The sequence below is a fragment of the Caretta caretta genome, chromosome 1 (assembly GCF_965140235.1).
Source record: "Caretta caretta isolate rCarCar2 chromosome 1, rCarCar1.hap1, whole genome shotgun sequence".
Lineage (NCBI taxonomy): Eukaryota > Metazoa > Chordata > Testudines > Cheloniidae > Caretta > Caretta caretta.
The window spans coordinates 194,405,927-194,478,015 of record NC_134206.1 but is presented as its reverse complement, the minus strand read 5'-3'; the positions used below and the strand labels follow the sequence as shown (position 1 = coordinate 194,478,015).

Sequence of the window (72,089 nt, the reverse complement as noted above, 5' to 3'; positions counted from 1 at the left end):
CTCAAAGCTGTCTGAAGTGGACCTGTCAAACTGGACAGTTCCTCTCATGTTGTTGTGGAATGAACATATAAGACTGAACGGGGTTGGTGGACATCCTATCTTTTCTAGTATTGCAAATAGACCTGCTCTGCTGACTGTGTTGAATGCTTTAGTTAGGTCCACAAAGGCGATGTACAACAGTCACTTTTGCATTCTGCACTTTTCTTGGAGTGGGCGCAGAGAAAATATCATGTCTATAGTTGATCTTCCAGCCCTGAACCTGCACTGTGATTCAGGGTAGACACGATTCACCAGCTGTTGTAGGGGCACTAAGATGACGTTTGCAAAAGCTTTTCCTGCTACGCTTAGTAGCAAGATACCCCTGTAGTTGTTGCAGTCGCCCTTTTTGCCTTTTTTTTTTTATACAGAGTGATGATGTTTGCATCACACATCTCTTGTGGGACCTCACCCTCTTTCCAGCCTTTAAGTAGCAGCTGATGAAGATATGGTAATACGCTGTCTTTCCCACCCTTGAGGATTTCCGCTGGGATGCCATCTTTTCCAGGAGCCTGGCCACTCGAGAGCAAATCAATGGCCTTGCTTCGCTCTTCTACAGTGGGCTCCACGTCTAGCTCTGACATGGCCTGTAGAGTTGGTATTTGGTCCAGTGATTCACTGGTGACGTTTCTTTTTTGTGCGTATAGCTCTGAACAGCGTTCAACCCAACGAGACAACTGCCTGCTTTTATCTGTAATGATTTCACCGCTGTGCGATTTGAGAGGGGCACCCTTGTTGACAGTGGGACCAAGAGCTTTCTTCAGACCATCAGATGTGACTTTGAGGTTTCCTGTGTCTGAAGCTGTCTGTATCCTGTTCACAGAGCTTGATCCAGTAATGATTTGCAAAGTGTTTGCTTGCTTTCTATATCTCGGTTTTTGCATGTCAAAGTCTCACTTTGGTGCTCTCTGCTGGCTTCTTGTTGTGTTCCAGATAGGTTGTGTTCTTAATATTGAAGAGAGATAATAATTCCGCTTCATTTTCTTCAAACCAGTCCTTTTTTGATGGTCTCTTTCCCACAAATATAGCTAAAGCGATTTCATGGATTGTGGTTCTTAAATCTTCCCAAAATTCCTCTGCCTTCTCTGGTAATGACTTCCCATGTATGCTAAGTACAAAAGCCTGCACAAACTCCTGGCATTTCCTCTGGTTTTTGGTGTTAATAGCATTGATTTTGGGCTTGCTCCTAAGTTTTGCTCGATGTAGTTTCTTGGCTACAATCTTCACTTTGCTAGTAATCAAGGAGTGGTCAGTGTCACAATCAGTGCTGTGGAACTTGTGAGTGTTCTGCACTAAGGGTAGGTCTTTCCTCCTGATGATAACAAGGTCTAATTGGTGCCAGTGGCCTGATCGTGGATGTCACCATTACACTTTGTGGTGACCTTTTCCTGTAAAATATGAATTCGTAATGCACATTTGGTTTTGGGCACAGAATTCAAGAAGTCATTGGCCATTCTCATTCATCTTACCAATGCCAAAATGTCCTAGGCAATCTAACTATGAGTTGTTGTCTGCACCGACTCTTGCATTAAAGTCACCCAGGAGGAAAAGTTGCTCAGTTGATGGTATTCTTTTGACGACTTGATGCAAAGAGCTGTAAAATGTATCCTTCTCTTCAGGGCTAGATTTGAGTGTTGGTGCATAGGCACTTATGATGTTCACAGAGCCGATGGCTGTCTGAAGTTTAAGTGAGATGATACGCTCTGACTTCCCAATGGGTGTTTCTAGGAGCTTTACCCACTTGTTTCTCACAGCAAAACCGACATGTGCAGACGATTTTCTTCGCTGCTTTTACCTGGCCAAAAGAAGGTGTAATTGGCCTCTTGGACAGAACCAGCATCTTCAAGTCTTGTTTCCTGAAGTGCTGCAAAGTCAACATTGAGTTTGTACAGCTCACAGTCTATCAAAGCTGACTTCCATACGCTGCTTGTGTATTGTAGGTTGTCATCGTCTGTCAATCCCAGATACATCGTCCTGACATTCCAGCTGCCAAGCCGGAAAGTTCTTGGTTTCTTATTTTTGCCAGGTGCAAAGTTTCTGTCTGCCATTCAACTTTTGGTCTACCCCCACAGACCCCTTGAGGTGGGCCCTCCTCCACGCCAACCCGTAACTGCCACCTTCTGTGTTGTGTCCTTGTTGCCAGCAAGGATGGAGTGTTTTCTCCATGTGATTTGGCTGCAATAGCCTGGGCAGTTGATATGGAGGCTCTGCTTTGCCCATGTGCCCACTGCAGGAGTTGCCAGAGCAGAGGAGATCTTCCATCTGCCTGCCTTTCGGTGCTCCATTCCTACATTGGTTATCAGCCACATCTGAAGGCCCCAATCTGTCCTGTGTGGATGTCGTTGGCAAAAACACTGAGTGAATGTGCTCATCTGCCTTTTGATGGTATTTCCTCCCTCAAGGGTTCCACTACCCTCCTTAGGCACTCATCAGCCCAAAGCTGTTGGCGCTTCCTGAGGTTTCTGGGTTAATTAGCTACGGCCCAGCACTCGGCATTGACCAGTACAGGTTGTACCACTGATGGTCATAGCGGTAGCAGATTTTCAATTCTGACCTGATCAGAATAGGATAGGCCTCCCCTGCCATGTCCCCTCCACCAGAGCTGGGTGGGACAGCTGGTGAATACAGTGCCTTCACAAACTTTACACAAAAAGTTTTTCCTTGCACCAGTGGAATTCCCTTCATACAGATTCAGGCTTCTTTGTATGTGTCACTCCAGCAAGAAGGGTTGGATCTCAGTGTGACGGGCTGGGTCACAGAAACCCCTTTGGGACTACCTCTGAGCCCGTTTTCACTGCCATCTTGGGACTTCGGTGCCTTGCCTTGTTTGAGCCAGGCATGCTTGCCTGCTGCAAACACAGATCCAAGTTTGGACCACGTCCCCCACAAGCTGCAGGCTTAACTGAAAACAGTTTAAGAAGTGCTCCTGTCTCCAGCACTCAGACATCCAACTCCCAATGGGGTCCAAACCCCAAATAAATCTGTTTTACCCTGTATAAAGCTTATACAAGCTAAACTCATAAATTGTTCTCCCTCTATAACACACAGAGAGATATGCACAGCTTCTTGCCCCCACCCTCCAACCAGGTATTAATACATACTCTAGGTTAATTAATAAGTAAAAAGTGATTTTATTAAATACAAAAAGTAGGATTTAAGTGGTTCCAAGTAGTAACAGACAGAACAAAGTAAATTACCAAACAAAATAAAATAAAACATGCCAGTCTACGCCTAATACAGTAGGAAACTAACTGCAGGTAAATCTCACCCTCAGAGATGTTCGAATAAGCTTCTTTGACAGATTAGCCTCCTTCTAGTCTGAGTCCAGCAATCACTCACACCCCTGTAGTTACTGTCCTTTGTTCCAGTTTCTTTCAGGCATCTCTTTGGGGTGGAGAGGCTATGTCTTGAACCAGCTGAAGAAAAAAAGGAGGGGTTTTCCCAGGGGCATATATAGTCTCTCACTTAGGGGTGGAAACCCCCTCCCGCTCTGTGTAGAATCCAGCTACAAAATAGAGTTTTGGAGTCACATGGGCAAGTCACATGTCCATGCATGACTCAGTTTTCTACAGGACCTTCCCAGGAAAGCTCGGAGGTGGATTGGCATCTATCAAGGTCCATTGTTAATCAAGTACTTCCAATTACTTGAATTACCCCTTCACACTATGTTGACCAAATCTGCCTTAGGTGCTTTCTACAGCAAACACTTTAAATACAAGCATAGAGCCAACGCTCATAATGTCAGATATAAAAATGATACATGCATACAAATATGATGAATACATGCAGAAAAACATAACCATTGCAAAGATATGTTACATGGCATAACTAGCATAAAACATATTCCAGTTATGTCATATTTACATTCATAAGCATATTTCTATAAAGCATTATGGGGTGCAACATCACACTCAGTAGATAATCTGGCCTTCTGTGTTCAGATTTCAAGTTCCAAGTTTAAATGTATTAAAAATAGCATTTTGTCTACCAGTTGTGACCATTTATCTAACCACTGACAGAGAGGGTGAAAAATCACATAGTTATCATATTGCACGAATAATCTCTCGCCTTCATGTCACGTGTTCCAAAAAGGAATTAATTTGAATGCAAGAGCTTTGTCACAGCAACACCAAAGCGTAGAATGTGTTGCATTTTAGTTGAAGAGGAAGAGGCTGATTGCTTAGATCCTTTAGCTATGGGGGTGGGCTCTTGCTATTCTTGGCAGGCATCTGCCTTAGAGGAGTGGGCAGTAGGGACAGGCTTATGGTTAAGGCACAGGTCTGGCAGCCCAGAGATCAGGTTTCTATTTCCAGCTTTGCCACTGATGTACTTTGTAGCAACAGGCTTGTAATGGAGCGGAGTCACCCGGTGGCGCCTCCTGCTGCTCGTCAGCAGGAATTAGTGTGTCAGCCTCTGGAGCGCACCTGTCTGGTGATCTGCCTTACCACTGGGCCCAGTCCCTCCCAGGACCCAGTGCCCCCTCCCACAGGGGTGCTGCCCCTTGGCAGTAAACCCCAACAATCCCTGAGGGTCTCCCCTCCCCGGGGAATTCCCACCCACTATCCCCACCTCGCCTCAGTCTTGGCTACTGCCAGTCGTCGCCTAGCCCCGCTCCCCGGGGCAGACTGCAGTGTATCAGCCACTCATCACTGGCAAGGGGGTGGGACCTGCTGCCTCTGTCTTCCCGTGGGCTGCCCCCTTGCAATCCCAGTACCTAATAGACCCTAATCTAGGCCTCACAGCCTGGGGGCTCCCCTGGACCTTTTCCTGAACAGAGAGAGAGACTGGCCCCTTTATAGGCCCAGCTGCAGCCTGATTGGGGCGTGGCCCAGCTGCAGCCATTTCCCCAATCAGCCCCGCCTTTCTTGCCCTCAGCCCTGGGCTTTTAAGCCCCACAGGGCAGAAGCGGGTAACCACCCCACTACAAGGCTGGTCGCAATCAATACCTCAGAACAGGAACAATAGCAGCCTCTCCAGGGTGTTATAGTGCTTAATTCATTATTATTGATAAAGCACTCTGTGATCCACATATGGAAAAGTGCAAGAGTATTAATCCTTATATCAAACCTCTAGCTAGAACAGGGTATTAGGAATCTGGGCTCTTGGGATATGTTTGTATCTCAACCACAGACTGTGGGACCTTGGGTGGATTAATTAACCTGCATGGTTTAGTTTCCACACATGTAAAATGTGCAAATACTTCTCACAGGTCTTTATTAAGTTTAATTATTGTGAATAATTTGATGCTTTGATGTCCTCAGATGAGAAATACGATATACTTCTGTCATGCTAAAACATTTAATGGTCAGAGACACCTCTATTATAGATCGCTTAATATGAGAAAAAGTCAGGCCTCTATTCCTCACTAACTGCCAAAAATCGCTATTTAAAGAGCTTTGAAGTTTGAGATATCTGAAAAATGTTCTCCAGCATCCTGGAAATTAAAGAGAAAAGTGACATGGATAAGCTAAAAAGACCTGAAGAAGAGCTCTGTGCAAGCTCGTCTCTCTCACCAACAGATGTTGGTCTGATAAAAGATCCTGCCTCACTCACCTTTTCAAGTTAAAAAGAGCTGGTTCCAAATCATGGTCCAACAGTTGTTGGGTCAACAGGTGCAAATCACATAGCTTCTTTCCTTCAGTATCCTTATCAGTAAAAGGGGCTACACTTCTGCAGATTTTTGAGATCAAAGAGGGAAAATTATGGTTTATTCCTGTTTTATTTTTGTTGAAGTCTTGTGACTAGATCCACTGGAAACCTAAGCCAAAACAAACCCCAGATAGGAAGAGTTAAATTAAATATTGGTTTTTACTGTCAGATCTCCAGCTTCATTGAATGTCCTAGGGCTTCTCTACACACCCATTTAGTTCACAGCAAGCTGGGGTGTGACTCCACCTGGCACTAGGCTGCCTTGTCCACCTGGATCCTGCTGACGTACAGTAACAGGTCCTTAGTGCACTTTGATCAACTCCTGTTCCAAAGTGGGGTAGAGCTAAAGTGCAGTAAGGAACCATCCATATGGACACTCAGTGCACAGCAAGCTAGTGTGTGTGGGGGGGTGGTTACACCCCAGCTTGCCTCAAATGAAATGTTATGTAGACAAGCCCTTATAAAATTTCTTATGAGCTTGATACTCTAAGATGCTGAGCGCTCTGGCATTTGTTCAACAAAGCGCTGAAGTGCATGCTTAGCTATCTTACTGGATAAGGGCCAACATGCTCAGCACTGTAGAGGACAGAACCCTCTATTAATGGCTAGTAACATGTGCTTACAGAAATTATGATGTGAAGCTGGACAGCACAGCATGGGGAGGAGGTGACCAGCCCTCTGTGGAGAAAGAAGTGGTTCAGGACTATTTAGAAAAGCTGGACGAGCAGAAGTCCAGGGGGCCGGATGCACTGCATCCGAGAGTGCTAAAGGAGTTGGCAGATGTGATTGCAGAGCCATTGGCCATTATCTTTGAAAACTCATGGCGATCGGGGGAAGTCCCGGACAACTGGAAAAAAGCTAATATAGTGCCCATCTTTAAAAAGGGGAAGAAGGAGGATCCTGGGAACTACAGGCCAGTCAGCCTCACCTCAGTCCCTGGAAAAATCCTGGAGCAGGTCCTCAAGGAATCAATTCTGAAGCACTTAGAGGAAAGTGATCAGGAACAGTCAGCATGGATTCACCAAGGGCAAGTCATGCCTGACTAATCTAATTGCCTTCTATGATGAGATAACTGGCTCTGTGGATGAGGGGAAAGCGGAGGACGTGTTGTTCCTTGACTTTAGCAAAGCTTTTGACATGGTCTCCCACAGTATTCTTGCCAGCAAATTAAAGAAGTATGGGCTGGAGGAATGGACTATAAGGTGGATAGAAAGTTGGCTAGATTGTTGGGCTCAACGGGTAGTGATCAATGGCTCCATGCCTAGTTGGCAGCCGGTATCAAGTGGAGTGCCCCAAGGGTCGGTCCTCGGGCCGGTTTTGTTCAATATCTTCATTAATGATCTGGAGGATGGTGTGGATTGCACCCTCAGCAAGTTTGCAGATGACACTAAACTAGGAGGAGAGGTAGACATGCTGGAGGGTAGGGATAGGATACAGAGGGCCCTAGACAAATTGGAGGATTGGGCCAAAGGAAATCTGATGAGGTTCAACAAGGACAAGTGCAGAGTCCTGCACTTAGGACGGAAGAATCCCATGCACCGCTACAGACTAGGGACCGAATGGCTAGGCAGCAGTTCTGCAGAAAAGGACCTAGGGTTTACAGTGGACGAGAAGCTGGATATGAGTCAACAGTGTGCCGTTGTTGCCAAGAAGGCCAATGGCATTTTGGGATGTATAAGTAGGGGCATTGCCAGCAGATCGAGGGACGTGATCATTCCCCTCTATTCGACATTGGTGAGGCCTCATCTGGAGTACTGTGTCCAGTTTTTGGCCCCACACTACAAGAAGGATGTGGAAAAATTGGAAAGAGTCCAGCGGAGGGCAACAAAAATGATTAGGGGACTGGAACACATGACGTATGAGGAGAGGCTGAGAGAACTGGGATTGTTTAGTCTGCGGAAGAGAAGAATGAGGGGGGATTTGATAGCTGCTTTCAACTACCTGAAAGGGGGTTCCAAAGATGATGGATCTAGACTGTTCTCAGTGGTAGCAGATGACAGAACAAGGAGTAATGGTCTCAAGTTGCAGTGGGGGAGGTTTAGGTTGGATATTAGGAAAAACTTTTTCACTGGGATGGTGGTGAAACACTGGAATGCGTACCTACGGAGGTGGTGGAATCTCTTTCCTTAGATATTTTTAAGGTCAGGCTTGACAAAGCCCTGGCTGGGATGATTTAGTTGGGGATTGGTCCTGCTTTGAGCAGGGGGTTGGACTAGATGACCTCCTGAGGTCCCTTCCAACCCTGATATTCTATGATTCTATGAATTAAAAGGCATAGATGAAAACTGTGCAAGCAAGTTCTTTCTACGCATTTGGATTGGGGCCATGGCGACCCTAACAAATTAGGAAATACTAGATTTTGCTGCTTCATTTGCATAAACATAAATATAAATCATCTTATACTTGGGCAACAATGCCCTAAAGTTGAGTTTAGTAAAAATGAATCCCAACGAGACTAAGTCTTTGGCTTATTGAAGTAGTGTCACATGGCTATGTGTCCTGTTATTAAATTACAAAGGTCTGAGAAACAGCAGCTGAAGATCAGAAACCATACCCAGGTGTTCCATTTGGCAATCCAAAGCACCATAGCTAGGGCATGGTCCAGAAACAGTTTTGCTTTCATTGTGTGTTACTTCTAGCAGCTGCAAAGGAAACATGAAGTCCAACTGTAGCTGTAGAAAGAGCAAAATGCTTTTATCGGATACTTAGAGTCTAAGTGTTAGATCCCTGTCAATGCAGCAGTTCACTCGTAACTATGTTTGGAAGGATTAGATTATCACTAAATGTTGATAGACAGATTTCACCACACACGCACAAACCAATGAACACATATTTCCGTCAGTGATAAGAGAAAATTTACAGATGGGCAAATTAAGAAAAATGCTGCTTGTGAACGTAGAGCTTTATTTAAGTCTATTTTCTTTGTATACTTTGATATATGATGTTGACATGTGTTTTAATAGTTAAAGCTTTAACTTTTTGAATCCCCGTTTACTGTCATTAAATAATTGTCTGATCCCTCCCCCTTATAATTTCCTGCAACTATAAACATTTAAATAGCTACAAACAGAAAAAAATGCTTAAAAATAAGCATTGATTTTATCAAAATTATGACTAAAAAAATAAAAATCGAATTGTCCCAAGCCTAGTCATAGCAAGATTAGTAATCACTGACAGACACCTAAGGCTTGGTTTTCCTTTTGGAGTAGACCACTGTAAATCAGAAAATCAATGGAGTTATAATGGTGGAGAGCTGGTGTTTGTTTTCAATTGTCTTCTGCATTAATAAGATTATCATTTTTATGTAGGAAGAATCTCTCACCACTTCATCTATTAAATAGGACAGGTACAGTTTCTTTTCTACATTTATTTCCACATAGATTATGCTCAATCCCTTAAGCTTTTTTTATTTGTATTGATGCCTCAACACTTCAGGAGAAGGAGACCTTATACGTCATCAGATTTTCAATATACAGGCACAATCCTGCATTGGATTATGATGTGATTATTACATTAATGCCTAACGGTTCCAAACAAGAGCCGAGGCCCATTGTGCCATACTTTATATATAGTAAGATGCCTTGGCTACACTGGTGGCGGCGTGTACTGTATGTATAGCCACACCCCAGAGTGAAAAGCGGGCTTCATCCAGGCTGCTGTGTTAGATACGCAGGACAGTAAAGACTCCGGCAGGGGGAGAGTGGAAGACTTTCCCTGCTGTGGGGAAAGGCTCCAGCAGTGGGACACTTCAGTGCTACACAGAGCAGCGTGGAAGACCGAGGCACTGCTTGGGCATGTAGAGAAATGTGTAGAATACATACCCTAAGGTTCTCATATGTCTTTGACTAGCTCTACACTTACGGTGGCATACACAGCACATATAGACTGGTTCTAGGGGTGTGTGGAGTGTATGTACTGTATATGCAAAAAGAAAAGGAGTACTTGTGGCACCTTAGAGACTTTAGTCTCTAAGGTGCCACAAGTACTCCTTTTCTTTTTGCGAATACAGACTAACACGGCTGTTCCTCTGAAACCTGTACTGTATATGCCACCGTAAGTGTAGAGCTAGTCAAAGACACACGAGAACCTTAGGGTATGTATTCTACACATTTCTCTACATGCCCAAGCAGTGCTTCTCGGTCTACATTGATATATAGATACCTATACCTAGGGAGGTGGTAGAATCTCCTTCCTTAGAGGTTTTTAAGGTCAGGCTTGACAAAGCCCTGGCTGGGATGATTTAATTGGGGATTAGTCCTGCTTTGAGCAGGAGGTTGGACTAGATGACCTCCTGAGGTCCCTTCCAACCCTGATATTCTATGATTCTATGACCGGTGCTAGGGGTGTGTGGAGTTTATGTACTGTACATGCCACCATAATTGTAGGCATACTCAGAGACAGTGGGCAAAAATAGGTATCCCCATTTTATGAATGGGGAGTGGAGGTACTGAGCAATTAAGCAGTTTGTGCAACATAATACAGGAAGTCCATGACAACTAGAGCGGGGTGAAATTTTTCATCAAAAACTTTTTTCAGAGAAAAATGCAGATTTGGTGACATTGAAATATTTCACAAATTCATGTCAGTTTTGCCAAAGTGTTTATGGCAGGGAAAAACAAACAAATGGGAGAATTCTAATAGTTGATATGAAACATTTCAACATTTTCTAAATGAACATGTCACTGTGTTTTGATTTGAAATAACTGTTTAGAAATTCCTTCAGGTTTAGTTAAACGTTAAGCACTCATCGTCAAAATGTTTAGTTTAACTCAAATAAAAAATCTCTGATATTTTGGAATTGACAAAGATTTAAAAATCTGTTATTCACACAGTGATAGTGACACTCAGGATTTGAACCCAGATCTCCTGAGTCTGTTCAATTCCTTCATCATAAGATCTCCCTTCATCTCTATTGTCTTTTTGTATGAACTGCAACAAAACTGGGAGGAGAGGTAGACACGCTGGAGGGTAGGGATAGGATACAGAGGGCTCTAGACAAATTAAAGGATTGGGCCAAAAGAAATCTGATGAGGTTCAACAAGGACAAGTGCAGAGTCCTGCACTTAGGACGGAAGAATCCCATGCACCGCTACAGACTAGGGACCGAATGGCTCGGCAGCAGTTCTGCAGAAAAGGACATAGGGGTTACAATGGACGAAAAGCTGAACATGAGTCAACAGTGTGCTGTTGTTGCCAAGAAGGCCAACGGCATTTTAGGATGTATAAGTAGGGGCATTGCCAGCAGATCGAGGGACGTGATCGTTCCACTCTATTTGACATTGGTGAGGCCTCATCTGGAGTACTGTGTCCAGTTTTGGGCCCCACACTACAAGAAGGATTTTTTAAAAATTGGAAAGAGTCCAGCAGCGGGCAACAAAAATGATTAGGGGACTGGAACACATGACTTATGAGGAGAGGCTGAGGGAACTGGGATTGTTTAGTCTGTGGAAGAGAAGAATGAGGGGGGATTTGATAGCTGCTTTCAACTACCTGAAAGGGGGTTCCAAAGAGGATGGATCTAGACTGTTCTTAGTGGTAGCGGATGACAGAATGAGGAGTAATATTCTTAGGTAAGTTGCAGTGGGGGAGGTTTAGGTTGGATATTAGGAAAAACTTTTTCACTAGGAGGGTGGTGAAACACTGGAATGTGTTATCTAGGGAGGTGGTGAAATCTCCTTCCTTAGAAGTTTTTAAGGTGAGGCTTGACAAAGCCCTGGCTGGGATGATTTAATTGGGGATTGGTCCTGCTTTAAGCAGGGGGTTGGACTAGATGACCTCCTGAGGTCCCTTCCAACCCTGATATTCTATGATTCTAAAAGGAATCTCAAGAAATTAATTTTATATTTAGCACAGGGCTTGGAGAGTAAGTTAGGCATGGCACCACACAGAGAGACGATAAGCAATATCAAACTACCCAATTCAATGAGCACTGTCAGTCCTGCGTGCTGCATGACGTAAGAGTCTTGTGGAAAAACATAGTATATGATCATGTAAAGACAGATTATTATAATTCATAAGAGTGGGGGCAAATTAAGATTGCACAGGCAACCTAAAGTCTACCATTTTTTAAGTTTTGAGTGCTTGACTTTGCAACAGTAATGTTGCACTACACTATATATGGTGTTTTTTAATACAGGCTCCTTGATTTCATTGGGCTTTGGATCAGACTTCACATTAGCACTATTTGTCGATCATCAGATTCATTAGTGGGACTGCCTCGCCCAGGAGATAGATTATGGGTAATAATGTCTTTCCCCTCTACTCTCAATTCTATTCAACCTATTAGGCATGGAAACCCATCACCATCTGAGGGCGGTTTGATAGCCTGGTCCATTAAGTTGGCAGGCATCCAGATCACAAAAGCCACCAGAGTTGCTGTTATTTTGTAACATTCTGGGCAATTTTGCGGGGGGTGGGAGGGACAGGACAGAGAAGCCAACTCCTACCCCCCTCCCAAATAAAACCCCCATAATGGGTCATGAAGACTGAATTATGTTTTTGTCCCTACAGGCAATGCCTGCGGAGGATCAGAGTTATATTCCATTGATCCATTCAGAGGGGAGAAACTTGAACTGCTACTGATTGTGACATCCCTATTTTACAGAGAGAAAATTTCTAACTCATGAATTAGGTCCAATGTTCATCACCAGCACTAAATGCTAATTAAGTGAAAAGAGTCTTTTCAAGCAATCAGAATATTTCCTACCAGAATAGCCACGTGGATCACAGCACAGGAGCCAAATCCCATTTTAAAGATAAATCACTGCTTATTATTGACAAAATTTAGACTAAAAATATTAATTTAGCTCACTGGGCATTTTACAAAGTGACAGAAGTGGCCAAAGTCAGCACTGGAATAAACCGTTTTGTCAGGGCTAAATTTAGCTTCATGTTTTATGGCAATTTCTCCACCTGATCAATGAGTACTTTGTCCTTCATCATTCATCCCTTTGAATCCCACTAGCATGTATCCTACTTGGTTTGTATTTTGGTTTTTTTTCCCTTTGAGACAGGTTTTTAAATCTAGGAAGCATTGCTTGAAGTTCTACAAATAACCAAGTATAGTAGAGCTCATCCAGTTTGGAAATTCAGCTTGAATACTGTAGTTACTTCACTAACACATGCTTCGAGGTGTAAGAGCAAAGCAGTAAACAATAAACCACAGATGCTGAACTAACTGCTAAGGCGGACTAAAAACCACAAGACTGGGGTTTCAGTTTAACTCCACGTTTGCCGGACATGATCAGAGACCCTCTATGGTACACAGGACCAAAAAAAGATTAAAAATACACTGCTACCCCATGGGAAATTTTCAAACATTTCTCACACACAATTCTGTCAACACATTTTAGGAGATTCTCTTTTTATTACCAGGATATTAGCCTGACTTTTTCTCTTGTTTTGTCTCCAACTTCATATTCGCCACATGAGGCCCTGATCCTTTCCGCAGCTACCAAGAGTGACAATGCAGGCAGACCATGAGTAGGAGCTCACCATCTACTACAATTATGAAGAGTCAGAAAATATAAGAGCAATAGCATTGGAACAATGTGTATAGTGGGGGTGCTGAGAGCCATTGAACCAAACTGTAAACCCTGTATGTGACAGAAACCACTTCAAGCCAGGGCAAGCTGCTGCACCTCCAGCACCCCTAGTTCCAGCACCTTCCATTATGGAAGCACTCCAGATTCCAACATGCATTATTATAAATGCAGCACCATAGGGGTTCGTTGAGCCAGAAACCTGTCACAATTTGCCTATAAATGGCAAAGAGTTTACAGTCCAAGCCAGACAACATAGAAAAAGATAACAAAAGGCAGGGAAATGCTGCAAGAGGACAATGCTTATATACAACCATACAATAACAAAGGCTCATGCTATATGGCTCAGGAAGTATTTCTGCAGCTAGTTGGTTTCTCTCACCGTGCCTTTTATTTTTAAAGTGAGTTTACTTTGTGACCAGAGTGAAGGCTGTTACAGAACAGCAGCTTCATGGCTCAGATGTGCACCATTTTAGCTTTTGGTTTGGTCAGTTTAGATTTAGCAGCATGGAAAAGCTGAACATTCAGCTTCCCAGGGAGATTTTTAGGAAGGGGCAGGGCTGACCTTACCATGAGGTGAACTGACGCGGCCGCCTCAGGTGCCAGACTGTGGTGGGGCGCCACTAGGACCCAGAGTTTCAAAGTTTTGGCCCAAGTGAGGGGGTATGGGGGTGTCATTTGAGCTCCCTGCCTCAGGTGCCAAAATGTTGTGGGCCAGCCCTAGGAAGGGGCCCCACACTGAGGCAATTTTTGGTACAATTTTCCATGCTGAGGACTGGAGTAAAACTTAACTGTGGCACAGGGCTTTGTGTGGGCATGGGCCCCTCTGATCTGGGGTGAATTTCATAGTGAGTAGCTATTCAACATATCTTTATATTAATGCGCATCTATCTCCCCTGCTACATAGCTACTGTCTAAGCAACTTTGTGTACTGTTTTGAGCTGGACCAAGATAAGTTAGAGCTCCTGAGTCATAGAATCATAGATTAAGTCCAGAAGGGACCACCAGAGTATGTAGGTGTGGAATAGGACTACTAGAACATTTATTGTACAATAAACTGGAGAGACTCATCTCATTTGTTGCTTCAGCACTTGACTCAACAGCACTTAATTGGCATGACAGGTATACAAGGGTGGCCAGAGCATAAAGGATGGAATTCAAGAATCTGTCAGAGGGACCATAGATCAGCAGCGCAGAGTGTGGTTAAAGAGACAAACACCCTCACCACCAATAATGCACTCCAGTAACCATTTCCAGGTGAAAATTACAGACAGAACCAGTCTATAAATGACAGGTTTCAGAGGAACAGCCGTGTTAGTCTGTATTCGCAAAAAGAAAAGGAGTACTTGTGGCACCTTAGAGACTAACCAATTTATTTGAGCATGAGCTTTCGTGAGCTACAGCTCACTTCATCAGATGTTTACCGTGGAAACTGCAGCAGACTTTATATACACACAGAGAATATGAAACAATACCTCCTCCCACCCCACTGTCCTGCTGGTAATAGCTTATCTAAAATGATCAACAGGTGGGCCATTTCCAGCACAAATCCAGGTTTTCTCACCCTCCACCCCCCCACACAAATTCACTCTCCTGCTGGTGCTAGCCCATCCAAAGTGACAACTCTTTACATAATCAAGTCGGGCTATTTCCTGCATAGATCAAGGTTTTCTCACATCCCCCCCACCCCCATACACACACAAACTCACTCTCCTGCTGGTAATAGCTCATCTAAACTGACCACTCTCCAAGTTTAAATCCAAGTTAAACCAGAACATCTGGGGGGGTGGGGTAGGAAAAAACAAGAGGAAACAAGGGGAAACAGGCTACCTTGCATAATGACTTAGCCACTCCCAGTCTCTATTTAAGCCTAAATTAATAGTATCCAATTTGCAAATGAATTCCAATTCAGCAGTTTCTCGCTGGAGTCTGGATTTGAAGTTTTTTTGTTTTAAGATAGCGACCTTCATGTCTGTGATTGCGTGACCAGAGAGATTGAAGTGTTCTCCGACTGGTTTATGAATGTTATAATTCCTGACATCTGATTCGTGTCCATTTATTCCCCTACGGTCTCTACGTAGGGGAATAAATGGACACGAATCAGATGTCAGGAATTATAACATTCATAAACCAGTCGGAGAACACTTCAATCTCTCTGGTCACGCAATCACAGACATGAAGGTCGCTATCTTAAAACAAAAAAACTTCAAATCCAGACTCCAGCGAGAAACTGCTGAATTGGAATTCATTTGCAAATTGGATACTATTAATTTAGGCTTAAATAGAGACTGGGAGTGGCTAAGTCATTATGCAAGGTAGCCTGTTTCCCCTTGTTTCCTCTTGTTTTTTCCTACCCCACCCCCCCAGATGTTCTGGTTTAACTTGGATTTAAACTTGGAGAGTGGTCAGTTTAGATGAGCTATTACCAGCAGGAGAGTGAGTTTGTGTGTGTATGGGGGTGGGGGGGATGTGAGAAAACCTTGATCTATGCAGGAAATAGCCCGACTTGATTATGTAAAGAGTTGTCACTTTGGATGGGCTAGCACCAGCAGGAGAGTGAATTTGTGTGGGGGGGTGGAGGGTGAGAAAACCTGGATTTGTGCTGGAAATGGCCCACCTGTTGATCATTTTAGATAAGCTATTACCAGCAGGACAGTGGGGTGGGAGGAGGTATTGTTTCATATTCTCTGTGTGTATATAAAGTCTGCTGCAGTTTCCACGGTAAACATCTGATGAAGTGAGCTGTAGCTCACGAAAGCTCATGCTCAAATAAATTGGTTAGTCTCTAAGGTGCCACAAGTACTCCTTTTCAGTCTATAAATGTTTACTTTCACACCCTGACTCAGATTCTGAAAGCTATGGTCCTCAGTTTCCTCATCTGTAAAGTGGGGACATTGATACTTGCCTCCATTTGTAAAACACTTTGAGATCTACTGATGAAGAGCACTGCATAAGAACTAGGCATTATTATTTTAAGAGAAAAAGTATGGCAAAGAAAGAGTCAGGTTACATTTGTACATCACATTGTCTCCAATTCCATGGACATACATATCGTACCGGCTTTGGGTACTTTATTTTCAAGTGCCAAGCCCTCTAGTCTAGGGTAATTCCATACATCTGAATTTTAATTAGAGGAAGTTACTTTCAAGAAATAACAAATCTCTAAAATAATAAAGTTTGGTTAATTAAAACCCTGCACATACGATCCTCCTCCTCTTATTCAAGTTAATTTATCAATGTTATTTCTTTTGGAACATCCAGTGTTCTCTATCACAGTCTTTAAAATAGCTCCATTAACAAGTGAAATCTGTTAGACTGTGGAATAGCCTTGAAAGAAGTGGAAGAATCCCCATCCCTTGTGTCATATAAAGTTAAATAGAACATAGTACTCGGGTATGTACCATACAACACAATGCTTTATTGACAGAAGGATGGAGAAAGTTACCTAATAGGTGTTTACCAACTCTGGTAGGATTTATGAACCAACAGAACAAAATTTATGGTTTTGTCATACATTAGTTCCACACTTATCATTTACCTTCCTGTTTACTGATTAACTGTTCTTAACATATTTTGTCTGGTAGTTCAAAAATGGTTAAGACAAAGTTTGAATTCTGGTTTCCAGTTTTGTGTCCACAACCAAGTAGGAGTTCAATTCTGTGGGCACAAAACAACAAGTCTGATTTGCAGGTGCAACTAGCTAAATCAATGTCTAAAGGAAATACTTAGTCTCCATGAAATTGCAAGATGGTTTTATAACTGTTTTGCTCTTACAGTAATTGCAGAAACAGGCTTGTCTCATTTCTGTTTTTTGTAGGTGTTCATTACAGTCCTTTCCCCCAATAAAAACACGGTCTAGTTTTAAGTTTCCTGTTGTGGTTAACACATTCCACCCCTCCAAAGAGCCCAGCATGAATGATTGTAAATCTTATTTGTGTTATTGTATTTCTAGCAGAGTCAAAGAGGGGAAAAAAAGTCAGTTTTATTTAAGTCATAGTTTAAAGTGAGCCTTCAATTTGAACTTGGAACAGAAAAGCAATGCATTCTCCTGTCATAGCTGGTTTATTTTACTTTCTCCTAATTAAGGCTTGGAAGAGCTTAACTGTCCAGTGTGAAGGTATGGTCATAATATATTAGATATATTTCTTTAGCTACTAATACTGTTCTAATTTTGGAGGGGACGTTTAGTTTATTTCATCATCACTATGTTGGTCTTAAATAAGGCTGAAATCCTGGTCCCATTAAAGTCAATGGGCACGTCGGTGTGGATTTCAGTGAAGCCAGGATTTCATGTCAAGTGTTTTTCTCCTATAGAAATGTATAGTCATGAAACTAAAAGTATTTCATTAAAATCAAAAGGCAGATTTTCAGGATCCTTTGTGCTATAAAATGATAGACAGACAGACAGACAGACAGACAATCTCTTTTAAACTTAATTTTATAGTCACTTATATTAGGCATAAGTTCTTGGTTGTGGCCAAGTGGTAATATTACAGACTGGCTTGGATACATTTGCTGATGACAGACTTCACCTTTGTTTCAAAATAATGCCAAAACTCAATGACATTTCTAAAAAGGAGGCATAGTAATGTTCTGTTATTGTGAATTTTTTTTTAAAAAAAAAACAACTTTGTTGCAGTCACAATATTTGGCAAACATTAAATGGAGCAATCCTTTTATCGTTTTTTTACGGTGGGGAAAAATTAGCACAGAGGATGCGTGATTTGCCTCAGATCACACAGCAAGGCTCTGGCAGAACTAGAAATAAAGCCCCAAATCTCCTCATTCAGAGATGTATGTTTGGACTGCCCTTCTCTTTCACTAACACAGAAAAGGTGGTTTATTTTGGAATACTTTCTCCATAAAAGAGGATGTGATGAGAGCAACTGTATGTTTACAGTAGCATAGCAACGAAGAATCAGGGAGGTCTGTGGGTTTTGCCACTGAAATATCCATTTACATTCAATTAGCCGTTTTTAGGAGGGTGAGGAATGAAATGTTTGAGACCTCCTAGTCAGAACTTTATTTTGTATACATTGATTTAGAATGTTTCTCCTGTGCTTTGCTATGAAAAAAAAATTAAGTCCACAATAGCAAACAAGATTCAAACAAAGAAATGTAAATCTTTGCTTTGTAATCTCTTTATCATTGCAATATTTGAGTGTAAGAATTAACTAATTTTAGATTGCATTGTTCTATTCTGTACATAAACCCTGTTCTGTCCGTTAAGAATAACGCATGAATACAAGGTCTAGGAAGAATGGTTATTATGAACAGCACTGTATTGGTAACAGAAAGACAAGGTGGGTGAGGTAAGATCTTTTACTGAACCAACTTTTGTTGGTGACAGAGACAAGCTTTCAAGCTCCACAGAGCTCTTCTTTGGGTCTGGGAAAGGTACTCAGAGCATCACAGATAAATAAAAGGTGGAACAGAGCGTTTAGTGGAAGTAGTTGACACATACTCTAAGGGACCATTCACACCCCTGTAGTCATAGGACAAAAAAAGAAGGGTTGGTGGGTTACAATAAGCCATAAATCCAGTGTGTTTATGAAGACCATGATTTTTAGTGTCTAGCAAAGTTATGAATTTAAACTCCCAGGTTCATCTACTGAAGGCAGTATGCAGGTTTTCTTTGAGGATGGGGATTGAGAAGTCAGATATGGAGCGATTGTTTTGTGTAAAGCATCTGCATGCAGGCGACATGGTGTTTTCTTCTTCTATCACATTTCTGTGTGAAGTCATTCAAGAAACCAGACAATCACTATGTTCAATCATGGTTTTTACTGGGGCATTTAGAGTGCACTAGATGAGGTACATCACATGTTGTGATAGGCATGGCATGGATCTTGCAAGGTGTGTTGTGGGGGATATTGATCAGCATAGCAGGGGAGATACATCTGCAGATTTTGTATCAGTGGTTCTGGCAGGGTCTGGTGCTGCTTTGAGCTGGCTCCTGGTCTCTGGGGAGTGTGTTGCTGCTGCTGAGTTGGCAAGGTTGACGGTGTTCTGAGGCCAGAAGAGGGGGTTTAGGAAAGATTTCTTTCAGGATGTGGTCCCTATCGAGTATGGGTTGTAACTATTTGATGATACCCCGTATGGGTTCCAGTGTGGGGTGGCAGGTGACAACTAGGGGTGTTCAGTCAGAGTGTTTTTTTCCTGTATTGATACAGGTGTGCTGGGGGTATTTGGGTGTCCTGTTCCATGATGTGATCTACTTCTCGGGGGGGAACATCCTTGTTTGGTGAAGGTGATTTTAAGTGTTAAGAAATGGATCCCGGACTTTCTCCTTGTGTGGTATCTGAGGACCTGGCTGTAGATAACAGATTTCTTGGAGTGTTTGGGGAGGTTACTGGATCTGTGAAAGTAGGTGTGGTGATCTGTGGGTATCTCGTATATAGTTGTCTGAAGGGTTCTATTATTGAAGCTGATTCTGGTGTGGGAGTATACTAGAGAGAGTTTGATGGATGGATACTGATGGTTGAAGATGTGGTGGAAATCTATGTGGGAGTTTAGGTGGTCCGTTCCAAGGATGAAAATATCCATGTATATCATTGGTTTTGTGGTGCATTGGTCCAGAAATTCTTCCTCAAGATGGCCCTTGAAGAGGTTGGCATATTAGATAGCCATCCATTACCCATAGCTGTTACCAGTACTTCAGTGTCAACCATGGGAACTGGCATGGATAAACCCAATATATAAACATATGAAGTTTCTAAATCAGAAAGCAAGAATGAATAACCAATCTTCCAATTATTATTTTGTAGAGCCAAAATGTTTAGTTCGTGGCTACTCACCTTAGGCTAATTCCTGAGCACCTGGCCCTTATCCTGCAAAGCATTTAAGCACATTCTTAACTTTAAGCATATAAGTAGCCTTTTCAGCTCAGTGGCACTGAATGTGTGTTTAATTTTAAACATGTACTTAAGTGCTTCGTGGGGTCGGGCTGGTGTGCTCAGCACCTTGCAGAATTAAATCTTGTGTGTTAATTCATACAAAGTCTGATTCTACAGACCTTCCACTGAAGTTTATGGTAATTTTAAGTATCTAGGGACACTAGAGGCCAAGCCTTTGAAGTATAAACGTTTTTCTATGGAAATTGCATCAACAAGTTAAAAATGATACATTCTAAGAGAAGCTGTTTAAAATTCTAGGAGGTACATTTAAAAAACCACTCTAAAATTTAAAGAAAGGATTCCAGCCAAAAAAATAGTTTTGACCAGTAGCTAAAGTTGTCCTTTTCACTTGATTTTCTACTGTATTTTTTGCTGATCTTTGGAGAGCCAACATAACCAGATATCTTCCTGTACTGGACAGATTAGACAACCAATAGCAGTCTTTGGGAAGAGCGCCCATCTGGAAGCTTACAGCTGTGACAGACTGTCAGGGTTCCTTCCCCACTCTGAACTCTAGGGTACAGATGTGCGGACCCGCATGAAAGACCCCCAAGCTTATTTCTATGAGCTTAGGTTAAAACTTCCCCAAGGCACAAATACTTTGCCCTTGGAGGGTACGCTGCCACCGCCAAGTGATTTAACAAAGAATCAGGGAAAGGACCATTTGGATTCCTATTCCCCCAAAATATCCCCCCCAAGTCCTTATACCCCCTTTCCTGGGGAGGCTTGAGAATAATATCCTAACCAATTGGTTACAAAGTGATCACAGACCCAAACCCTTGGTCTTAGGACAATAGAAAAATCAGTCAGGTTCTTAAAAGAAGGATTTTATTTAAAAAAAAAGGTAAAAATCACCTCTGTAAAATCAGGATGGAAAATAACTTTACAGGGTAACAAAAGATTCAAAAACAGAGCAGAACTTCCTCTAGGCTTAGTTTCAAAGTTACAAAAAACAATAATAAAGCTCCCTCCAGCAAAGGAAAAATTCACAAGCAAAACAAAAGATAACATAACATGTCTTGCCTGGCTTTTACTTACAATGTTTGTAATATGAGAGACTTTTAGGATGGTTTATAGGAGAAGGAGTTTTCAGACCTGATGCGTCCCAAGAGAACACGCACAACAAAGCCTTCCCCCCACCCAAGATTTGAAAGTATCTTCTTCCCCCATTGGTTCTTTTGGTCAGGTGCCAACCAGGTTATTTGAGCTTCTTAACCCCTTACAGGTAAGGAGGAATTCTAGGCTACCCTTAGGTGTATGGTTATGACACAGACTTATAAAGGCACCATCACTGTGATAGCTGGGTGCAACTGACGTAGCTGAAACTGGGTCATTGTGAATCCAGAAAGAAATACACCATCCTTCCCAGCAGCTTTAAAAACAAAGGAGATGAACCTGGCCAGTCAGCTACTGTCCATCCTTCTTAGGGCTAGTTAAGATTATTGCTTTGATAGTTAAGTGCCACTAAGACCCTAGGACTTCAGAGTTCGGTCAGTTGAAAAAGCCTGGGCCACAAGATGGACCTTGACACTATAGAGGTGGCCAAGCTTGTGCTTCAGAGTATTTTCACTAGGCACATGGCCCCACTACAAAGAATACCCTGCCTGGAGCTCCACCTAGGCTGGGTCTTCCAAGGCTGCGGTCTAGGGTGCTAGGAGATGAAGACACTGTCTTGAAGGCCCTTCTGAGTTTTCAGACATGCAGAAGGGCATAATTACCTGCCTCACATGTGTGCTGAAAAGAGCAAAGAAAAATAATTGACAGATTCCATCCCAACCTCAATGGCTCATCTATTACACTGCAGGGGAAAAATCCTGGTGTTGGACAAGCTAATCCAACAAGTCTTTCCCCTATCTGCTGCTTTTGTGACTTAGTGCTGTAGCTTCTCTCCAACAATGACAATGCTTGATATAATTCATAGGTTGGTGTGAAACCCCACAACGAACCTGGTTTTGATTTCACAATTTACTTCAGTGGAGTGCTATTTATTGCATTTATTGCACTGGAGTTACTCCCATTTAAACTAGTGTTACTGGAAGTTGAATTGGGCCCAGTGCATCTAATCATGAGGTTCTTACAGTCCTTGTTCACTCAGCCTTATCCAGCAGCAACTTACACCTCACATGAGTCAGAGACTCCACGGCCAGAAGGGAACATTCGGATCCTCTAGTCTGACCTTCCATACAACACAGGCCAGAGAATTTCCCCAAAATAATCGCTAGATTTTATATAAAGAAATCCAAACTTGATTAAAAAATTGTCTGTGATGAAGCATCCACCATGACCCTTGATAAATTGTGCCAATGGTTAATTACTTGCACCATTAAGAATTTACACCTTATTTCAAGTCAGAATTTGTCTAGCTTCAACTTCCAGCCATTGGATGTTACACCTTTCTCTGCTAGACTGAAAAATCCATTTAGTAAATATTTGTTCCCCACTTAGGTATTTATAGACTGTAATCAAGTTACCGCTTAACCTCGGTCTTTGTTAAGATAAATAGATAAAGCTCCTTGACTATCACTGTAAGGGCAGTTATCAAATCCTTTAATTATTCTAGTGGCTCTTCTCTGAACCCTCTGCCATATATCATCATCACACTGTGTAACAACGTGCTGGATTAGGACCATTGCAAACTCTCTGGGGCAGGGACTGTACCTTTTAGGTTTGGACAGGAAATAGCATATTGTGGGTGCTATAATAAGCAGTACCTAGTGAGGAACTCTGCAGTCTGACACAGTAATGGCCATTACTGCAATACCAGCTGCCCAGGAGTTTGAACCCAGTGATTTTCTGGTTACCCCAGGAACAGTCTTTGGTAGATGTTACTTTGGCCTGGATTATCCTGCCAAATTCCACGTGTCGATGTCTCCCCTAGCACAATCCTCCCTGCTTCTCTAAACCTCACAGGGACTTCTCCATGGGAAGTGGGTGGGAGACTGGACAGATTGGGCACAAGAGTGAGTGAGTGTGTGTGTGTGTGTGTGTGTACCTGGGGGAATGCACATCAATTCCCCAACTTCCACCACAAACAACATCCCTAATGTGAAAGCTGGATCATTAGCCGGTGATGCCTAAGGAAATAAAAAATAATGAACAGGCTCAAGATTACAAGGCCCTGCCAAATTAGACACTACCCAAAACATAACAGATTGAGCACTAGGCTAGAGCCACTAAGGCCCAGATCCTGAAAGATATTCAGGTACCTAACTCATGTGGATTTCAATAGGAATTAAGCACCTAAACACCTTTGAGGATCTGGGCTAACTGACTAGCATTGCCAAAAAATTAAAATCTTTTATTCTTCGATGGCAAGCAGAGAACCTGTTTTAATTCCAGTGAAAGATCAGGCCTAGTTTTCTGGCTACGCTACATATTCCCTCAGGTTCAGTTACAAGTGGAAATCAACCTAAAAATAATGAAATTAAGAGATGACAGGAGTTTTCCATGGAAAGGGTTAATCTGTCCTTTTACCCACCATCCTTACAGAGGATCCGCTTTACACAGTATGCGGGATGATCCTTCGAATCCATGCCATTTTGCTCAACTGACAACAAATGGCTGTATTCTCTGAGGGAGAGCTTTGACCTTAAAATACACAGGCATGGCCTTGTTCACCAGCAGGCTACATGCCAACCGGAGATACAGGCTAGGGTTTTCAGAAGTGCCCAGCATTGGCTCAACTGCTTTTCCATTGAAATGAATGGGAGGATTTAGGGGTTGAAGCATGGTACTTGACTCAGGAGTCCTTCCCCAGCTCTGCCATTGGCTTACTGGACAGATTGGGCTCAAGAGGAGGGGTGGAGCTGGGCGAATGCACATCAGTTCCCTCACCACCCCTGCAGAGATTAGCCCAGGTTATGTATTTTCCCCAGAATCTCTTTTCTGTGTATGTTCTATCCCCTATCCCCACCCCCGGGTAGCTGTGGCCAGCATTAACCTCCCTGAACTGCACTGTTAGTGAGCCAGAGGGGACCCCATTGGGGAAGGGGGGCACAGTTGATGCAGAGGCACAGTCTCTCTGTGCTAATGGCCCTGGCCTTCCAGGGAACCCAGGGGATATATTGGGTTTGGGGCAAATTTCTCCTCTCAACAAAACAATGTGGGCAGGGCAATTTCTGCAAGGTGGAACTTCACCTGAGTTTCTTCTCCTTGAGCCTCTGCTTATTGATTTTCCACACAAGGAGCTGATCTGAGCTTATAGCAAGAATTTTCCTTGAGAACAAGGAACTCATATACATAACGAACTTAACTTAACATGGGAACGATCACACCCCTCCTTTGATCATTTGCAATGGAGTTTCAACTAAACCCTTTTCTTGCTTTAACTATTCCAAAGACTGTGTCAATATTTCAAACCAAACCTTGCTACGGTTGAGCTGCAGAGTTGGTCTGCATACATCTGGTGAATTTCCCAACCCCACGAGTGTAACAACATGCTCAGACTGATACTGCTCTAAGTATGGTTGGCCTTTCACTTCAGCTTTAATTTTTTTTTGTTATATTTCCAGACATTCAAAAGGTGAGAACTAGAAAAAAAACCCCACATGGTGAACCAGCTGAAGACCTTTGGGGGTGGGGTGGAGTGGGGTGGGAAGAGGAGAAAAACCACGTTCAGTATGCCACAACAGGTTGTGCATATCTTGGCTCTAAGTGGTTTTTTCATCCACCTCAAAAGTGCCCCGAGAACTAAATAATGCAGACAGTGTGTTTTAAAAAAGGTGACAGTTTGGAGCATCCATTATAATTAGTTATGACAACTAGAGCAGTTTTCTGGTCTAAAACACAGCTTGAGACTTAACAGTTCACCTGTTAATTTCCAATTTGTATGGTGCAAGACAACCCTCAACACACTCACCTGGCATACCGTGTTCAGTTCTGGTCACTCAATTTGAAGATTTTACAGAAGCAAAACCGAGTCTATAGACAGACAAGCTAGAGGTGCGGAAAGACTTCTAGGAGAAGAAAGGAATGAGATTGTGATTATTTAATTTTAGAGAGAAGATTAATATTAAGCAATATTATTAAAAGGCAACAAGTTTAAAATGTATAGAAATAAACTGTACACAGTGCCAAATTTAACTGTACAAGTCACTAACGAAGGCACTTATCAAAGCAATCCAAGTAACCATGCAGATTTTAGAGCACTCAGAACAACAGAGATTTGAACAGACAGCTAGACTAAACCTTAACTATAGTAGAGCTGGCAATCCGTTGTATTATGACCTCCATCACCATAGTATCTATGCACCTCACCATCTTTAACATACTTAGGCCACGTCTACACTAGTGAGCTTGCAGCAGCACAGCTGTACCGATGCAGCTACACCACTGTAAGATCTCTCGTGTAGCTGCTCTATGCCGGCAGGAGAGAGCTCTCCCATCAACATAATAAAACCACCTCAACAAGCAGAGGCAGAGGGAGAAATGATCCCACCGGCATAGTACTGTGCACATTACCACTTATGCCAGTGAAACTTATGTCGCTCAGGGGTTTGTTTTTTTCACATCCCTGAGCGACATACATTTTGCCGGCATAAGTGAGAGTGTAGACATGGCCTTAATCTCATAACACCTGTGAGGTTGGGAAGTGCTATTATCCCCTTTTTAGAGAGGGGGAGCTGAAGCACAGAGAGGCTAAGGGACTTACCCACAGTCACATAGGGAATTTGGTGTAGAGCAGGGATTTGAACTCATGTCTCTCAAGGCCTAGGGTAGTACCCTAACCCCTGGCTCATCCTCTTCCACTGGACCACCCAGCAGGGTTATAGAGACCAAACATTACCAAGTATGAAGAATATAAACCTTCATGCTTCATCCATAAGGCAACCCCCAAGTGCTGGAGTTAGGAAGAAACTTACCCAATGGTAGTCAGCAACATAGTGTCCTTACCAAGGTTTCCTAAACCTTTTTCTGTAGCATATGGTACTGACCACTGTTAGAGACAGAATATTGGCCTAAATAAATCACTGGCATATTAGGAGATCTTGCAGATTTTGTTCCTTGCCTGAGTTTATATGATAAATTATTCACAATAAATTATGACCACATTCTGAAAATTGATCCCTCTTCCTCAAGAAACCATTGCCAAAGTGGATATACTTTATCACCAGGATGAATGTGCATGATGATGGGTGGACATTTACAAAAAAGTCTTGCTCGTGAAAATTAAAGCCTCATAAAAGTTAAGCATGAACACCTGAGCTAAAAAGTAGGCAGTACTGTAAAGCTAAGCAAGTGACCTTGACCTGTAATGAAATAGGAGTTCGCTGAGTAGGTGTTTGAGACAGGTATTTTTAATCTGAACAGGCTTCTGTTTTCCTTGAGTAGGCATAGCAAAGAACAAATGGACACGAAGACCAGGTCTACAGTCAAAAGTGACATGAACCCACGTACCTCGCTCAGGGGTGTAGATTGTTCACTTCCCTGAGCGACATATTAAAGCCAACCTGACCCCCACTGTAGACAGCATTAGGTTGATGGAAGAATTTTCATCAGTCTAAACTAACTACGCCAACAGGAGGAGACACCCTTCCACCACTGCAGTGAGTGGCTACCCCTCAGACACTACAGCAGCACAGCTGCGCCATGCCACCGTAGCTCCAAAACGTAGACTAGCCCTAAGTGTTTATTGTTACTCTAAAACCACATCATCAGTTTACCACATTACTTGTTATTGGTGTCTATTGCTCTTAAACATAGAAGATGAAAAGATCAGATGCAAGCTTGAACATATTCAGCAATGCGTTATACAACGTAATCCTCGATAAGCCATGCGTTACACAGCTTCCACTATTGACCCAATGTCTTGGTGTTATGGTGGGGCTGGAGGTCTGTACTATGCCCTCAGCAGGATTTAGACACCAGGGCCAACATTTTACAGCTTTGCTGCCAATAGGAAACTAAGCCCATTCTTGGGCATCTATATAATAGCAGCTTGATTTCTAGAAGAGCTGAGTATCTGCAACTCCCACTGAAGTCAATGGGGGAACTAAGCAAATAATGGGGTTGGCAGGTGGTTGGGAGACCTTGCTGGAAAATTATGGCCATCTAAAACAGAGAACCAATGACATAACCAATGGAAACTTCAGTGTTTCATTTAAGATGGCAGTGGTGAGTTCTTTACACCTGCTCTGGCCCCTTCACACTGGGTGAAAGGGTCACAGCAGCATAAAGAAGCCCTGAAAGCCCTGGTTCTGGGCAGAATAGGATTCCCTTGGTTCAGGCACTGTGGCAGATGGCAGTAAGTCTGCCTCCCAAAAACTATTCCTCCCATTGCAAGCCCTGGTGTAGAGGCCATGCTGGGAGTAGGGCCACAAAACACAGTGCTGAAGCCCCAGGAGGCTGCCCCAACTTGGAGGGGCCCCACACAGGACTGTCACATTATGCCTCAGGCCTCTCCAGTCATCCAGAATCATGAGGGTACAAAGATAGCTTCAAGGTACCTTGGCCCCCCCTCCCCCTGAGCTGCAAGTTCTATGCTGTGACTTTTAGAACTGCAACACGTAATCTGGATGCAAACTTGTGAAGAAAAACTGTCTGCAGATTTAGATTCTGTTGCTATCTGCAAGCTGGCTGGCTGGCTAAAAATAATCTGATCTATATTTTCTATTCATACATACATCCATCTATGTCTAGCACTACTGAGATTATTTGTCAACATGTACAAATTTATTGACCATTCATTTGTGCTTTATTCTAACATCAGGCAGACAATTTATCTTAGGCTCTGTCAATTTAATTGATTGTGGCTTGATCTTACACCACCACAGGAAACAAAAAAGCAAAAACTCCCCAGCACCCACCTCTTGCCCTCCCCCCCCCCCCAAGCACCTTGTTCAAGAGTCCCATTCTACCAGATTAAGACCTGCAGCAGCCAATTCCCACTGCATTTTACTGAGCAATTCTGTAATACCAGGAACCAGAGAGCGTAGCCAAGTCCTGCTCTGACCACTAGCTACCAAGTTCCTATAGTACTGTACAGCGAAATCTGGAATGCTAGCTGAACCTCAAAGCATGAGTGGAGCTACCTATCCAGACCTAATGGTTTTGGACTTTTGTAGTAGCTGACACTACAGTCAACAACTCTCTGTATTTGCAAAAAGAAAAGAAGTACTTGTGGCACCTTAGAGACTAACCAATTTATCTGAGCATAAGCTTTCGTGAGCTACAGCCCACTTCATCGGATGCATGCAGTGGAAAATACAGTGGGGAGATTTATATACACAGAGAACATGAAACAATGGGTGTTACCATACACACTGTAACAAGAGCGATCACTTAAGGTGAGCTGTTACCAGCAGGAGAGCGGTTGGGGGGGGGGGGGGCGGATTTAGAACCTTTTGAAGTGATAATCAAGGTGGGCCATTTCCAGCAGTTGACAAGAACGTCTGAGGAACAGTTGGCGGGGGGGAAAAGGGGGTGAAATAAACATGGGAAAATAATTTTTCTTTGTGTAATGACCCATCCACTCCCAGTCTTTAGTCAAGCCTAAATTAATTGTATCCAGTTTGCAAATTAATTTCAATTTAGCAGTCTCTCGTTGAAGTCTGTTTTTGAAGTTTTTTTGTTGAAGAATTGCAACTTTTAGGTCTGTAAGCAAGTGACCAGAGAGATTGAAGTGTTCTCCAACTGGTTTTTGAATGTTATAAGTCTTGACATCTGATTTGTGTCCATTTATTTTTTTACATAGAGACTGTCCAGTTTGGCCAATGTACATGGCAGAGGGGCATTGCTGGCACATGATGGCATATATCACATTGGTAGATGCGCAGGTGAACGAGCCTCTGATAGTGTGGCTGATGTGATTAGGCCCTATGATGGTGTCCTCTGAATAGATATGTGGACACAGTTGGCAACGGGCTTTGTTGCAAGGATAGATTCCTGGGTTAGTGGTTCTGTTGTGTGGTTGCTGGTGAGTATTTGCTTCAGGTTGGGGGGCTGTCTGTAAGCAAGGACTGGCCTGTCTCCCAAGATCTGTGAGAGTGATGGGTCATCCTTCAGGATAGGTTGTAGATCCTTGATGATGCGCTGGAGAGGTTTAGGTGATGGCTAGTGGCATTCTGTTATTTTCTTTGTTGGGCCTGTCCTGTAGTAGGTGACTTCTGGGTACTCTTCTGGCTCTGTCAATCTGGTAATAGCTCACCTTAAGTGATCACTCTTGTTACAGTGTGTATAGTAACACCCATTGTTTCATGTTCTCTACGTATATAAATCTTCCCACTGTATTTTCCACTGCATGCATCCGATGAAGTGAGCTGTAGCTCACGAAAGCTTATGCTCAAATAAATTTGTTAGTCTCTAAGGTGCCACAAGTACTCCTTTTCCTTTTGCAAATACAGACTAACACGGCTGCTACTCTGAAAACTCTCTGTATTGTAGACTGTGGAACACCTGTCTCTTCTTCCAAGAAGTTCTCCGTCATGCTGCAGGCATCAGCCAGAAGGGGATGCTCCCAATTCAGAGCAGCCTGTATCCTTTAGCTGGGAAGAGGAATGATGTGGAATGTATTAGGCTGGAATCAAACATGTTTAATTTGTTCCCACCCTTTGTTGTGGTCTTTCTAACTAATGGACTAATAATATGGCAAGGAAATCTTATTCGGTTTGTGCAATGTATTTCTGCTTTATCTGCACTTCATAACCAACAATATTAAAGGATAGCCCTAGGAACTATAACAGCCTCTATATGTAGTATAAAACTTGGCAGCTTTTGTTCAAGGGGTTTGTGCAAAGCTTCTCTTGCTTTTTTGCTCGGAGTTTGTACCTTCCTGAGTTTCAGTTTTGAATGAACTCAAAATCTCAAAGAAATTCAGCTAGTACTGCTAGGTTTCACCCAGTCTTGTGTCAAAATAATGCAAAACCCACCAAATTTCACATTGGTACCAAGCCATGTAGCCCTGTTTGGCACCTAAAATATGACCCAGTTTTACTGAAAATGTTTGTGAACTTGACCAAAGGTTCAAGTTTGCAATAAAATCTGAGACCAGATAACTCTTGCCTAGCTTACAGTATCATGACAAGAGAATTGCACAGCTTTAGTGTCACCAAACTATTGCCTAGGGTCAGGATGAACTGACTGTCCCAGTTTCAGGGTCACTGCACCTATATCTCCGCTTCATGGTCCACTCCAGGAGTGCCCAGTCAGGTCTCAGGCTCCAGCTATCGTCTCTGGGCAGGGACCAGTGTCCCACTCCCTTTTGAGTGGGGATGTCAAGGCTACATGGCTTCCTCACTGTGATGTCCTTAGCAAGCCATCTGCCTAACAGCCACTGCCTGAGCATTCCTTTCTCTCTCAGGGCTATGAACAGTTGCAAGTTACCACACAGCTTTCTTGGCAGAAAACATTTATCCTTCGGGTAAAAGCCTCACAGATCTGGTCACGCAGACAGAAATCAGAAGACCAGAAGTCTGAAGTGCAGGCAATGCAATGTTTATTAGGGTTAGTTCCAAGCAAACATAACCATAGCTCTACATGCCGGCAGAGTCTGTTTCCCAGTGTCCCCGTTCCCAGCTCTGATGCTGCAGAGCCTTGCCTGTGACCCCATTCCCCATCCCCACCCACTCCTCCGCAGGCACTGCAGGTATATTTGGGCATGTTCCTAGTCACACCCCTTACGACTTATGGTCATGTTCTGTTTTGGAGGGTTGTAAGTCTGAGGTCTTTGTCCCACCTCTTTTGTATCCTATGGGAGGGGTAAGGAGTGAGGTTGTATTCTGGCCAAGGCCAGGCCTCTCTTTGGCTTTTAGTGTCTTATACCGCCCTCCCTCTGTGCCCCGCCAGCAAGCCCCTTGACCTTCCTAACCGGCAGCCTACCAGTGTATGCTTATCTATTACACTCCCACCATACCCTTTAACACTTAACTGTTCTTATCTGTTCCCATTATACTAACAAACATCTGTCCAGGCAGAAGCAACACACACAGTATCTTTGTCCCTTGTTTACACATATTAGCATCAGATATAAAAGTATCAAAAAGTCAAACCCAAAATTCTATCCCAGGCTAACACACAGGCCTATATACTAACATCTGAGCCTGTGTAAACTCAGCCTCTTATATCAAAAGCCTTTCTTTGTCTCTTGATTTCTGAAAAACTCAGTTTGACTAGCATATGCAAGCCACCACAAGAGGTGGTACCTCTCAGGAGTTGTTTATAATCTGAGCAACTCACCTAAAATCACCCCCCACCACCCCCGCACGCACACACACTATTTTGAGCTCCTGTAGGAGTTGTGGTTACCTGCCCCCATGGAGTAGAACACAAACATACCAAAATCGTTCACAGATTTAATACAGCAATCACCTAAGATATTGTATGAGATTGCAATTATCGGTCACAACAAACAACCACAGAAAAGGGAGTGGTGGACAGGAAGCCAGGGAGAATGTAGCAGTATTTATAAAGGGGAGCATCATCAATATTTGGTTTGTCATTATCTACTCATAAAAAGTCTTTAGTCCCATTTCCCCATAAACTCTCCTACCTCTCACACAAGTCCAGAGCTTCCTAAAGAGGCAGGCAGAGCTCTGTTGATGCCCAACTCTCTCAACTCTGAGTACTCTTCTCCCCAAGATGATTCTCCTGCTTCTCCTTTCAAGAGCTGTTTCCCCTCCCCCACATTCCTTCCACCTCCCAAGACTTTTTGAGTAGTGTCTTTTCCCTCTAGAAAGAGTTGGGTCTGGGTTACATAGGCCCCAGGCCCTGCCCACCAGCCTCTGGGAGGATTGGATAATTGGAGCCAGTTGCAGGGGGATTTTTAATCCTCCCGCACGTGACAGTTTGCTCTGGAAATTTGTACCTCTTGCATTTCTGTTGTGAATTAACCCAAAAATTGCAAAGAAATTCAACTGATATGGCTAGGTTTTATCCCATTTTGGGTCACAACAATGCAAAATCAACAGAATTCCACACTGGTACCACCTAGCCACATAGCCACATAGCCACCTAGCCACATAGCCTTAATTTATCCTCCTTAGCATATCTGACAATGGTTTTGTCTACTGTAATGCCAGACAGGGCTATCTGGCACCACAGGCAAAGCCCACATGGGTCCCCCCATGTCTTGACCCCCCCACACTATGGCCCCATCCTTCCTAGTGTGGCAGCTATTTCAGAGATAGGACAAATGGGGCAGTTATTGTTTCAGGCCACACGCAGACTCAGACAACTGTCAGTTCACTCCATTCACATTTTCAGTTCACATTTTCCAAGCTTCTCTTTGCATCCATGTGGGCCAGAAACTTCTTAAAATGAAAGCCAATATCCTGATCTTGTTATGCAACTCCAGGAGATAGGCACTGAGAGCCAGTGCCTAGGACCCCATGCCTTGATACAGCCCTGGCACCCAGGCAATTTCTATTTACCACAAACAGCCCAAATAAAATCTTCATTTCTGAGCCACTAATTCAATTCCATTAGCGCAGCTAGGCAAGAGTCACAGACTTTAATCCAGATTTCATGCAGTTCTTGAGCTTTTAATTCATGCCTGAAAGTTGATTCTGAAAAACAAGCCAATGTAACATAAAGGAAATAGGAATTAGAACCTTCTGCAGCACTTTGCTCTAGTCATCCATTATGAAGTAATTAACAGACATTCTACAATAAGGAGAGCACCAACCAGCAACAATTGACAGATAAATCACAGGCCATTAAAGTGCTCTTCAAAACTTTATAAATAAGTGAGAGGAAGTGAGAAGTGAATTATGAGATTTGTAATTAAATATTGTAAAATAAACTCATTTATGACTCACTAAAGCTTCCATCTTAAACATCAGTGGTTATAGAATCATAGAAATGTAGGGCTGGAAGGCCATCAAGGCTAACCCCCTGCACTGAGGCAGGAACAAGTAAACCTAGACCATCCCTGACAGGTGTTTGTCTAACCCATTGCTAAAAATCTCCAGTGATGGGGATTCCATAACCTCCTTTGGAAGCCTATTCCAATGCCTAACTATCCTTGTAGTTAGAAAGCTTTTCTTAATATCTAACCTAATAAACCTCTGCTGAAAATTAAACCAGTTACTTCTCATCCTATCATCAGTGGACATGAAGAAAAAATCATCACTGTCCTCTTTCCCCTTAACATATCAAGTCCCACCTTCGGTCTTCTTTTCCTCAAGCCTAAACATGCCCAGCTTGTTTAACCTTTCCTCATAGGTCAGTGTGACAGAGTGCACCTATTGAATTCTGGGAGGTGAGCCTGCACTGTGATCATTCAGATGTTAATTAGTTCTCCTTGAGAAAGCTGATGTGGGTAATTAGACAATTAGGCTGGCCAGCTGGATGGAATAAGGAGCAGTTTCTGGGGGAAGAAGGCTGGAGTGGAGCCATGTCGCATGCCAGTCAGGTTTTCTAAACCATTTATCATATTTGTTACTCTCCTCTGGACTTTCTCCAATTTGCCTACATATATGATCCCAGTGTATATACAATCCTGGGGTAAATGAACTAGCCCAATAATATTGGCAACATCAAGAAAGGAGTGAGAAAGGAGACCTTATTTTTCCTTTAGAAGATATATCCCCCTGGTCTTGATTTGAGAGTTTCCTTTTAAACCTTAAGGTAGGTCTGCACAGCAGCTGGGAGGTGTAATTCCCAGCTCAGGTAGACATACATGAGCTAGCTCTGCTTGAGCTAGCACCTAAAAATAACAGTGTGGCCAGAATGGCATGAACAGTGGCTTGGGCTAGCTGCCTGAGTATGTACTCAGGGGCCAGGTGGGATTGTACTCAGACAGGTAACCTGAGCCACTGCCTATGTTGCCAAGGCTCAGGCGAAAACTAGCGTACTTACATCTACCCAAGCTGGGAATGGCACCTCCCAGCTGCTATGTTGCTGCTCCCTTAGTCAACATGCTTGGATGCTACATTTCATAAATTAGCTGAAATGTGCCTCCTACACTCTCTCTCTCTTTCCCCATTAACATTATTGGGGTCTGAGTCTTTTCCTGCATGAAAGGAATAACTGATATTGTAGGTTAGTTTACACTTGTAAGCAAAGGGAGTTACACCTATTATGCAGGAGGACAATCGAGCCCTTGGATTTCACATTCTCTTAGCTGCTTTCTGTAAGTACAGGAAATGGAGGTTATGATACCTGCTCCTTGTTAATGACAGCCACAGTTAAATCCAGTTTTTATCCACGGTAGTGGATACTTCGCTAAGGTTGCAAACAGTTTCTATTCCAAATCCAGTCACCACTCCATTTGCATGTACACCTAAGTCTGCAGCAACATTCATGTTTTGGGGGCTGCATGCTTGATCTCTGCCTTAAGGTTTGTTCAATTTTTTCCCAAACACTTCCAGAGTCCTTTCAGCTGTTTTTCACTAAAAGTGGGCAAGGGCAAAATTTTCCCTATTATACATATAAATAAATGCATGCACACACTGGAGACCAGCAGGGGGCCAGAATAACACAGTTGCCTAAAGCCTGAGTGGATAACAGAACAATCTGCTTCCATTGACCCCCAAGCCCACTAACCTCCCTCCCCCTATCCACCCACACACCCCCAAAACAAAACCAGAACACAGTTGCAGAGAATGGATTCTCCAAGAAAATCTGAAAATTTCAAGCTACCTCACTAAGAAGAATGCTTCTGGCTCACAGTGTGAAGAAACCACTCAGACTCCAAGTGAACACATTTCTGCCTCGTTTGGCTGCTATGCCAGAGTTGAAGAAAATCAGAATGACCTCTTTGCTGGCCATTTGGGGGGGTGGGAGGGGGAATCTCTGAGTCCAACGCTATGAGAGATGATCGGACGACCAAGCTTTTCACAGTAAAGGAAGTAGCTGATTTGAGAGAGTCACAGTGCTAGAGGCTGGTCCAAGAGAAATAAGTGAGGGAACCAGAGCTGCACGACACTGATAGAGCAAAGAGAGAGAGATGCAATTTAAATGGAATGATATAGAAAAACAGATCAAGATGGAACATCATCAGAATTAAGGGACTGACAACACACTGAGGGAGGTAACCCGATCTGGCATGTAAAAACTTTAATTGTGGGGTTGTTACATCTGACCTCTCTGGAAGAGGAAAAGTGGAGAGAGCAAACACAGTGCTGCTCCAACGACCTGGGCCTCATAATAAATCCAGAGACCTAACTGAAATTTCATGATTATCAACAGAAAAAAAAATTATGAAGAAAAGCCAGAGTGCATTCAGTACTCATACTCAAAAGACAACAAGCTGCAAATTTTTCATGACCTCTTTTGCCCTAACTTTTAAAAAGAGGAGAAGAGCTGGGGGGAATTACAACAGCACTCAGGAGGGCAGATTTCCACTGCAGATGGGGATTCCCATTTGAACCCTCATTCAGCTTCCAAAATCATATTATACAATAAGAAACTAAACAGGGAAAAACACACTCCAGTCACTTGGGATCTCAGACGTACAAGACAACTCTCCAGAGGTAGTAACTACAGATAAACTGCTGAAAAACTCCTGGCAAATGGTTAAAAACCAGGAAAAAGACTACAAAAGACTCTAGAGACCATACTGGCATTGGCAGACGTTCAGACACCTGAATAGTAATCCAAAGACTAATCAGAAAGGACTTCTTGGGAGTCACCAGAAACAAACAGCTGAACAGTAACTATGTTAATGTTATAAAGATAATAATATGATGTTCACTTTAATTGGGGGTGAAGAGTAATAGGTGTGTTCTGTATTTTAAATATAGAGTAAATTAAGGACAAGAGCAAAGTGGGGTGGGATTTCAAAGTTGGAGGAGATTGGAGAAAATAGAGAGGGGGACGGAAGGAACCTTTAGAGGGTCTGTGTAAACCTGTCCCATAACTCAAATGATCAGATGGTAATCTATCCCTAAAGCTGAGGATCAAGGTGGAGTAGGTACCTCCTTTGGATTGCAAGAGAAGTAGTCCAAGTGCTTTCGGGGAAATTACAGGGGTTCAGGGGTCAGCAAATCAGTCATTTGGAGACTGTTTTACATGTTATGTTGGTATTTCATTTGCGGTTTTAGAGTAAAGGGAACGGAGTAGAGGGAAGGTAACTAGGGAGGCAGGGAGGAATTAATACAAGAAATAGACATGGAAGCTCACAAACATAAACCACGCCATATTCCAGCACACAGTAGTAAATGCAGCATAATTAGAATCAAGAAACATTGGCAACACAAGTGTTCATGTAATCAAACAGCTAAATAATTGTAATAATTTAAGGTTTAAGCTAAACTAGTTACTGTCAATGTCTCTTCCTTTTAAAGTAACATCTTTGAAAGTCTAAGAGCTAAATAATGTAATTAAAAAGGAACAAAAACCCCGGTGGAACTTAAAAACCCACTCTCAAATTATTCTACTTCAAGAAATTCATTTTCAGGAGGCAAAAATAATAGGCATGAAAGGCAGCTGATTTCAACAGACATATTTTACTTTTGCAAATATTATGCCCAATCCTCTTTCCTTCAGCTGAACATGTACCTTTTCAGATTAAACATCAATTTGTGGATAAAAAGGGACTATTTATATTGCTGGGTTATTAACAACAGTGGGATCAGTTTAAAACCCGATAAAACTTTGGGAAAGGGGAAATTATACTTGCAGGAGACTTCAGATGCATCCTAAAATGATGGTGATGGTGGTGGTGGAGGTGGCGGGGGGGGAGGGGAGAGACCACACCCCATGTTGGATAGGGAAACAGGTACAGTACTGACTTCCTGGTGCCAACTATTCACTCTTTCAGATTGCTGGTGAGAATTATGCCAAGGGGAAAGAGATTACTCATGTTATTTACACCCTTCCAATCTCTAAATCCTTAATGAATCTGACAAGATCTGCAGAAACTGGCAACATTACAAGATCATGCACCAGTGGAAGTAATATTTGATAGCTGGGTTGGGCCCCAAAGATCACTATACTGGAAAATGAACTGCTTGCTTCTCCAAGGAAAGATCAGGTTGCAGCAATGAAAGACATTGTTCAATACTTCAAATTAAACAATATGGACAATATAAAAACATGCCTTCTCTGGGAGTCAGGAAAAGCTGTATTTAGGGGTTAGCTGATAAGCAGAGCCTCTCAATTGAAAAAAGAGCTCTAGAAAAAAATAGAAGTTAGAACAGGAGATAAAAAGGTTACAAGACATTCACAAAGCACAAGTGCAGAAAAACAAACAATTAACTAATATTAGGGGGAAGTTGAATATGTTGATGCCAGAGAAAAAGCCCTTGGAGATACAAAACAGATGTTTTATGAAAAAAGGAAATAAAAATGATAGGTTATTGGCTTCAAGAACAACATATATTATTCCCCCCAATTAAAAGCAATCGGCAAAAGATTGTTACAGCCTAAATGAAATATGTGCTACTTTTTCTGTTTAATAATAAACTCTCTATACCACAGATACTCCAAGCTCTGAAGTTATTAAAAATATCTGGAAGTTGCAGGCTCTCCAAAGAAAAGCCAAATTGATAAAGAAACTTTATCTAAAGAAATAACAGAAGAAATCCTAGAGGTAGTAGCAAGTATGAAAAGTGGTAAACTCCAGTATCTGATGGCTTTCAAGCTGAACTTTATAAGCTATGTAGGGAGGTGTTGGTGGGTGCTTTGAGAGGTATCTTCAATGCAATTCTGTTAGGGGAGGAACTTCTACAACTTGTGAAAGAAAGTTATCGTGGTTGTTCTCTCTAAAGATGAAAAAGACCTTACCTTATGCAGTTCCTATATGCCCATCTCTCTGTTGAATTGTGACAAAGACTTTAGCAAAAATACTAGCCAGCCAACTGCAGTGTATGCTCTCAGTTTGTATAAATCCGGATCTAACTGGATTCATTAAGGATAGACAAACATTGGACAATATCTGGGGAGTGCTTGGAATCATCCATAATGCCAGAGAAAGTCTTTGATAGAGTAGAGTGGAACTTTCCGTTTCAAGTCCTGTCCCATATGGACTTCTGCCCCAATTTCCTTTAATGGATAACTGCTCTTTACACCAGCCCAAAAACAGCTATGCAAGTTAATGAGGTTAAATCTCCTCTGTTTGAATTACACAGAGGGACTAAGCAGGGGTGTCCACTCTCTCCTTTACTTTTTTGTACTGGCCATGGAGTCTTTTGCACAGAGGACAAGGAACAATGGATCCATCACAGGAATAAAACTTGCAGGAACACATCAGAAAATAGCATTATATGCAGATGTAATATTTTTATCTAAACCAAATATTTCCCTAAAATTAGTGTCTAATGAAATCTAAGATTTTAGTAAAGCATCCAGATTTAAAGTAAATTATACCAAATCTGAAATGCTAGCTATAAGTTTGCCAGACTCTCTTAAGAGTCAATCTTCCAGAAAATAAGTAGGCAACCAATTCTATAAGAGATGTGAGATTTAAATCTCAAACAACGTGGAAGAGCGCTATGATTTAAATGTCAAACCACTCTGCGGAATACTTACAGTTAGGCACTTTTGCTGAATAGCTGGCCAAGTTATTTAGCAATCAAAACTAATTTTAACTAAACCACTCTCCCCTGGTACCAGTACTTCAAGTCAGGCACTGTTTCTCTCAACTTTCTAGAAAATCTGTTTTATGGAGAAAGCTAACTTTAATAGAAGTGATGGTGTCTGATCAATTAGGAAACAAAAACAAAACCAAACAAACCACTAGTTTATATCAATCTTTACAGACAGATTTTTTTTTTTAAAAAAAAAGGGGAAAAAAGTGTTCCTATATGACACTTCGTGAAAAGTACGTAGATAGAAAAATTACCCCAGAGAAATAGGGTTTGATCTGGAAAAGAGGACCAGCCACCTCAGTCTGAAGCACAATAAAAGAAAATTTCTTTAAGATACTATTTCAGTGGTACCTCACACCAACCAGGTTAAAAAAAAAAGAGAGAGAGACTGAATGGGGATAAATGTTGGCAAAATTGTGGTTGAAGAAGAGATTGTGTGCTTAGGAGGTAGATACGTCCAGTCAGAGTGTATTGGGATGCAATCCGTAAGCAAATGGTTGGAAATTTATCACCAAAATGATCCTTTGGTAAACCTCCCGGGGCTTCCTAGTGGAAATGGTCACACAAAAGGAAATGAAGAATTATTCTCTTATCTGTTAGAAGCTGCTTGGTAACTGGTAGTGTCTCAATAGAAAAATAAAAATAGCTCAACCATTGAGCAATGGTTCAAAAAATATAAGTTGTGGTTATGAAAAAAATTAACACACCAATTACCTATGCAGCAAAAAGGCAGACAGATATTTGGTTACCTTGTATTCAGTCCTCAAAGTACATTAATCTAACCTCCACCCCAGCATACCTGCCCATTTTTTTTTAAATGTTAAAATTTGATAGACACACCTGATCTGTTAAATATAGAGATTAGTAGAGAGAGAGATTTCACTAAATCTAATGAAATCACTAGAAAACAACATGGGTGTTGGAATGATGCTCATTCTGTAATATGGCAACACCCTGTTAAATAGAAAGATCTGATGATTAGATTCCTGTATAATATCTCTTTAAACAAAAGATAACAGTTCTAAGGATTGTTTTGTTTCTCGTATTTACATGGCAAGGATTTGTAAACTTGTTAAAACTTCCTCAATAAATAAGAAAAAAAAATGATGCACTTTAGGTAGTTGGGGCGATAGCATGTGAAAAAGCTGAATCCAAACTGAACTTTTGAAAAAAAAAATGAGTAATTTAGCCGCACAAGTCCCATTGACTTTCAGTGGAATTTGCTACTAAATCACTTACCCCTTTTTGAAAAGCCAACCTTGTTAAGCTTTGGAAACTCAAGTTATGGACATTTGAATATCTATGTAGGTACATACACATTAATGCTGCTACATGTTAAGTTGGGCATGAAGCTAACTCAACTTTGAGGAAACAAGTAGGCCCCTAAATTGTTTTGAATCACAGCAGCTTCCCTAGTATTTTAGGAACTCTACGGTCTGAAAGAAGGCATCAATCCTCTTCTCTCCACAAAAGTGCTCCCTTGGCTCATGGTTGTCCAACCTGATCCAATATTTCAACTTTCTAACCAGAAAATATCCAGCATTTAACAATCCAATTGTTACATCAGTGATATGCATATGTAAAGTGCGTCTCCATAGTATTAGTGCCGAGCTCTACAGGATTGCTCACAATGAACAATATTGCCCAATCATCATCAATAGGGAAGACAGTGGGGTCTTGTAGATAGAGCACCAGACTAGGCCTGAGGAGACATAGGTTCTATTCCCAGCTCTTCTGCTGGATGATCTTGGACAAGTCAGTCACTTCACCTCCCTGTCTTATATTTCACCATCTATAAAATGGGGATAAGAACACCGAGTTCCTCTGTAACATGCTTTGAGATCTCTAGATGGAAAGCAGGATATAAGAGCCAGGTATTATTACTTGTGTGTGTGTAAGCACTTCTCAGCTTTGGGGTTGCAGAAACAGACTGTTAGATGAAGTACAGCAATTGGGCACTGCTGTGCGGCTTTCTCACAACATGGATGTTCCCACCTCCTTAACAAGACAATTTTTTAAAAGATGAAAAACTTGCTTGAGGAAACCTGAACAAAATTTTTATATATTTAGAAAAAACAACAACAACACTGTGTGAATTAGGAACTAAAATTCCAGACCCCTCTCTCCAGAACAGGAGCTACACTAATCTCTAATTACCCTTTTACATCGTCTCCCCTTTTGATGAGGGCTTTCTTAAAGCAAGCAAACATTGAGAAAGCAGTGCTCCTGCTGTGATATAATCAGGAATACTCATGTAACAGCCCCATGAGAGAACACACAGCCTTCTAATTAAGGCTATTTTTAATCTATCAAACAGCCAGATTAGTGCCTAATTACATTTGGAGGCAGATTAATCTTAAAGCAAGTGTGAAAATTTAGGACTAATTTGGAAGCAGTAGCTGAAGATCTGCGAGATAAGAAAGGAACATGGACTAATAGATGATTTGTGCTTTTATTTTACAGCCTATATCACAGTAAAGCAATATCCCGCCATAGCCTCTATTAAATATGGCACATCTGCACTTCTTGATTGTATATTTGACTTCCAGTTTCTATCAGAGGCTGAAATTGAAGTCAACTGGAATATTCAACTGCCGCTTTTCAATGATTCCGTGAAGAAAATAACTATGTCTTCAAAGATGTTGCCTTTAAACCAAAGTGCTTCGTTGTCAAGGGATGATGGAAAGTACAAGCTCACAGGCAATCTTCTAAAAGGTGTAGTCTTCTTAGAAGTGAAGAATCTTCAACCACGGGACGTTGGTCTGTACACCTGCAAGGTGGCACGCCTGATACCACCTCCGTATCTAGAAGGAAGTAGCAATGGAACTTACATCTGTGGTAGGTAGCCTCATTTTGAAACTTTTCCTTGATCTTCAGCTAAATTGTGTTAGTCTTAAAGGTACAAGACCATACTTCAGTCACTATTAACATACCAGTATTGCCAACGGACACCAGGCTGTTATGTTCTACAGAGAGAAACTGTAGCATGAGAAACCATTTTATGATATTTGTTGGCAAATGGTGACTTCTTAAATAGCAACTACTGTCCCTACTTAAGTTTAAATGTAATGAGCCATCTTTATCCTTAAATGCAGGCATTTTTTCCCCATAGTCTGGAAAAACAAACACCCCCCCACACTTTAATACTAATGCAAAATGCTGCATCAACAGCTCTGGAGACTGAAATTCTAGGTTTATTCACAGAACTAGTATACTGTACCAGGGACATCACCAATTCACAAGTTTCCCCATTCTACCACGCATTACTGCTGTTTTGGTACAGTACTGCCCTCTAGTGACTAGCCTGCAGAATATAAGAACCTTACTGCTACTAAAGGACCTAGCACAAATTGGGTGCTATGTAAATATCACATCCTCAGTATTCCAGTTAAAAAGTTTCTCCTTTGGCCTAAGTCACGAAATTTGCATTTTGGAAACAACCCCATTTTCAAATGCCACACCTATGTGCTGTAGCAGATAACTGATGCTTTCAGACATAAAGTCATAGGTTTATTTATACCATCTAGGGCTGAATGGTGTATTTATAAATGGTTATTCATTTCAGTAAAATATGAATTATATACTTGTCATAAATATAAAGGGAAGGGTAAACCCCTTTGAAATCCCTCCTGGCCAGGGGAAAACTCCTCTCACCTGTAAAGGGTTAAGAAGCTAAAGGTAACTTCGCTGGCACCTGACCAAAATGACCAATGAGGAGACAAGATACTTTCAAAAGCTGGGAGGAGGGAGAGAAACAAAGGGTCTGTGTGTCTGTCTTATGCTGGTTTCCTGCCGGGGATAGACCAGGAATGGAGTCTTAGAACTTTTAGTAAGTAATCTAGCTAGGTACGTGTTAGATTATGATTTCTTTAAATGGCTCAGAAAAGAATTGTGCTGAATAGAATAACTATTTCTGTCTGTGTATCTTTTTTGTAACTTAAGGTTTTGCTTAGAGGGATTCTCTATGTTTTGAATCTAATTACCCTGTAAGGTATCTACTATCCTGATTTTACAAAGGTGATTTCTTTACTTCTATTTACTCCTATTTCTATTAAAAGTCTTCTTGTAAGAAACTGAATGCTTTTTCATTGTTCTCAGATCCAAGGGTTTGGGTCTGTGGTCACCTATGCAAACTGGTGAGGCTTTCTATCCAACATTTCCCAGGAAAGGGAGGGGGTGCAAGTGTTGGGAGGATTGTTCATTGTTCTTAAGATCCAAGGGTCTGGGTCTGTAGTCACCTAGGCAAATTGGTGAGGCTTTTTACCAAACCTTGTCCAGGAAGTGGGGTGCAAGGTTTTGGGAAGTATTTTTTGGGGGGCGGGGAAAGACATTTCCAAACTGCTCTTCCCCAGTAACCAGTATTTGTTTGGTGGTGGTAGCGGCCAATCCAAGGACAAAGGGTGGAATATTTTGTACGTTGGGGAAGTTTTGACCTAAGCTGGTAAAGATAAGCTTAGGAAGTTTTTCATGCAGGTCCCCACATCTGTACCCTAGAGTTCAGAGTGGGGGAGGAACCTTGACAATACTATAGAACAACAAGATGCTCTTAAAGTTACACTATCAAAACCCACAATCTATGAACTATTGGCTTTGTGTCAGACATTAAATATTAAAATAATGTTCATGGTTTTTAAGATTAAAACTACAGTCCCAATGCAGTCACATATTTGCAGCTGGTTTCTAGTTTCTAGACCCTGTTTTTAGACAGGGAAACATTTTTGTATACTAACTTGCAAATGGCTTGACATTTTGTTTTCCAAAAGCCCTTTTGGAGTCCCTGTGTTTTGACTCTGCAAAAACAACAAAACATTTCTCTTAAAGTGTGTGTTGGGTTTTTGGTTTTTTTTTTTAAAGCCTACATTTTTATGAAAAGCTCAATGAAACCTGAGTGGAGAGTATTTGCTTCAGAACCAGGTTTTATTTTAAATTGTAATATTTTATGCTTAGGAATAGAAGACACATTGCAAGATTCCTGCAAGCCATCAGAAACTAAATTTGTCATATGCTTGGGGACCCTGGCAGCCTGTACATTTGTGATCATCATGACTACCATAATTTATGTACAGGTAAGCACACCATTTAATGAGTAGATTTCTCAGAGTGACACAGCAGCATTTTGTTTACAGTGAGGTCGTGTTTGTACTCCGTTTTGACAGGACTACAAAACGATAACTGACTTGTCCAAGGTCATGGAGTGTAGCCATCAGGAAGGAGTATCTATTCGGACATGTCTAATGCACTCACCATTCAGGTATCTAGGTGTGCAGACAGGACCAGAGAATGGGCAATTCTTCACGTGAATCTTTCCCTTTTGAGATTTTAAAGAACTCTATTAGTTTACCAAAGACAATTTCATTCTTGAAAGCCTGCACTAAAATTGTGCAACACGTTCACAGCAAGCCACTGATTTTGGATTAAGAAAAGGAGTACTTGTGGCACCTTAGAGACTAACCAATTTATTTGAGCATAAGCTTTCGTGAGCTACAGCTCACTTCATCGGATGCTCATGCAGCTCACGAAAGCTTATGCTCAAATAAATTGGTTAGTCTCTCAGATGCCACAAGTACTCCTTTTCTTTTTGTGAATACAGACTAACATGGCTGTTACTCTGAAACCTGATTTTGGATTAGCTTTCCAAAGATCTAGAGACCAAGTTATCATTTCAAGTCAAACTACCCTGCAGCACACTGGGGCTTTTCATGGTTTGGGCCCAAAACCAAGGTGAAATGCAGGGATTTGGGGTATACAAACCTGAACTCAAAGTAAACGCAACAGGAGAAAAACCTGCAATACAGCAGGGAACTAAATATGAAGCTCCACCTAGCTATCTTATTTGGCCTCCATTCCTGCAGTATTGAGGCTCTCACAATGTATTTATCCTCAACGCCTCTGTGAGGTAGGGAAGTACTATTATCCCCATTGTACAGGTGGGGAATGGAGTCACAGAGAGGCTAAAGTCACTCCATGAGAGGTGTGACTGCAGCCTCTGTAGCCATACCAGAGCTAGTTTTAATCCAGCTAGCTTGGATACCAATAGCAGTGAAGCTGTGGCAGTGTGGACTAAAGCAGTGGTTCTCAAAGCCAGTTCGCCGCTTGTGCAGGGAAAGCCCCTGGCACGCCGGACTGGTTTGTTTACCTGCCACGTCCGCAGGTTGGGCCGATCCCAGCTCCCACTGGCCGCAGTTGGCCGCTCCAGGCCAATAGGGCTCACGCCGCTCCCCGCAGCCCCCATTGGCCTGGAGCGGCGAACTGCGGCCAGTGGGAGCCGGGATCGGCCCAACCTGCGGACGCGGCAGGTAAACAAACCGGTCCGGCGTGCCAGGGGCTTTCCCTGCTCAAGCGGCAGACTGGCTTTGAGAATCACTGGACTAAAGCACAGGCTAGTCGCCACTGCCAGAGTACACAGCCAGGGTCCTGGGTGGGCTAGTACAGCTCATGCTGTAGACCATGCCACCACAGTTTTACTGCTCTTGGACTTGAACTACCTAGCTTAAAGCTAGCTCAGGTATGTCTACATGTGCTGCAATCACTCCTCCAGCTGCAACGTAGGGATACCCTTAGTGATTTGACCAAGGTCTCACAAGAAGTCTGGGGCATAAGAACAGAAACAAATAGCATACTACTACAACAAAAAGAAAAGGAGTACTTGTGGCACCTTAGAGACTAACCAATTTATTTGAGCATGAGCTTTCGTGAGCTTACGAAAGCTCATGCTCAAATAAATTGGTTAGTCTCTAAGGTGCCACAAGTACTCCTTTTCTTTTTGCGAATACAGACTAACACGGCTGTTCCTCTGAAACCTGTTACTACAACAAAAACTTCTCCTATGGAGTATAGCAAATAGGCTGAAGTAGGAAATAGAAATTCCACAAGAAAATTTTCTTGTCAAAAAACCAGATCCAAGCATCTCCAGTAAATTGCAATAACCTTCCAAACTTTGGAGGGTTTATTTGAACTGCAACATCAGACTGTGTTTCCCATTAGGAATTAGAAGCTGAAAGCCTTGTAGTTCCAGGTCCTTTTTCTTCTTTAGATCAGTCTATTGCCCTCATTGCGTTATTTCAGTCTGATTGTTCTTTGTTTATATCTTAAAGCATTTTAGGAGATTACTTTTTCTTTGAAGTTTATTACTTTGCCACCAGTAATTCCCAAAGTTACCAGATATGATTAGAAAAAAACCCCACCCTGCACCTACAACCATTTGGGAGAGTAAATGTTTACTTAGTAACATTTTTAGTCTTTTGTACCAGATTACACTGGAAATATTTTCCCCGTTCATTGTGTCTACTGAGTTGCATATCAGCTTGAAAAGTTGTACTTACTGAAACAAAAAGATCTAGACGAAGAAAGGGGAAGAGGCTGCAGCTTTGATGATCATCCCAGAAATCAAAGTTCTGGTGAAAACTGCACAGGGACTAACAACAAACTCAGATCTGAATTACGTAGACAGTGTAGTCGTCCACTCTTCTGAACTCTAGCTAGAAATTAAAAATTAAGTTTCTCTCCTCTGGCAAGATAGCAACAACTGCAGGTAGTTCTGCTCTTTCCCCATCAGAGAAAATTAGTGTGTGTAAAGCAATTTTAAAGCCTCCAATCAAAGGCACTTTTGGTCAAGGACTGTCTCTTCACCTGTGTTTGGAAAGTGCCTAGCACATTATGACTGCTACTGCAATCCAAGTAATGGTTGCACTTTATATTAAGGGTAAATTTAATAAATAGTTTATAAAGCTTTAATGATAGATGTATAAGCATGTTACAGGCAAAAGTGTCTCATGCTTCTAGTCATCTAGAACACATTAAATGCTTCTAGAGGATGTTATGGATTATTATAAGCACCAGAAACACTGGACTTTTAATAAATAGCTAATCAATCAGCCCTTTGCTTACATATACAGATGTACTCCTAATAGTATTATCTATTATCATTTAGATCACACTGAGAACAAGCTCCTATAGACAGATTCAGCCTTGGAACCCATTCTTCCCTGACCCACCCCTTTTCGATATCAATATCAGGCAGTCTCTTTGTGCAAGCCTTCAGAAAGGCATGCTGGCAGGAATACTGTATTGTGTTTTACATTAGACACTGGGTATTTGGGTTTCATTTCAGCTGCTTTTGGGTACAGAACATGATTTACAAATCTGTGTAGCCTTAAATTGGCTTTGTTGTTGAGTAGGAGCGAAGTAGATCCTCTCTATATTACATTATGAAGGAGAAACTTACCAGTTTAATTGCAGGACTCCTTCAATCCCTAAGTCTCATAAAACCCAGCCATCTTACTCCACTCCTCACAGATTTAAGAATCATTGCCATAATGAAGTCTTATTACTAAATTTTTTTACATGCACTAAGTACATGAGAAATAAGTGACATTAAAATATACATGTCAAACAAGACGAACCAAGTACAGTCTGTGGTGCAGAATTCTCATTCACTACCTAAAGCACAGAATTTACTCACTCAGAGGAACTTCAGGACAGTGAGACTCAAGAGTTCTATAATATGCTTTTATTTATATTTTCTGCTAGTGTTTTATATTTCATTCTGAGATGCATAGACTTATAGGCTTTAAGGCCAGAAGGGGCCATCGTGATTATCTACTCTGACTTCCTGCACATTACAGGCCACAGACTCTCACCCACCCACTCCTGTAATAGACCCATAACCTCTGGCTGAGTTAATGAAGTTCTCAAATCATGATCTGGAGACTTCAAGTTGTAGAGAATCCACCATTTACACTAGTTTAAGCCTACAAGTGACCCATGACCCAGGCTGCAGAGGAAGGTGAAAACCCCACAGGGTCTCTGCCAATCTGACCTGAGGAGTGGGGGATTCCTTTCTGATCCCAAATATGGCGATCAGTTAGACCACGAGCTTGTGGGCAAGTCCCACCAGCCAGACACCTGGGCAATAATTCTCTGTAGAAACACAGAGCCCTCCCCATCTAGTGTCCCATCACCAGCCATTGGCAATATTCAGTGCTAGCAGTAAAAGATCAGCTACATGCCATTGTAGGCAGTCCCATCATACCATCCCCTCCATAAGCCAATTAGTTTCTTTGCCCTCACTGCTCCCCTTGGAAGGCTGTTTCAGAAATTCACTTCTCTGATTGTTAGAAACCTTCATGTAATTTCAAGCCTAAACTTGTCGATGGCCAGTTTATAGCTGTTTGTTCTTGTATCCACGCGGTTACTTTACCAGGGAAGGAGTGGAGTTATTTAAGTTTGTATCCCTCTGATGTATTTATAGAGAGCAATCATATCTCTCCTCAGCCTTCTTTTAGTTAGGCTAAACAAGCCAAACTCTGAGTCTCCTCTCAGAAGGTAGGTTTTGCATTCCTTGGATCATGTTAATAGCCGTTCTCTGCATCTGTTCCAATTTGAATTCATCTGTCTTAAATATGGGAGACCAGAATTGCAGACAGTATTCCAGATGCAGTCTCACCAGTGCCTCATATAAGGGCACTAACACTTCTGTCTCTACTGGAAATACCTTGCTGATGCATCCTAGGACATCACATTGGCGACTCAGTCATCCTGTGATCAATCAATACACCCAGGTCTTTCTCCTCCTCAGTCTCTGCTGACTGATAAGTCACCAATTTATAGCAAAATAGACTTAGGCTTGTCTCTAAGTGCATGACCTTGCACTTTGCATTATTAAATTTCATCCCAATTCTATTACTCCAGTTTTCAAAGTCATCCAGATCATCTTGTGGGATATTCCGGTCCACCTCCATATTGGCAATACCTCCCAACTTTGTGTCATCCACAGATTTTATTAGCACACTCCCACTTTTTATGCCAGGTCATTAATAAGAATGTTAAATAAAATTGGTCTCAAGACCAGTCTGTGAAGATCTCCACTAGTAATCTCCCTCCAGCCTGACAGTTCACTTTTAAGTATGATCCATTGTAGTCTCCCCTTTAATCAGTTCCTTATCCACCTTTCAATTCTCATATTAATCCCCATCTTCTCCAATTTAACTAATAATTTTCCATGTGGAACTGTATGAAGTGCCTTACTGAAATCCAGGTAGATTAGATTTACTGCACATCCTTCGCCTAAAAAAACCAAACCAAACAAACAAAACCCCCCCAGCTTTTCAAACAAGATCAGGCAAGATCTCATGATCTACCTTTTGTAAAACCATATTGTATTTTATCCCAATTAACATTTACCTCTATGTCCTTAACTATTTTCTCTTTCAAAATTTGTTCCAAGACGTTGCATACTGTCAAGGTTCCTTCCCCACTCTGAACTCTAGGATACATGAAAACCCCCTAAGCTTATTTTTACCAGCTTAGGTTAAAACTTCCCCAAGGTACAAACTATTTTACCTTTTGCCCTTGGACTTTTTTGCTGCCACAACTAAGCCTCTAACAAATATATATAACAGGGAAAGACCCCGCTTGGAAATGTCTTTCCCCCCAAAATCCTTCCAAACCCTACACCCCCTTTCCTGGGGAAGGCTTGATAAAAATCCTCACCAATTTGCATAGGTGAACACAGACCCAAACCCTTGGATCTCAAGAACAATGAAAAAAGCAATCAGGTTCTTAAAAGAAGAATTTTAAGAGAAGAAAAAGTAAAAGAATCATCTCTGTAAAATCAGGATGGTAAATACCTTACAGGGTAATCAGATTCAAAACCTAGAGAATCCCTCTAGGCAAAACCTTAAGTTACAAAAAGACACAAAAACAGGAATATACATTCCATTCAGCACAGCTTATTTTCTCAGCCATTTAAACAAAACAGAATCTAACACATATCTAGCTAGATTTACTAAGTTTTAAGACTCCATTCCTTTCTGTTCCCGGCAAAAGCATCACACAGACAGAGAGAGCCTTTGTTTCTCCACCCCTCCAGCTTTGAAAATATCTTGTCTCCTCATTGGTCATTTTGGTCAGGTGCCAGCGAGGTTATCTTAGCTTCTTAACCCTTTACAGGTGAAAGGGTTTTTCCTCTGGTCAGGAGGCATTTTAAAGGTGTTTACCCTTCCCTTTATATTTATGACACATACAATTGAGGTCAAACTTACAGGCCTGGATCACTTCCCCCACCTGCCCTTTCTAAAAATAACAACATTAGCAATTCTCCATTCATAGGGTACGACCCCTGAGCTTACAGATTCATTAAAAATCCTTGCTATTGGGCTTGCAATTTCGTGTGCCACTTCCTTGAATATTCTTGGATGGAGATTATCTGGGCCCCCGATTTAGACACATTAAGGCAAATCTGAGTTCCATCTTGAATGTGATAATTTCTACTTCCATATCTTTGTTCCCATTAAACACCCTGCCACTACCCCTCAGCTCTTCATTTGCCTTATTAAAAACTGAGGTAAAGTATTTGTTTAGGTGTTGGACAACGTCTAGATTATCTTTAATTTCCACCCCATTCTCAGTGTTTAGCATCCCACTTCTTTCCTTGTTTTCTTTTTATCTATATGGCTATAGGACCTCCTACTATTGGTTTTACTTTCGTATGCAAGGTCCAACTCTGCTTGGCTTTTGGCAGTTCTCACTTTGTCCCTACACTTTTTGACCTCCAAGAGGTAGCTTTTCTTGCTGAGCCAGCCCATCTTCCATTCCTCACATTTCATTCTGCTTTCTCTTAATACAACAGTGTGAGATACTGTTCAGCTTGGTTTGCCACCCTTCCCTATGCATTTTTCCCCATGCTTGGGATGGAGGCTTCAGATACTTTAAGTCAAAGTTTCAGAAACTAATTCCAAGCCTCCGCCACATTCAGATCCTTGAGTTCTTCAGTCCAGTCCACTTCCCTAGCTCATGATCACTCGAACCAAGGTTGCTCCTGTGACCAGTTGTTCTAGGAGGTCCTCGCTACTCACCAATACCAAATCTAAAATGGCATCACCTTTTGTTGGTTCATTGATTGAGTGAAGAAATCTGTTGGCTATCACACCCAGGAAAACCTGGGCCCTACCATTATTAGTAGCGCTTGTCCTCCAATCTATAGCTGTGAAATTAAAAAGTCTTCTATAATCGCACAATTCTGAGTACTAGTTTTTTCATTACAAACATTAAAGACGTCTCTATCCACATCTGAATCGGATTCTGGTGGTCTGTAGAATACCCCAAGCAGTACCCACCGGGAACCTCTAGTAGCTTTCTTCCCTAAAGTGATTTTGACCCAGACTCTTTTATCCATCTATCACTCCCCGCCCTTTTGTTGTATTCATCTCACTTTGTTAACAATTGTGATTAAAATCAAGATAGAGGATGTATGTGGATGGATGCTTGGTGTAGATAATAACTGAAGGATCAGGGAGGTACCAGCCTAAGAATCCAGTGTCCACCGGCTGAAGAAGGTGTCAAGTGGAAATAACCAGAGGACCCCCGGAGGGCAGACTGGAATCCACCCAACAGCCTCAAGAATGGGAGAACCAAAGAACAAGCATGGAGCCGTCAGGAATGTGCCATCTGCTGATTGCTTCATCATGCTGTTGCTGAATCAATTCCCATAGACTGGCATAGGAAGAAATTCCTATAAAAATGGACTCTAGAAAGTGGGAACTTTGGGGTCTGATTCTGCAAACCAACTTCCAGGAGCATCAGATGAGCGTCTGACAAGGCCCTGCTCCCTCCTCATGTCCAGGCCACCTGGCCAGTGGATTGGCATGAGCAACTCTAAGGCTGGTAACTATGATAACAACCTTGCAGAACCTGTGTGTGTGTGTGTGTGTGTGTGTGTGTGTGTGAGAGAATGAATGTGTGAATAAATATGAAATTGAATGGAATGTTATAGCTATAACTAACTGCTTACTATGAGTCTTTCTGTATTCACAATAAATGTGGCATTTTGCCTTTTCCCCTTTAATAAGATCCTGCTGGTTTTTATTTTATTGGTATAATGCATTGCTGTATCTTTTCTTACTTGATTTTCCTCCCACTCAATGATAGAATCAGGTGTGGAGATTACTGAGTGCCTCCCGGCTGTCTCCCCCAAAATTCCCGTTTTAAAGCTCTTTTAATCAATTATGTCAACCTCCACTCCAGACGCCTATTTTCTTCCCTATGCAGATGGAGTCCATTCCATACGAACAGTCCCCTCCCCATGAATGCCTCCCAATGTCAAACATCCCAAATCCCTCCTTATAGCACCACTGCCTGAGCCATATGTTGATCATCAGACCTTCATTCTCCTCCTCTAGGGATGGGTAGAATCCCACTGAGGATCACCTGAGCCTCCATTTCCTTAAGTGTCTTCCCCAGCCTGACAGTCTCCCTTGATACGTTCCAGTCAGAATCTAGCATTATCATTTGTCCCACATGAAGAACAATCAGTGGATTCTTTCCTGCTCCTATTAGGGTCCTCTTCAGCCTCAGGTCCATATCCCTGTCTTAGCTTATGGCAGACATCACGCCCTTCTGCTCTCTGGATCAGCTCTAGGGACAGGCCTGTCGTTCCTAGTAGGGAGTCACCAATAACTTAGACTTACCTTTTCTCAGTGATGGTGTGATTCTCCAACCTTCCTTCTGTTCTTTCTGGCTTCAAGTCATCTTGTTTTTTAATTCTCCCTTTCAATCTTCCAAGAGTTATTCTGAATCCTCCTGGGGCTCTGAACTCTGCATATCTCCATTGGCTCTTCCTCTCTTACAGGACTAGCTGTTCTCTTTTTCCTGGCCCTTCCACCTTCAGTTACTGCCTGCTGGTCCTCTTCTTCATTTTCCAACTCAGCAAAGCTATTCCTGAGCTCTATTTCTCCTTCACTAGCTGGTCTTTTCCTCTGCTTGGTTCTCATCATATGCTTCCACTAGCCACTTTCCTCACCCAGCAATCTCCCCTCAGAGTTCTTCTGTCCAGCTTGCATCTGCCAGTCTTGACTTTTCCCTTCAGCGCTTCTCACCTTCCCTCATCTGCTTGAATCCCCTTCAAAATTCAACCATACTTTCCACCTGTGTCTCCAAGCCTCGGATCTTTTCTTCCATCAGCTCTATCAGGTGGTACTCCATACAAAGCTCTTTTCAGGTACCCACTCCAGGATCATGTACAACAACCCACAGCTTCTACATCCAGTCATCCTCATTGCTTCTTCCATTCCTTGGGTCACTACCACTGACGACTATCATGGCCTTCCTGCCTAACCTCCTGTCAAGGAAAACAAAAACCAAAAACTCCACATATGCCCCTCCCCAAACTCCCTGTACAAATACTCCCATTTACAGTTCTGTTTGCTGGCTCCTGTGCTGCTGGCTACTGTTTGGCTGCCTTTATAGGACCCATAATCAGGGAAAACCCATCCCTATCAGGATTCTGCTTCTCTGACAGCACACTGCCCCATGCCACCCTTTACAAACTGAAGAGGAAACACACACCCACAGCCTAAGGAACATGAATATCTAGTGTGAAACCCAACTACAGACAGACATTTTTGATAAATGGAGTACCAAGTTCCACTTGAAACATTATTACCTAATAGATCAATTTTAAGTCAGAGGTACTGATGTTTTTATGGCCTCTCCATTCAGAATAATGGGTCTCTAGTCACAGAGGCTTCATAATTTGAATAGAGGGCATCTTTTAGATTGACCATATGATTTATAAATCTTGCATCATGAGTTGAGAATCATTATGTAAATCAGAAATGTTTCTTGAAGTGAAAATTGCTGTTGCTTTGATGAATGAAATCTGTATGTTCTTTGGAGAAATGATTTAAATTCATAATCCCAGCACATACTTTCATGGGAATAACATTATGCTAATGAAGCCTATTATCGATTTGTAATCCTACCTAATTAAATTTGAGCAATGGCTTGTCGCGTAAAGACATACGTAGTTTAATTTCCTGTGTGACTCACTGTCATGCCATGGCCTATAAAGGATCACACACAGTGTATGTCAACATGTAAACAAGAAAAACTCCCACCTGACAATTGCCCCTGATTGTGAAATATCATGTGTCTTCTATTTTAAGCTCAAAGTAACACTTGGTTTTATCTGATGGTTTATTTTTGTCAGACTATTGACATCAGAGATGTTGAGTCTTGCATGGGGTGCTATGGGGCCCGATCAGCCTCATAAGGGGTTGAAGAAATGAATCAGATATTATTACAAATGGCTACTTTTCCTTTTGTCTTTCACCTAGTGTAAGGTATTTTAAAGACCTGCAGTGCATTTTCCCTGGCAGATGGAAAGATATGAAGAAAATAACTAGCATTGATGGGGGAGGGTGGGTGGAGAGAAATCCTATGTTGTGTGTGACTGGTGAAGTTATAACTAACTACAGTAGAATCCACATTATTTAAATCCTCACTACTTACCCCTCCTCTTCTGAGCTGCTAGTCTCTCCTGCACTGTTGCTTCCGAATTATCTGATAACACAACCATTTCAAATGACCCAAGCAGTGTCAATGATTAGTATCATACTGTGTTATTGTTTTATTTGATTTATTTTGGTCTCTATAGTTGTGTCTGTGTTTTGAAGCAGCAGCAGCTTCTCCATAATTAAAGTTTCATCTAGCTTCCATTTTATAGGCCTCTTTTAGCACTCTGAGAACTTTGGCTTGAAATGTGTTCTTGACCTGAAAATTGCCATATTGACCCTGAAAACAGAGAAGGAATTTGCAAAATTTGAAGAAAATTCAACTGTATTTGAAAAAAGAAAAGGAGAACTTGTGGCACCTTAGAGATTAACAAATTTATTTGAGCATAAGCTTTCGTGAGCTACAGCTCACTTCATCAGATGCATTCAGTGGAAAATACAGTGGGGAGATTTATATACACAGAGAACATGAAACAATGGGTGTTACCATACACACTGTAACGAGAGTGATCAGGTAAGGTGAGCGATTACCAGCAGGAGAGTGGGGAAAAAAAAACCTTTTGTAGCGATAATCAAGGTGGGCCATTTCCAGCAGTTGACAAGAACATGTGAGGAACAGCTGGGGGGGAGCACGCGGGGGGAGGAATAAACATGGGGAAATAGTTTTACTTTGTGTAATGACCCATCCACTCCCAGTCTTTAGTCAAGCCTAAGTTAATTGTATCCAGTTTGCAAATTAATTCCAATTCAGCAGTCTCTCAATTCAGTCTGTTTTGAAGGTTTTTTTTGTTGAAGAATTGCGACTTTTAGGTCTGTAATCGAGTGACCAAAGAGATTGAAGTGTTCTCCAACTGGTTTTTGAATGTTATAATTCTTGATGTCTGATTTGTGTCCATTTATTCTTTTACGTAGAGACTGTCCAGTTTGGCCAATGTACATGGCAGAGGGGCATTGCTGGCACATGATGGCATATATCACATTGGTAGATGTGCAGGTGAACGAGCCTCTGATAGTGTGGCTGATGTGTTTAGGCCCGATGATGGTGTCCCCTGAATAGATATGTGGACACAGTTGGCAACGGGCTTTGTTGCAAGGATAGATTCCCGGGTTAGTGGTTCTGTTGTGTGGTTGCTGGTGAGTATTTGCTTCAGGTTGGGGGGCTGTCTGTAAGCAAGGACTGGCCTGTCTCCCAAGATCTGTGAGAGTGATGGGTCATCCTTCAGGATAGGTTGTAGATCCTTGATGTGCTGGAGAGGTTTTAGTTGGGGGCTGAAGGTGATGGCTAGTGGTGTTCTGTTATTTTCTTTGTTGGGCCTGTCCTGTAGTAGGTAACTTCTGGGTACTCTTCTGACTCTGTCAATCTGTTTCTTCACTTCAGCAGGTGGGTATTGTAGTTGTAAGAACGCTTGATGGAGATCTTGTAGGTGTTTGTCTCTGTCTGAAGGGTTGGAGCAAATGCGGTTGTATTGTAGAGCTTGGCTGTAGACAATGGATCATGTGGTGTGGTCTGGATGAAGGCTGGAGGCATGTAGGTAGGCATAGCGGTCAGTAGGTTTCCGGTATAGGGTGGTGTTTATGTGACCATCGTTTATTAGCACTGCAGTGTCCAGGAAGTGGATCTCTTGTGTGGACTGGTCCAGGCTGAGGTTGATGGTGGGATGGAAATTGTTGAAATCATGGTGGAATTCCTCAAGGGCTTTTTTTCCATGGGTCCAGATTATGAAGATGTCATCAATGTAGCGCAAGTAGAGTAGGGGCATTAGGGGACGAGAGCTGAGGAAGCGTTGTTTTAAGTCAGCCATAAAAGTGTTGGCATACTGTGTGGCCATAGCAGTGCCGCTAATGTGAAGGTATACATTGTCCCCAAATGTGAAATAGTTATGGGTGAGGACAAAGTCAAAGTTCAGCCACCAGGTTTGCTGTGATATTATCGGGCGTACTGTTCCTGATGGCTTGTGGTCCATCTTTGTGTGGAATGTTGGTGTAGAGGGCTTCTACATCCATAGTGGCTAGGATGCTACTCTGAAAACTGTATTTGAGTTACAAATTATTAAGAGTGGCTTTGATTTGAAGTTTTAGCTATTGTCTAATGTTTCTCTCTTCCTCAAAAATTGCATTTTATTGTTCCTTCACACTTTCACACAGGTAAGTCTCCATGAAAGCTTGTTCACAGGCTATATCTGAAGAACTTAGATTACTTTTAAGCAAAGCAGTGTGGCTGAGGACAATTTTGACATTAGGGTGGGCAGGATTGTCAATGGGGGATTTTTGCCGTGGACTTGAGTGGGAGTAGAATTAGGTGAAATGGATTTGTTCCAGGAAGCTCATTATCTTTACCACTAGAGGTGATAAAGCAACACTGACAAATTAAGAAGTCAGAATAGAAGTCAACTCTTATGTGTATAAGATGTGCCTGTGCATCTTTAACAGATTACGCACTAACTGTTTACGTAATACATCTTAATGCTTTCTTTTCAGGTTAGAAGAAAATCTACCTGCACAAGTTCTCCTTCACTGCCAAGCAGAGACTCTATGGTATACGTGGATATGAATTTTGCAAAACAAAGCACTAACAGCGAAGAGTGAAAACTATGGAGCTAGAAATGTTGGAAAGTGGCTATCCCAGCCTTGGTTGAAATAAAAAAAAAAACTCTAGAATGATTGGATTTTTAAATCATAAAGCATGATGGGTGTAGAGCACTATAATGCTATTCTTAAGTATAGTTTGGCAGGATTTTGGTTTGTTTTTAAACATTGTAGAACCAGAATTTGTTATTGTAGCATGTAGTTCAGGCCCTTAGTCAGCAAAGTATTTAAGCATTCACCTGAGGTTAAGCAAGTGCTTACATCCCATGGAGCTCAATGATTAGCTATTGTTAGCTGCACATTATCTTAATTATTTTTTATGGTTTCTCTTACCACTTGTGTGTTGTATTTTAGCCTTTACAAGAAGCCAATCTTTTTGTGGCTGTCCAAATAGGGGTTGCAGCAACTTAACAGTTCTTTTGGTTTGTTTTTAAAAGCAATCTTGATAAACTCCTGCATTATGAAGAATTCTGACTAACTAGTGAACACGGTAAAGGAGCCCATCCATCTTGATGGAAGAGCAAAGCCCTAACCAGCTGCATGTCTTAGTGGTTCTGAGTCAGTTTTCACAGCAGTAGAATTTTTTAAGTCATGTTCTGGCCAAGTTCTAGTTGGGTTGTTTGTTTTCAGCATGCCTACAATCCCTTGCACTTTCAACTAGATAGATACAATATTCTTCTTAGCTTCCAATGTTGCTCAGTGTTGCTTTGAGCTGTGAAACCATTACTGCTTGCAAAGATACCTGCATTTCAGAGGTGGGAGTAATGACGACTGTATGTGGGGGTGAAAATAATTCAATCAGGAAAGTTTCTACTCTTAAATGGAAGGGTCATTAGAAAATCATGAAATCCCATTTTTTCCCCTTCACATTAGGAGAACACATAGGATCGCTGAGCATTAGAAATGAAAGCCAGTTCCTACAGTACATCCCTATCACTGTCATATTAACCAGAGATAGCAAATGTAACTAGGAAGTAGAACATTTGGATTAACTAAATTCATAGGCACAGGAAGTAGGGGTGCAGCAGCACCCCCAGGTTTTAAGCAGGGCCACTGGCCCTGTGCCCAGGGCTCCACTCCCTGGCTCAGGGGCTGGTTCTGCACCCAGGGCCTTGATCTCAGCCCTCTGCCTCCCTGGCCCTGTGCCTGGGGCTCAAGTCTGGGCTAGCGAGCCTGCACTCCAATCCCCAACCCAGCACCCAGGGCTCTGCTCCTGGGGCCCCAGCCACTGTCCTGGCTCTGCACGTGGAGACCCAGCTGCCGGCCCCTGCCCAGAGCTCTGCTCTTGGCCCCACCCCCACCTGTGGCCATAGCCTTGGGCCCCTTACCCCTGTTCGGGTCCCCCCCTCCCAGACACAGCCCTGCTCCCAGCCTCAGCTTGGGGTGGCCGGGGGGCAGTGTGGGCAGCCAGAAGGGGGGTTGGCTTTCAGCACTCCCAATACTAAAAGTGTTTCAGCACCACTCACTAAATCCATTCTATTTCATACTCCGTGCGCACACTAAATTGTCTGTAAAAGTTTTAGTTATCGTCCCCTACTGAATACAATTTGTATTTTTAAAACAGTGTCAACAGAAAGAAAAACATGCACAAAACTTAAAAAAAAAATAAAACTCAGTCTCTGAAGAACAGAAGGTTTCAAGAGGAGACATGTTGGAGCCATATGAAATATGGTTCATCTGGTTGAGAGATGAGGTGGGAAGAGCTCTACAAGAGGACAGTTCATCTCTTCTCCTACTTGGTGGTACTCAACTACCTGTCCCTCCCTGGAAAGGCTTGAAGTAAGGAAATTGTCTTGAAATAAGAAGAGCGAGAGGAGACTTGAGCCACATGAATCCTTTAAATACACATATTTAAAGGGTTCACACAGCTGTCCAAAGTGGAGCTGAATGGGAAACGATTAAAAAAATTCCATCCTAATCAGGACCAAAAGTGAAAAAACGAAGTTTTCATGAACGAATAATCCAAAAAAAAAAAAGTCAACCAAAACATGTCAGTAATTTCGGTTGACTTTTTGTAGAAAAAAACCCCACTAAAATTTGAAACAAAACCTTTTTGCACAAAACTCAAAAACTTATTTCCAAAGTGTCAAAATAAGACACTTAATTTTGAAACTTATTTTTTTAAATCAGGAGATTCATTAAAACAGACCCTTTCTAGTAAACACTCTTTTGTTTGAAAATGCTGATTTGTCAAAACAAAGACATTTAATCTGAAAACTCCCAGTCAGTTCCAGTTCAAACTACCTAATGGCCATGATTCAAACCTACTAGAGGACACATACAGAACACACATCTGGACCAAAGTTTCCCTTCCAAGAGAATCATTAGAAAAATGAAGGGGCCTGTCCTGCTTAATTAAACAGAACAAAAAAAAAATTTGCTATAGAGCAGTTTTCCCCCGCAAAGAGTAAGGGATGATCTGGAGGATGGTGTGGATTGCACTCTCAGCAAATTTGCGGATGATACTAAACTGGGAGGAGTGGTAGATACGCTGGAGGGGAGGGATAGGATACAGAAGGACCTAGACAAATTGGAGGATTGGGCCAAAAGAAATCTGATGAGGTTCAATAAGGATAAGTGCAGGGTCCTGCACTTAGGACGGAAGAACCCAATGCACAGCTACAGACTAGGGACCGAATGGCTAGGCAGCAGTTCTGCGGAAAAGGACCTAGGGGTGACAGTGGACGAGAAGCTGGATATGAGTCAGCAGTGTGCCCTTGTTGCCAAGAAGGCCAATGGCATTTTGGGATGTATAAGTAGGGGCATTGCCAGCAGATCGAGGGACGTGATCGTTCCCCTCTATTCGACATTGGTGAGGCCTCATCTGGAGTACTGTGTCCAGTTTTGGGCCCCACACTTCAAGAAGGATGTGGATAAATTGGAGAGAGTCCAGCGAAGGGCAACAAAAATGATTAGGGGTCTGGAACACATGAGTTATGAGGAGAGGCTGAGGGAGTTGGGATTGTTTAGCCTGCAGAAGAGAAGAATGAGGGGGGATTTGATAGCTGCTTTCAACTACCTGAAAGGGGGTTCCAAAGAGGATGGCTCTAGACTGTTCTCAATGGTAGCAGATGACAGAACGAGGAGTAATGGTCTCAAGTTGCAGTGGGGGAGGTTTAGATTGGATATTAGGAAAAACTTTTTCACTAAGAGGGTGGTGAAACACTGGAATGCGTTACCTAGGGAGGTGGTAGAATCTCCTTCCTTAGAGGTTTTTAAGGTCAGGCTTGACAAAGCCCTGGCTGGGATGATTTAACTGGGATTTGGTCCTGCTTCGAGCAGGGGGTTGGACTAGATGACCTTCTGGGGTCCCTTCCAACCCTTATATTCTATGATTCTATGAGAATCAGGTGAATCAACCGTTCCTTTCATTCTTAAATCACACCCAGAATGTCCAAGCACTTGCCAGAAAGGGCCTGGTCAGTGATTGGATAGATCTGCTCTTTAGCCCAGGGTTTACCCAGGCCTGTCTTCATTATAGCCATAATTTTCTTTAATGACACTTCTATTTATTTCTCCAAATCCAAAGTGCTTGTTAGTGAGGTGGTGGAATCTCCTTCCTTAGAAGTTTAAGGTCAGGCTTGACAAAGCCCTGGCTGGAATGATTTAGTTGGGGATTGGTCCTGCTTTGAGCAGGGGGTTGGACTAGATGACCTCCTGAGGTCCCTTCCAACCCTGATATTCTATGATTCTATGTTAAAGGTTTCAGACTGATAGCCTTTCACTTGGCTAGGTGAAACAAAGAGCAGCAGTACAAGGCTCTGCAAATGTCACTCATCGCTGCCTGTCAAGATCACATAAGGGTAAGCAGCACTTGGTTCTTCATGCCCACTCTTATAGAGCAATGCTTTGGTCATTATCCAAATGCTACTGCTAAGAACAATGATACTGCTGTGGTAGGGCAATTACTGAAGTGTTTTTAAGAGCATTTAGTGCTTAGGTTGTCTGTGCTAACTGCAAATGAGGCGGCCATTAGTGGTTGGGTTTGTTTGTGTGGGAGGAAGCATACCTGATCCAGTAGACTTGATCTCAGTCGAATTCCATTTTTCATAGGAACCTAACAGCCCTCAAAAAAAGAGGACAGTGTTCATTCACTCTCAGCCTAAGCCATGTGAGGTGAAAGACTATTTGTATCCCACTACCAATCCCCCTGAGCCATCCAGGCCCTCTACAATATTTCTTTTAATCTGGTTACCACAAGCCAATAACCTTTCCGGATAGACGCTACCAGTACCTTCTCTAATACTTCACCTACGTGCAGTCAGGCAGTTCCTTAAATCTTTTATTCTAGCCCTGTGTAACTAGCATGAGAATCACTTGCTTTTCTCAGCATTATCGCAGTTGTCTTCTTCCTGCCTCTCCTAGTTTAAACAGATTTCTCTCTTCTCCAAGGGTTAATTCACTTGTGCTATTCTCTCACTACTGCCTTTTCTTAAAAGAAGCAAGAGTAAGATTTGAAAGGCCCCAGTAAGCTTATGCATAAGTATTAATTGGGATTCTGTTCCCATGGAGACAGATATCAAGATGCTCAGGAGGAGACAAAATTACCAGGACAATATATCCCCAGCCACATGCTGCTTTTAGTATCTAAAGGATAGTTCAGCCATGTTACGTGGAAGAAAGTTAGCTGGACAACTAATTTGTACAGAAAAGTGTTAAACAGAGACATCAGTCTCACTTATTGCTAACGGCTCCAAAATGCATTATAAAAATGGGAGGTCAAATTAAGATTAAAGAGCAACAGATTTGTAGAGGTTACTGTAAATCTCATCAACTAAGAGAATAATAGAGCTTTAAATTGACTTAGCAGGAGGTTAGGCACATGAGGTTAAGAATTAGGTCATCAAGCATTCTATGATGTTGCTAATAAGGGACTGATATCAATGAAGGTGAATAACCTTTGTTCATATCCTTTGCATTTATCTTCTTAACTATTATCTTAATCCTCACTATGTAGCACAAAGCCCAGCATTGCAAATCCTCGCTCAGCTTTTGGAATATTATTTTCACCAAATGAAAATCTGTAAAGCAGTTGTCTGTCATACTCAGTGGTAACAGTGCTTCATTCTCCAACACCCACGGCTTTCCGCATCAGCCAATTAGCTGTTCCAATTACATTCTTCATCAGCAGAAACCCCTTCGTGCTGTATAGAGAGTTTACCATGTAACAAACTTCAAGGAAGGCAACAGGGCTAGCAGAGTCGGATTACACTGGATTACATTGCTGGCTCTGCCACCGATTCCCTGCATGATCCGGGTGGAGTCACTTAACATCTCTGGAAAATGAGAACAATGATATTTATGCCATTGTAGCTACTGGGGTGTTGTGAATTTTTACTTGTGTACAATGCTTAGAGATCATGGCATGAAACAAGAGTGTTTATTACCTAAAGAACCGACTTTCATCCTTGCTTGTTTTTCCCAACTCCTTGTTCGCTTCAGGTCCTCTTATCTGCATCTCATCTTTTTTAAATTCCTCTGTCCTTAAAATTGTGACCATTCAATTGTATTTATTTTTACTCCCTCTATTACTGTCCCCTCCTCCATCTCTTTCCAATTTTCCATTATCTTCACTTACTGTTTTCCTTGCCATCTTACCTTCAGGATGCTCTTTCCTCTTCAGTCCTTTATCCTACATCCCCCCCCCCCTTTCCCATAGCCATTCTCCAGAAAATAAGCTTATGTCTATAAAAAAAAGGAGGGAAGGTATTTTATTTTCCTTCTCCCCAGGCTGTCTTGCTAAAAAATAGCTTGTTTTTAGTACAGTACCAACTAGAGGTCCCAAGTGACACGGGGGGGGAGGGGGGGGAATTGATCACTAACCTCAGTCCCATTCTGGTGTCTTAACCACAAATGATCCTACCAAAAATGTTAAAAGGTTAGCCCACAGCAACCATAGCACTGCGGATGATCTGCTCTTGACCCTAATGAAGTTTCTGGTTGTTTCACCTTATGTCCGCTGCACATCTCAGTACAAACTTGGCCAGGGTTGTGCTATGAGCACAAGCAGAGCAGCTGCTACCCGTGTAAGAAAATTGGTTTCTACATGGTTGTATATTTAAAAACAGAAAGAATAGCTTTTTTTGCAAGTATTTTTGTTACTCTTGGACTCCTGATTCTTAAATAAGCACAAGAAAGTTAGCTTGGAAGATTATGCATGGAAATATTACTAATAGTGACAACGTAATGTACTTCAGCAGAGAGGAATTGGAAGATGTGCAGTTACAAATGATCTTTCCCTTCTTTTATCAGACACAGGAAGCAGGTGGTTTCCATCTCAATGATGGAGAGGCAACAGGCTGCTGCACAGGTTGTAGGGGATCAGCAAAAGAAATGGAGAGGACAGCATTATACGAACCACTCAGTGCCATTCAGAGTGCAGATTTGTCCTCTGCAGCAACAGCAGGAAGCAGACTGTAATGCAGAGCAGATTGCTTCTGATTGGGTGGTTGAGATGAAGCTGACTTGCCAAGTGGAGGTCTGAACCATGTTCCCACATAGAAAACTTGCACTTGGGAACACCATAGAGCAGACACCAGAGTTTGCCCCCCACCCCCTGCTCCCAGTTTGTAGCAAGGAGAAGACTGCCAAATGCCAATCCAGCTATTGGAGCCCATGAATTCTCTTAGATTAATCGGTGCAAGAATTCAGGCTCCAAAAAAAATTTAGAGGAGACAACAGCAGGTTAGTGATCAGCAGCAATCCAGGGTTTTTTTGTTTGTTTGTTTTGGGGTGGGTTATGGAGGCACGCTTTACTTTGAAGGCATGCTTTTCTTCATTCACAGCTGTTCAAAAAGGTAAGGGAAATGGGAGGGGGGAGAAGAGGAGAAATCAGGAAAACTAAAATCATCACAACCAGGAAAGCATGCATTGCCTCACCATTAGTGTAACATCCAAGCATTCCCACTAAGGTATGTTCCCCAGGTCTCTTCTATGAGCTAACAAAAATTATTCATTTCAAGTACAATTGATTCATAAAGAAATCACAAAGTTCCCAAATTTAAAACAGAAACGTAAAATCAGATGTTCAGATACAGCAGTCATCACAATCATGAGTCATCAGTTGCATAAAAAGTATTTGGGGTCCTGCTTTCATGAAACGCTAGCCGTCATCTCTAGTTCAACAGTTCACCACTCAATAGTTCCATCCTCTTCCAAAAAAAGAAAAAAAAACCCACACAAGAGTACAGAGCAGCTCACTAATCTACCATTTACCGCACTACCTATTTTGAAAGTGGAATCTAGGCTGCAAGACCACCTCAGGATATAAAGGAGAGCAACCTAGGCAACAGCAAGATAAATATAGTTATGCTTTCACTTCTCCACCACACCTTTAAAAATTATGACATCATTGTTTAGAGAAACCTCACTCCTCTCAGAGTTAAAAATTCCTGAACAGAAAATTTCCAGTTAGGTAAGATTTTTTTATACATGAATGAGAAAACGCGATAAAATATAGTGATGAAAGATTTCAGAGGAACAGCCGTGTTAGTCTGTATTCGCAAAAAGAAAAGGAGTACTTGTGGCACCTTAGAGACTAACCAATTTATTTGAGCATGAGCTTTCGTGAGCCACAGCTCACTTCATCAGATGTTTACCGTGGAAACTGCAGCAGACTTTATATACACACAGAAATCATGAAACAATACCTCCTCCCACCCCACTGTCCTGCAGCAGGACAGTGGGGTGGGAGGAGGTATTGTTTCATGATTTCTGTGTGTATATAAAGTCTGCTGCAGTTTCCACGGTAAACATCTGATGAAGTGAGCTGTGGCTCACGAAAGCTCATGCTCAAATAAATTGGTTAGTCTCTAAGGTGCCACAAGTACTCCTTTTCTTTTAGTGATGAAAGAGTGTGAAGAACCTAAAGATCATTTTATAGCTGAAATATATTTTATGCATGTCATAAATATAAAGGGAAGGGTAAACCCCTTTGAAATCCCTCCTGGCCAGGGGAAAGCTCCTCTCACCTGTAAAGGGTTAAGAAGCTAAAGGTAACCTCGCTGGCACCTGACCAAAATGACCAATGAGGAGACAAGATACTTTCAAAAGCTGGGAGGAGGGAGAGGGACAAAGGGTCTGTGTGCTGCTCTTGCCAGGGACAGAACAGGAATGGAGTCTTAGAACTTTTAGTAAGTAATCTAGCTAGGTATGTGTTAGATTATGATTTCTTTAAATGGCTGAGAAAAGAATTGTGCTGAATAGAATAACTATTTCTGTCTGTGTACTTTTTTTGTAACTTAAGGTTTTGCCTAGAGGGGTTCTCTATGTTTTGAATCTAATTACCCTGTAAGATATCTACCATCCTGATTTTACAGGGGGGATTTCTTTATTTCTATTTACTGCTATTTTTTATTAAAAGTCTTCTTTTAAAAAACTGAATGCTTTTTCATTGTTCTCAGATCCAAGGGTTTGGGTCTGTGGTCACCTATGCAAATTGGTGAGGCTTTTTATCCAACATTTCCCAGGAGAGGGGGGGTGCAAGTGTTGGGAGGATTGTTCATTGTTCTTAAGATCCAAGGGTCTGGGTCTGTAGTCACCTAGGCAAATTGGTGAGGCTTTTTACCAAACCTTGTCCAGGAAGTGGGGTGCAAGGTTTTGGGGAAGTATTTTGGGGGGAAAGACGCGTCCAAACAGCTCTTCCCCAGTAACCAGTATTAGTTTGGTGGTGGTAGCGGCCATTCCAAGGATAACGGGTGTAATATTTTGTACCTTGGGGAAGTTTTGACCTAAGCTGGTAAAGATAAGCTTAGGGGGTTTTTTCATGCAGGTCCCCACATCTGTACCCTAGAGTTCAGAGTGGGGGAGGAACCTTGACATGGTGGCACAGTGGTGGGATTAACCTGAAATCATTTGAGATCCAGTTGAGATTTTTTGAACTAGAAATACAGATTTTAAAAAGGAAATTTTTTTTTCTTTGGAAAGAAAGTCCAGAAAGCAGCTTTGAAACTGAAAGCAGCTTGGTTTCTCTCTGCTTTGTGGCCAAGCAGAGACAAAAGGGGATTATCTTGTGAATTGCAGGTTTTCTTTGCCTGGAGGCAGGGTACTTAACTCCTGCTGGGAAATTCACAGTCTTCCATCCCAGAGGTTTTTTTTTTCTTTTCTTCCTAAAAGTAAATAGGGGGTGTGTGTTCTACCCATTTGCTTTTCTTTGGGCTGGGTAAGCAGGTTTCCAAGCAGTTGGAGGTTTTTTGCTTTAATTTGGGCCCAGAGCAGAGACAAGGGAATTGTCTTTTTCTGTAGGCTGACAATCACTATCAGAGAATAGGTATTCTATTGCAGCACAGCAAAATTTTACAGCCAAGTTTTGTTTGTTTATTTCTAAACCTCAGGTGTAAAGTTAGTTAAAAACAGAGAGGTTAGAATGACCAAATCCTCAGCTCAACTACAGCTGGAATTAGCCAAATTTCAGGCTGAGGAAAGACAAAGGGAACATGAAAGACAGATAGAACTCATGCGGCTGGAGAAGGAGGTACAGGAGGCTGCCCACAAGAGGGAAATGGAGGCAAGGAAGCATGTGGAGGAGGAGAAGGAAAAAGAGAGGAAGCATGTGGAGGAGGAGAAGGAAAAAGAGAGGAAGCATGTGGAGGAGGAGAAGGAAAAAGAGAGGAAGCATGTGGAGGAGGTGGAGAGGATAAAGGCCCAGCAGAATATACCAACAAACCCTAGCAATCCTTCTCCAGGTACCACTTCCCATCCCAGAAAGTTCCCCACCTACAAGGCAGGTGATGATACTGAGGCCTTCTTAGAAAACTTTGAAAGGGCCTGCCTTGGGTACAACATCTCTACTGACCAATACATGGTAGAGCTGAGGCCGCAGCTCAGTGGACCCTTAGCTGAGGTGGCAGCTGAAATGCCTAAAGAACACATGAACAAGTATGAACTGTTTAAATCCAAGGCGAGAGTCAGAATGGGGATAACAGCCGAGCAGTCTCGTCGGAGGTTCAGAGCCCTAAGGTGGAAACCAGACATGTCATTTACCCGACATGCCTACCACATTGTGAAACATTGGGATGCCTGGATATCAGGAGCAAGTGTTGAATCTCCAGTAAATTTGCCCTTCCTAATGCAAATGGAACAATTCTTAGAGGGTGTTCCTGAGGAAATAGAAAGATACATCCTAGACGGGAAGCCCAAAACTGTAATCGAGGCAGGAGAGATTGGAGCCAGATGGGTGGAGGTGGCAGAGAAGAAGAAAACTGGTCGCAGTTGGAGTGGAGACCAGAAGGGACCACCCCAGACCACACCCTATTACCGGGGGCCGCCCAAAGCCCCACCTACCTCCCAAAGAACCCTCCAGACCCCTTATCGTCCCACCACCCCGTTCTCCAGCAACCCTCCTCGCCCCAGTGACCCGTCAGCTGGACGATGTTTTAAGTGTAACGAGCTGGGGCATGTAAAGGCCAACTGCCCCAAGAACCCCAACAGATTACAGTTCATTGCACCGGAATCACACCAGAGGTCCACAGGCCCAGATACCTCTCAGATACCCTTGGAGCGGAGGGAAACTGTGAGTGTGGGCGGGAAGAAGGTCACCGCGTGGAGGGACACCGGAGCACAAGTGTCAGCTATCCATGCTTCCTTAGTGGACCCCAATTTAATCAACCCAGAGATCCAAGTGACGATTCAACCCTTCAAGTCCAACTCTTTCAATTTGCCTACAGCCAAGTTGCCTGTCCAGTACAAGGGCTGGTCAGGAATGTGGACTTTTGCAGTCTATGATGATTATCCCATCCCCATGCTGTTGGGGGAAGACTTGGCCAATCATGTGAAGCAGGCCAAGAGGGTGGGAATGGTCACCCGCAGCCAGGCTAAACAAGCCGTGAGGCCTAGCTCTGTTCCGGAAACTTCTATCAGGACCCAGTCAGAGGTGATGGACCTGGACCCCAGGCCAATGTCTGCAACAGCAGTAGTGGATCCAGTCCCAGAGACCCAGACGGAACCAGTCCCAGAACCGGAACCAGCCAAACAACCAACACCAGACCCCGTGCCAGCACTGAATCCAGTACTTGCAACCTCAACACCAGAGGGCCCCACTGAACCTGAACTGGCAGCAGCCGATAACCCTACACAAGAGGCTCAGCCGGAGCCTGAATCCCAACATAGTGCACCAGCGGAGAGCGGTTCACAGTCAACAGAAACAGCTCCATCCCCTATATCGCTTCCAGAGGGACCAAGCCTAGGTCCACAATCCCGTGAGGAACTGATGTCTCCAGCATCAAGGGAAGAGTTCCAGACCGAACAGGAAGCAGATGAAAGCCTCCAGAGAGCTTGGACGGCGGCACGGAGCAAGCCACCGCCTCTCAGCTCTTCTAATCGATCCAGGTTTGTTATAGAAAGAGGACTTTTATACAAGGAAACTCTTTCTGGTGGACACCAGGAAGACTGGCATCCTCAGAGACAGTTGGTAGTTCCAACTAAATACCGGGCCAAGCTCTTGAGCTTAGCCCATGATCACCCTAGTGGCCATGCTGGGGTGAACAGGACCAAAGACCGTTTGGGGGGGTCATTCCACTGGGAGGGAATGGGCAAGGATGTTTCTACCTATGTCCAGTCTTGTGAGGTGTGCCAAAGAGTGGGAAAACCCCAAGACCAGGTCAAAGCCCCTCTCCAGCCACTCCCCATCATTGAAGTTCCATTTCAGCGAGTAGCTGTGGATATTCTGGGTCCTTTTCCGAAAAAGACACCCAGAGGAAAGCAGTACATACTGACTTTCATGGATTTTGCCACCCGATGGCCGGAAGCAGTAGCTCTAAGCAACACCAGGGCTAAAAGTGTGTGCCAGGCACTAGCAGACATTTTTGCCAGGGTAGGTTGGCCCTCCGACATCCTCACCGATGCAGGGACTAATTTCCTGTCAGGAACTATGAAAAACCTTTGGGAAGCTCATGGGGTAAATCACTTGGTTGCCACTCCTTACCATCATCAAACAAATGGCATGGTGGAGAAGTTTAATGGAACTTTGGGGGCCATGATACGTAAATTCGTAAATGAGCACTCCAATGATTGGGACCTAGTGTTGCAGCAGTTGCTCTTTGCCTACAGAGCTGTACCACATCCCAGTTTAGGGTTTTCCCCATTTGAACTTGTATATGGCCGTGAGGTTAAGGGGCCATTGCAGTTGGTGAAGCAGCAATGGGAGGGATTTACACCTTCTCCAGGAACTAACATTCTGGACTTCGTAACCAACCTACAAAACACCCTCCGAACCTCTTTAGCCCTTGCTAGAGAAAACTTACAGGATGCTCAAAAAGAGCAAAAAGCCTGGTATGATAAGCATGCCAGAGAGCGTTCCTTCAAAGTAGGAGACCAGGTCATGGTCTTAAAGGCGCTCCAGGCCCATAAAATGGAAGCATCGTGGGAAGGGCCATTCATGGTCCAGGAGCGCCTGGGAGCTGTTAATTATCTCATAGCATTCCCCACCTCCAACCGGAAGCCTAAGGTGTACCATATTAATTCTCTAAAGCCCTTTTATTCCAGAGAATTAAAGGTTTGTCAGTTTACAGCCCAGGGAGGAGACGACGCTGAGTGGCCTGAAGGTGTTTACTACGAAGGGAAATGTGGTGGTGGTGTGGAAGAGGTGAACCTCTCCATGACCCTTGGGCGTATGCAGCGACAGCAGATCCAGGAGCTGTGCACTAGCTACGCGCCAACGTTCTCAGCCACCCCAGGACTGACTGAACGGGCATACCACTCCATTGACACAGGTAATGCTCACCCAATTAGGGTTCAACCTTACCGGGTGTCTCCTCAAGCTAAAACTGCTATAGAACGGGAGATCCAGGATATGTTACAGATGGGGGTAATCCGCCCCTCTGAAAGTGCATGGGCATCTCCAGTGGTTCTAGTTCCCAAACCAGATGGGGAAATACGTTTTTGCGTGGACTACCGTAAGATAAATGCTGTAACTCGCCCAGACAACTATCCCATGCCACGCACAGATGAACTATTAGAGAAACTGGGACGGGCCCAGTTCATCTCTACCTTGGACTTAACCAAGGGGTACTGGCAGGTACCGCTAGACGAATCTGCCAAGGAAAGGTCAGCCTTCATCACACATCTCGGGCTGTATGAATTTAATGTACTCCCTTTCGGGCTGCAAAATGCACCCGCCACTTTCCAAAGACTTGTAGATGGTCTCCTAGCGGGATTAGGAGAATATGCAGTCGCCTACCTTGACGATGTAGCCATATTTTCGGAGTCCTGGGCAGACCACCTGGAACATCTACAAAAAGTCCTTGAGCGCATAAGGGAGGCAGGACTAACTGTTAAGGCTAAGAAGTGTCAAATAGGCCTAAACAGAGTGACTTACCTTGGACACCAGGTGGGTCAAGGAACTATCAGCCCCCTACAGGCCAAAGTGGATGCTATCCAAAAGTGGCCTGTCCCAAAGTCAAAGAAACAGGTTCAATCCTTCTTAGGCTTGGCCGGTTATTACAGACGATTTGTACCGCACTACAGCCAAATCGCTGCCCCACTGACAGACCTAACCAAAAAGAAACAGCCAAATGCTGTTCAGTGGACCGGAAAGTGTCAGAAGGCCTTTAACAAGCTTAAAGCGACACTCATGTCTGACCCTGTACTAAGGGCCCCAGACTTTGACAAACCGTTCCTAGTAACCACAGATGCATCCGAGCGTGGTGTGGGAGCAGTTTTAATGCAGAAAGGACCTGATCAAGAATTCCACCCTGTAGTGTTTCTCAGCAAAAAACTGTCTGAGAGGGAAAGCAACTGGTCAGTCACTGAAAAAGAATGTTATGCCATTGTCTACGCTCTGGAAAAGCTACGCCCATATGTTTGGGGACGGCGTTTCCACCTGCAAACCGACCATGCTGCACTAAAGTGGCTTCACACCGTCAAAGAAACTAACAAAAAACTTCTTCGGTGGAGTTTAGCTCTCCAAGATTCTGATTTCGACATCCAACACATCTCAGGAGCTTCTAACAAAGTGGCTGATGCACTCTCCCGTGAAAGTTTCCCAGAATCAACTGGTTAAAATCGTCCTTGAGATGTGGAAAATATTGTTAGTCTTTATGTACTTGGTAGTATATTTAGAGATGCATGTGTCTTATTAACTCTGTTTTCCTAGAGCTCCAGGAAGAAATCCCAGCCAGTGTTTCACCCTAGCTGAGATTTGGGGGGCGTGTCATAAATATAAAGGGAAGGGTAAACCCCTTTGAAATCCCTCCTGGCCAGGGGAAAGCTCCTCTCACCTGTAAAGGGTTAAGAAGCTAAAGGTAACCTCGCTGGCACCTGACCAAAATGACCAATGAGGAGACAAGATACTTTCAAAAGCTGGGAGGAGGGAGAGGGACAAAGGGTCTGTGTGCTGCTCTTGCCAGGGACAGAACAGGAATGGAGTCTTAGAACTTTTAGTAAGTAATCTAGCTAGGTATGTGTTAGATTATGATTTCTTTAAATGGCTGAGAAAAGAATTGTGCTGAATAGAATAACTATTTCTGTCTGTGTACATTTTTTGTAACTTAAGGTTTTGCCTAGAGGGGTTCTCTATGTTTTGAATCTAATTACCCTGTAAGATATCTACCATCCTGATTTTACAGGGGGGATTTCTTTATTTCTATTTACTGCTATTTTTTATTAAAAGTCTTCTTTTAAAAAACTGAATGCTTTTTCATTGTTCTCAGATCCAAGGGTTTGGGTCTGTGGTCACCTATGCAAATTGGTGAGGCTTTTTATCCAACATTTCCCAGGAGAGGGGGGGTGCAAGTGTTGGGAGGATTGTTCATTGTTCTTAAGATCCAAGGGTCTGGGTCTGTAGTCACCTAGGCAAATTGGTGAGGCTTTTTACCAAACCTTGTCCAGGAAGTGGGGTGCAAGGTTTTGGGGAAGTATTTTGGGGGGAAAGACGCGTCCAAACAGCTCTTCCCCAGTAACCAGTATTAGTTTGGTGGTGGTAGCGGCCATTCCAAGGATAACGGGTGTAATGTTTTGTACCTTGGGGAAGTTTTGACCTAAGCTGGTAAAGATAAGCTTAGGGGGTTTTTTCATGCAGGTCCCCACATCTGTACCCTAGAGTTCAGAGTGGGGGAGGAACCTTGACAATGCAATCATTAAAAGAGCACTGTACCTTTCTTACCTACAGGATTTCTTGGCAGTTTTTCAGTTGGTTTCTCTTGACAGGTCATCGTTCTTCCATGTTAGAAAACAAAACATATATAACCAAGTTAAGTAGCATGGGGATACAGTCAAATGGCAGGAATACTGATTTTAAGTCAGCAGCAAACCACAACCCAGAAGCCCTCTACTTTCTTGAAATGAGAACACAACCTCTTTCTCAAGCTGAGAGAGAAACTCCATTAGTGTTTTGTGGGTGGAGCCTGAAAGAGAACTTTAGGCAACCCTATCTTTAGAGAAAAATGTCGGACTTCCCAGCATTTGATGTATCATTACAGGCATTGCTCTGCTCACAACACACCTGAGGATAAAGTATAAAAGACCAGTTTGAAAAAGTATGGAAGTGTCACATTAAACATTCACCTCAGAGCTACTTGTAAGGGTAGCTTAGTGTATGAGTATTTCTAGGAAAATCCTTCCATTTCCTTTGGAGCAACAGGAGGCTGGGTCTTAAATCTTTAGATTATAAGAACTTGCATGTGAATTTTT

At 42.6% G+C, this 72,089-nt stretch overlaps 1 protein-coding gene across 1 annotated transcript; it reads left to right on the top strand.

Annotated features, from left to right (window-relative positions):
• Nucleotides 1-17,201: 17,201 nt before the first annotated feature.
• On the top strand, nucleotides 17,202-56,562 carry LOC125630159 (uncharacterized). The gene is made up of 4 exons (XM_048835726.2): nucleotides 17,202-17,343; nucleotides 41,053-41,427; nucleotides 43,537-43,655; nucleotides 56,358-56,562. The coding sequence occupies exons 1-4, from the start codon at nucleotides 17,265-17,267 to the stop codon at nucleotides 56,463-56,465; spliced, it is 681 nt and encodes a 226-aa protein (XP_048691683.1). The 5' UTR covers nucleotides 17,202-17,264; the 3' UTR covers nucleotides 56,466-56,562.
• Nucleotides 56,563-72,089: the final 15,527 nt, after the last annotated feature.

What these genes read in the sequence shown, in the direction of transcription:
- LOC125630159 (XM_048835726.2), top strand. Translation starts at nt 17,265, where the DNA reads ATGCATTCTCCTGTCATAGCTGGTTTATTTTACTTTCTCCTAATTAAG. An exon ending in CAATGGAACTTACATCTGTG is followed by an intron (nt 41,428 to 43,536) that starts GTAGGTAGCCTC and finishes TTTTATGCTTAG; the next exon opens with GAATAGAAGACACATTGCAA. An exon ending in CTACCATAATTTATGTACAG is followed by an intron (nt 43,656 to 56,357) that starts GTAAGCACACCA and finishes CTTTCTTTTCAG; the next exon opens with GTTAGAAGAAAATCTACCTG.